Genomic DNA, 72,089 nt, shown 5'->3' on the forward strand with positions numbered 1-72,089 from the left:
CAGACAATTAATCACCTCTGATGTGTGTTGACAGCATGTGTCTCTCACCCGTCCTCCTTCACAGGCACGATGTGTCAAACCCAGGCGCGGTCCTCAGCGTCTCACAAACGAACATCACAAGGTCGAGTTCCCGGCAATTCTGCTCGAATCATACATGGCTTAAATGCAGAACGCCATCTCATCATCTGCTCCAGCCGAAAGTCTCCAAGGCTGCACGTGAGCACCATCCACAGGTGCTACACATCACGTTGATGAGGGTGAAGGACTCTTCTGCCAGCACCTTCTCCACAGACAATAAATCAGTTTGCATACCACCTGGAGAGCAAAGAAAAGAAAAGAACACCAAAATGTCCAGCCACACCCCCCCAACACACAACAAATATGATTCAAACCACCGCAGTGCAGTGCCTTTAATGCCTATGGCATGCTGTAATCTCTGTAATAAAATTTTATGGTTAACAGTATCAAAAGCAGCACTGAGGTCTAACAGGACAAGCACAGAGATGAGTCCACTGTCTGAGGCCATAAGAAGATCATTTGTAACCTTCACTAATGCTGTTTCTGTACTATGATGAATTCTAAAACCTGACTGAAACTCTTCAAATAGACCATTCCTCTGCAGATGATCTGTTAGCTGTTTTACAACTACCCTTTCAAGAATTTTTATGTGTTATGTGTGAAGGGGCCCGAAAGGATACCAACCTACATAACGCTCTCAAATACGAAAGAAATCTGGTCTTTTTTGACAGAGTTATGAATTTTTGAACACTCATTCAATGTTAAAAGACAGATTTTTCCAGGTTTCAAAGATTTTTCCTATGACCTTCAAAAATTGAATCAGTTCTTGCCAATCAGGATATGAATCTTCAGTAAAACATTCATAGCGGTGTATGTAAAATTGTGGGTTACACACTGTACAAACAAACAGACAGACAAACAAATGGGACCAAAAATATAACCTCCTGCTGTAATTAGTGCGACCATGTGAAATCAGCTTACTCATATAGCTAAGGCAAAGCCTTGGACCGAACATCAACATAGGTTGAAGTAAAAATATCATGTTGATTGTATGTGATACACCATAGTTCAAAATTGCTTGGGTGTATGGTCTTGAGATGAAGGTACTTTAAACAGACTGACTTTAATGGCTTTAATGGTACATACATGTGGGTTTATTAAAGGTATTCATGAAAATATCATTGCTATGTAGAATATCAAGAACAGAAACTTCTGTATTCACAAGATCAATAGATTTATTGAATGATCAATGTAATTTGTAACAACAGTAAATAATACGGGGGCAGGCTGAAAAGTTCTAAGGCTCCCCATGAAGGAGTAATGCATTAACTGCATTATAGTGAGCCTTAGAACTTTTCAGCCTACCCTCGTACATTTATGTCACCGACAGTGAGCGAAGTTCCTCACCACGTCATTTAGATACTTCAGACTTTTTGTTCAGTAAAATGGTTCTGGAGAGCATTACCATGGCTAAAATCCTTTGGCCTTAGGCCTCACTCTACCTTCGGTATTATGTTGTAACCATGAATCCCTGAAATGGGAGTGTTAAACATAGTTAAGAGATCTGTGGCCATCCATTTTAAGATCGATAGTCACATGATGAGAAAATGGACAAAGGATGGCCACGAGTCACCTGCTGTGGGTGTGCAAGTGGACAGGGTCAAGTTGACAAATGCATGCAATCTGTGTGAAATAATAGGGAGTATGACCGTGACAAAGAGGGGAAAAGTACAATCTGTTGCCTTCTGTTGTTTCTGTGATGCAGAGCTGTCTGCACGGCCGCATATTTCTCATCTTATTAATGAACTTGAATCATAGTCAGGGTGCAAATGCAGCAAAATATTTCATTTTGCCTCAGAGAAATTATGATGTGTGCAGCATGATTGGTTACTAAATTCTTTAGTACATACAGTTGTGCTCAGAAGTTTACATACCCTTGCAGAATTTTTGCTTTTTTGGCCATTTTTAAGAGAATATGAATGACAACATAAAAACTTTTTTTTTCACTCATGGTTAGTGGTTGGGTGAAGCCATTTATTGTCAAACAACTGTGTTTCCTCTTTTTAAATCAAAATGACAAGAGAACTACCCAAATGAACCTGATCAAAAGTTTACATACCCCTGTTCTTAATACTGTGTGTTGCCCCCTTTAACATCAATGACAGCTTGGAGACTTTTGTGGTAGTTGTGCATGAGGCTCTCTGATGGTAAAGCTGCCACTGAATATGTTTCAGACTTTATTTACACCAATTACAAAGAAATACAAAAAATATGGCACTCTATGGTAAATCTGCATGGAGTAGACAGTTCTAAAAAACTGAGTGACTGTGCAAGAAGTAGAAGAGTGAGGAAAGCCACCAAGACACCCAGACAACCCAGAAGAAGTTATAGGCTTATGTGGCTGTGATTGGAGAAATTATGCACAGTGCAAGCTTTACATTTTCTATCACCAGTTATCCATCTTCATGATGAAGTGGTATAGAGGAGGATTTTCTTAAAAAGAAGACCTGAAAGTTTAGCTACAAATTGCCGGAAGGTACATCTGAGATTCAAGCCTGGATTTGATCTGTTTTGGTGAAAGAAAATCCTTCTCTGCTCTACTCCATTATAAAGCTAAGAGTAGTAATGCAAAATGCAAAGCCTTTACTCAAAATAAAGTCGGAAGGACCTAAATGACATGGTGAGATGCTGACGAGCTTCGCTCGTTCATGTCCGCGACATATGCATATTACAAACGATGCTCGCTCATGGTACAGGGAGTCCCAAACAGGAAGTGCCAAATTTTGAGTCCACAGTGAAACAGGAAATGTCAAATTTGAACACTTCCTGGATTGACAGATGACATCTTGTGGAATCTCACGGGAACTCATTGGCAAGTTCACACTGAAACAGGAAGTGCCAAATTTTGAGTCCACAGTGTAACAGGAAATTTCAAATGTTTAACACTCCCTGGCATGGTAGGAGCTAGAGCTGAGGCCAGGGTTGCACTGGACTCCCCTGAAATCTGATTGGACACAGATGATTCACATGTCATGGCACATGCAAAAAAAAAAAAAAAAAAAAAAAAAAAGAGCTGCATATTTTGAAATCAGTGAGTCACATTGACTGCTAGGTTCCTCCTGTACAGTAGTTGGTGCTGTGTACCACAAAAAGTTCTAATCCACCTTAGTAGAAGAAGAAAAATGTTTGCCTGATATGAAACTCAACACGTCGTCTGAGCCACAGACTCCAAATGACACCAAAGTTATATTGTCACGTAAATGCCAGAAATTAGGTTGCGGTTGTTAAAAGCAGCATTTCTCCTTTATTTCCTTCCTCCTTTATTTATTTCTCCTATATATATAATGTGATGATGCTCAGGCTGAAAGAAATACAAGTGATTTACTCCTGCTCTGTTCTGTATAAAACCTGTGTAACCTCTTAATTTTGCTTTCTGAAGGACCTATTTTTCAATAACATGTTAAAATTTTGCTGTCTGAGTGACACAACTTAAAATAAATAACTCTAAAGTTATCTTCCTTAAACTCAAACTGAAAGCAAATCTTGACAACTTATTATAAATTAATTAAAAAAATATAAAATCCAGCTTCTTGATGAAGTGGTGTAGAGGAGGATTTTCTTAAAAAGAAGACCTGAAAATTCAGCTACAATTTGACAGAAAGTACATTTGAAATGAAAGCTTAGATTTGATGTTTTGGTTAAAGAAACTTTTGCATTTCTTCATAATTGATGTAAATAAAGTCCAAGACATATTGTTCATGTTTCCATCCCCTGACTTATCTGAGGAAAACTGTCAATAAAACTGACTATTATTTACTGGTATCAAGTTTTAGAGATTTGCTTTCAGTTTGAGTTTGAGGAAGATAATTTTAGAAATTTTTATTCTTTATATTTTTTTGTATGTGAAATGGCATAAACAAATTAAAATGTGTTAAATACTTTTGGAGGGCACTGTGAGTGCAAAATGAGTGTGGTATTATTACTGTTTTGTTTAATAATGTTTAATTTTCACTGTTGATGAACTCTGTGTGAAATCATAGTCATATTGTGACAATATTGAGATATGATAATGTGGCCATATTGTACAGCCCTACTGTCAACTAACTGAAAATGTTGAATATTAATTTACATCTACATTAAAAAAAATGCTTAAAGTGGTAGGGGATTAAGAGGGCTGTAATTGGGGGCGGTGGGTGGAGCGGGGTCTGGGGGGAGCAGAGCTCTTCAGAAGCTGAAAGGTTTTTGCCATGCTAATGCTCCCCTGAAGCATTTACTCAAAAAAAAACTCTGAGGACCTAAATTACATGGTGAGATGCTGAAGAGCTTTGCCCGTTCATGTCTACGTCATATACATATTCATATTCACTTTCAAATCAAAACACCTATAATGCTCTCAGACAAATGTCCTCCATGTGACACAAGACATCTTTTTGCAAAATACCCACTCCATAGTTTTTTTGTTTGTTCCATTGTTTTTTAGTTTTGTTTTGTTTTTTTATTTTAAATATAAAAATCAAATAAAACTATTTAACCTCCTGACCTTTCAACACCAAAACACCTGTGGTGATATTTTGCAAAAAAGGCCTCGTATCACTTGTCTATTTGCATTGCAGATGTAAGATATGAAATCCAAAAGGTAATGATGCTTAATTACCTCTGCCATCGAAGTTGCAGGATGTTATGTTTTCACCCCTGTCTGTCTGTCTGTGAAAAGCCTGGAGCCCATAATTTTGTATATATATTTATGAGGTTTTTACTGAAGATTCATATCCTAGTAGGCAAGAACTGATCCAAATTTGAAGGTCACAGGGCAAAGGGCAAAGTCAGGAAAAATCATGAAAATTGGAAATGTCCTTATCTTTAACACTGAACGAGTTTTCAGAAATTTATAACTGTCAAAAAAGATCAAATTTCTTTCATATATGAAACCGTTATGTTGGATGGTATTCTTTATTGACAGACAAAGTTTGATCCGGATCGGATCCAGATTTTGTGGCCATTTAAATTTAACATTGAGAACCCCATTTAACATATATTTTACATTATATCTTAATCAAACATGCCCCAATCGCTGTCATATTTGAAAGTTTCTTTGTTACTATTTACTTTGGCCTTTTGTTTAGTTCTGTTCTAGTTTTCTTCAGTTAGTTGTTTTCATTTATTTTTCATTAATTTATCACTTGTTTATTTAGTTCCAGTCATTTGTAATATCTGCTGTGCTCTAATGTCAGGTTTTGATTTCTGTTATCGTTTAGTCACTGTTTTTCTTATGGTTTGTTTTACTGCCTTGTTTTCTTAGTCAGTTTCTGTTTAGTTTACCTTTAGTATTTATCTCTATTTATTGTCGTGTAGTTTTCATTAGGTTATCACTTGTTTATTTTTCTGTTGTCATTTGTGTCATCAGTTATGTTTAACTATCGGGTTTTGCTTTCTGTTAATTATTTAGTGTTTGCTTATTTGTTCTGTCATCTGTTTATTTCCCCGGTTCATAGTTGTATTATATTCTGTTTAGCTCAGAGCATAGTTCACTGTAGTCCCTCACTCATATCTGATTATGGTCTCACTTCGCATCAGTGCACGTGCCTCATGTCTTTGTCTCTCACCTTGTTTCTGTCTGCTTTGTGTTTCTGTTCACTCACACTCCCTGCACCTGCCCTAGTATCTTTGTTCCTTACATCAATCTCTTCTTCCCTATCTTCCACAGTGTTTAATCTTTGTCCACTAGCCACACCCTCTTCCCTCCACAAGTGCACCTTGTTACCTAATCAGTCTGCACATGCACCTCGTTTACACCACCTGTTATTTAAGTCCTCACAGTCTCACAGCTCACTGCCAGATTGTTGTCTTTATACAACCCCAATTCAAATGAAGTTGGGACGTTGTGCAAAATGTAAATAAAAACAGAATACAATGATTTGCAAATCCTCTTCAACCTATAGTCAACTGAATGCACCACAAAGACAAGATATTTAATGTTCAAACTAATAAACTTTATTACTTTTGTGCAAATACTTGCTCATTTTGAAATGATGCCTGCAACGTGTTTCAAAAAAGCTGGGACAGTGGTATGTTTACTACTGTGTTACATCACCTTTCCTTCTAAGAGCACTCAATAAGTGTTTGGGAACCGAGGACACGCATTGTGAGTGCCATGTTGGGTATAAAAGGAGCATCCCCAAAAGTCTCAGCCGTTCACAAGCAAAGATGGGGTGAGTATCACCACTTTGTGAAAAGCTGCATGAAAAAATAGTCCAACAGTTAAAGAACAATATTTCTAAACATTCAGTTGCAAGGCATTTAGGGATTCTATCATCTACAGTCCATAATATAATCAGAAGACTCTCTGACTTTCTACATGTAAGCAGCAAGGCCGAAAACCAACATTGAATGCCCGTGACCTTCGATCCCTCAGGCGGCACTGCATAAACCGACATTATTGTGTAAAGGATCTTACTGCGTTGGCTCAGGAAGACTTCAGAAAACCAGTGTCAGTTAACACAGTTCCTCGCTACATCTACAAGTGAAAGTTAAAACTCTACCATGCAAAGTGGAAAAGTGTGCTGTGGTCTGATGAGTCCACATTTCAAATTGTTTTTGAAAATCACAGACATCATGTCCTCCAGACAAAAGAGGAAAAAGACTATCCAGATTGAAACCAGCGCAAAGTTCAACAGCCAGCATCTGTGATGGTATGGGGGTGTGTTAGTGCCCATGGCATGAGCAACTTACACATCTGTGATGGCACCATCAATGCTGAAAGGTACATCCAGGTTTTGGAGAAACACATGCTGCCATCCAAGCAACGTCTTTTTCAGGGACATCCCTGCTTATTTCAGCGAGACAATGCCAAGCCACATTCTACATGTGTTACAACAGTGTAGATTCATAGTAAAAGAGTGCGGGTACTACACTGGCCTGCCTGCAGTCCAGACCTGTCACCCATTGAAAATGTGTGGCGCATTATGAAGCGCAAAATACGACAACACTGTTGAACAATTGAAGTTGTATATCAAGCAAGAATGGGAATGAATTCCGCCAACAAAGCTTCAACATTTAGTGTCCTCAGTTCCCAAACACTTATTGAGTGTTGTTAGAAGGAAAGGTGTCCCACTGGACCACTGTCCCAGCTTTTTTGAAACGTGTTGCAGGCATCCATTTCAAAATGAGCAAATATATAAAACAATAACATTTATTAGTTTAAATATTAAATATCTTGTCTTTGTGGTGTATTCAATTGAATATGGGTTGAAGAGAATTTGCAAATCATTGTATTTTCTTTTTATTTACATTTTACACAACATCCCAACTTCATTGGAATTTGGGTTGTACACTTTCTAGCACCCCTTTATCAGTCCTGTTTTTGCAAAGCTGTGTATCAAACTACCACTCTGTGTTTCCTCGACCGTGCCTCTTGCCTCTTCCTGGATGTCTATGCTTGCTCGTGCCATTGAACCCTGCTCGTCCATGACTGCGACTCAGCCTAACCCTGCTCCGCTGATTGATCACATATGTACCAAACCAGAGCCTGGAACAGAAACCATTTCTCTTACATCTAAGCCTAGTCTGGAAGTTTGAATGGCGGTTCCGCTACGGTTGCTGGGCACCCACCCACCCTGAGAGTCGCAGACATGAACAAGTGATGCTCTTCAGCACCTCACCATATCATTTAGGTCCTTCAGACTTTTTTGGAGCAAATGCTCAGGGGAGCATTAGCATGGCTAAAACCTTTCAGCTTCTGGGGACTCCACCCCCAGACCCCCGAATTACAGCCCTCTTAACCCCCTGCCACTTTAAGCATTTTTTTAATGTAGATGTAAATTAATATTAACGGTTTTCAGCTAGCTGACATTAGGGCTGTACAATATGGCCAAATTATCATATCTCAATATTGATATATAAATATGATATATGATATGATTTCACACAAAGTGCAGCAACAGTAAAAATTCCACACTGCTAAACAAAACAGGAATAATACCACACTCATTTTTCACTCATCATAAAGTTAGGATACTGTGCCCTCCAAAAGTATTGGAACACTTGGTATTTCACACATTTTAATTTGTTTATGCCATTTGAAATATAAGAAATACAAAAAATATAAAGAATAAAAATTATCTTCCTCAAACTCAAACAGAAAGCAAATCTCTAAAACTTGATAATACCTGTAAACAATAATCAGTTTTATTGCCAGTTTTCTTCAGACAACTCAGGGGATGGAAACATGAACATTTCCAAGTCACTGAATATGTCTTGGACTTTATTTATATCATTTATCAATCAATCAATCAATCAACTTTTTTCTTGTATAGCGCCAAATCACAACAAACAGTTGCCCCAAGGCGCTCCACATTGCAAGGCAAGGCCATACAATAATTATGAAACACAGTCTACGTCTAAAGCAACATAACCAAGGGATGGTCCAGGGTCACCCGATCCAGCCCTAACTATAAGCCTTAGCGAAAAGGAAAGTTTTAAGCCTAATCTTAAAAGTAGAGAGGGTATCTGTCTCCCTGATCTGAATTGGGAGCTGGTTCCACAGGAGAGGAGCCTGAAAGCTGAAGGCTCTGCCTCCCATTCTACTCTTACAAACCCTAGGAACTACAAGTAAGCCCGCAGTCTGAGAGCGAAGCGCTCTAATGGGGTAATATGGTACTACGAGGTCCCTAAGATAAGATGGGACCTGATTATTCAAAACCTTATAAGTAAGAAGAAGAATTTTAAATTCTATTCTAGCATTAACAGGAAGCCAATGAAGGGAGGCCAACACGGGTGAGATATGCTCTCTCCTGCTAGTCCCCGTCAGTACTCTAGCTGCAGCATTCTGAACCAACTGAAGGCTTTTTAGGGAACTTTTAGGACAACCTGATAATAATGAATTACAATAGTCCAGCCTAGAGGAAACAAATGCATGAATTAGTTTTTCAGCATCACTCTGAGACAAGACCTTTCTGATTTTAGAGATATTGCGTAAATGCAAAAAGGCAGTCCTACATATTTGTTTAATATGCGCTTTGAATGACATATCCTGATCAAAAATAACTCCAAGATTTCTCACAGTATTACTAGAGATCAGGGAAATGCCATCCAGAGTAACGATCTGGTTAGACACCATGCTTCTAAGATTTGTGGGGCCAAGTACAATAACTTCAGTTTTATCTGAGTTTAAAAGCAGGAAATTAGAGGTCATCCATGTCTTTATGTCTGTAAGACAATCCTGCAGTTTAGCTAATTGGTGCGTATCCTCTGGCTTCATGGATAGATAAAGCTGGGTATCATCTGCGTAACAATGAAAATTTAAGCAATACCGTCTAATAATACTGCCCAAGGGAAGCATGTATAAAGTGAATAAAATTGGTCCTAGCACAGAACCTTGTGGAACTCCATAATTAACTTTAGTCTGTGAAGAAGATTCCCCATTTACATGAACAAACTGTAATCTATTAGACAAATATGATTCAAACCACCGCAGCGCAATGCCTTTAATACCTATGACATGCTCTAATCTCTGTAATAAAATTTTATGGTCAACAGTATCAAAAGCAGCACTGAGGTCCAACAGAACAAGCACAGAGATAAGTCCACTGTCCGAAGCCATAAGAAGATCATTTGTAACCTTCACTAATGCTGTTTCTGTACTATGATGAATTCTAAAACCTGACTGAAACTCTTCAAATAGACCATTCCTCTGCAGGTGATCAGTTAGCTGTTTTAAAACTACCCTCTCAAGAATCTTTGAGAGAAAAGGAAGGTTGGAGATTGGCCTATAATTAGCTAAGATAGCTGGGTCAAGTGATGGCTTTTTAAGTAATGGTTTAATTACTGCCACCTTAAAGGCCTGTGGTACATAACCAACTAACAAAGATAGATTGATCATATTTAAGATTGAAGCATTAAATAATGGTAGGACTTCCTTGAGCAGCCTGGCAGGAATGGGGTCTAATAAGCATGTTGATGGTTTGGATGAAGTAACTAATGAAAATAACTCAGACAGAACAATCGGAGAGAAAGAGTCTAACCAAATACCGGCATCACTGAAAGCAGCCAAAGATAACGATACATCTTTGGGATGGTTATGAGTAATTTTTTCTCTAATAGTCAAAATTTTGTTAGCAAAGAAAGTCATGAAGTCATTACTAGTTAAAGTTAATGGAATACTCAGCTCAATAGAGCTCTGACTCTTTGTCAGCCTGGCTACAGTGCTGAAAAGAAACCTGGGGTTGTTCTTATTTTCTTCAATTAGTGATGAGTAGAAAGATGTCCTAGCTTCACGAAGGGCTTTCTTATAGAGCAACAAACTCTTTTTCCAGGCTAAGTGAAGATCTTCTAAATTAGTGAGATGCCATTTCCTCTCCAACTTACGGGTTATCTGCTTTAAGCTACGAGTTTGTGAGTTATACCACGGAGTCAGACACTTCTGATTTAAAGCTCTCTTTTTCAGAGGAGCTACAGCATCCAAAGTTGTCTTCAATGAGGATGTAAAACTATTGACAAGATACTCTAACTCCCTTACAGAGTTTAGGTAGCTACTCTGCTCTGTGTTGGTATATGACATTAGAGAACATAAAGAAGGAATCATATCCTTAAACCTAGTTACAGCGCTTTCTGAAAGACTTCTAGTGTAATGAAACTTATTCCCCACTGCAGGGTAGTCCATCAGGGTAAATGTAAATGTTATTAAAAAATGATCAGACAAAAGGGAGTTTTCAGGGAATACTGTTAAGTCTTCTATTTCCATACCATAAGTCAGAACAAGATCTAAAATATGATTAAAGTGGTGGGTGGACTCATTTACTTTTTGAGCAAAGCCGATAGAGTCTAATAATAGATTAAATGCAGTGTTGAGGCTGTCATTCTCAGCATCTGTGTGGATGTTAAAATCGCCCACTATAATTATCTTATCTGAGCTAAGCACTAAGTCAGACAAAAGGTCTGAAAATTCACAGAGAAACTCACAGTAACGACCAGGTGGACGATAGATAATAACAAATAAAACTGTTTTTTGGGACTTCCAATTTGGATGGACAAGACTAAGAGACAAGCTTTCAAATGAATTAAAGCTCTGTCTAGGTTTTTGATTAATTAATAAGCTGGAATGGAAGATTGCTGCTAATCCTCCGCCCCGGCCCGTGCTACGAGCATTCTGACAGTTAGTGTGACTCGGGGGTGTTGACTCATTTAAACTAACATATTCATCCTGCTGTAACCAAGTTTCTGTTAGGCAGAATAAATCAATACGTTGATCAATTATTATATCATTTACCAACAGGGACTTAGAAGAAAGAGACCTAATGATTAATAGACCACATTTAACTGTTTTAGTCTGTGGTGCAATTGAAGGTGCTATATTATTTTTTCTTTTTGAATTTTTATGCTTAAATAGATTTTTGCTAGTTATTGGTGGTCTGGGAGCAGGCACCGTCTCTACGGGGATGGGGTAATAGGGGGATGGCAGGGGGAGAGAAGCTGCAGAGAGGTGTATAAGACCACAGCTCTGCCTCCTGGTCCCAACGCTAGACAGTCACAGTTTGGAGGATCCCAAAAAATTGGCCAGATTTCTAGAAATGAGAGCTGCTCCCTCTAAAGTGGGATGGATGCCGTCTCTCCTAACAAGACCAGGTTTTCCCCAGAAGCTTTGCCAATTATCAATGAAGCCCACCTCATTTTTTGGACACCACTCAGACAGCCAGCAATTCAAGGAGAACATGCGGCTAAACGCTTATGTCTCCTCCACTAACACGTGAAGCTCTTATTGAAGCTCAAAATGCTGATTCTACTTTAATGAAATGTTTTTCTGTTTTAGAGAGCCCAACTGATAACAACCACTACTTCCTGGACCAGGGAGTGTTGATGTGCAAGTGGGTTCCTTGGTCAGATAACAGCACTGATTCCAATGGTTGGTGTGTAGTATTCCAGATTTTCCACTCTTATTATTGCCCCCTTCCTGAATTGCCACCTTATTGTGGTGGAGGGTGGACTTTTTTCTGGTTCCGGAGCACAGCGGTGTTCTGCTGTATCTGTTAGCTGTTTGAACTGAGCTGTTTGAGTTCTTTGAATTAACAGTCTTTTTCAAGACTTTTTTACTTTTTTTTACTTTTTCACCGTGCTCCAACGCCTAAAGAAGACCTCTAACGGTCGAAGCATCGCGACGGAGCTCTTTTATCAGCTAACCTTCATCAGCGTTGGCAAGCTAACTAGCTTGCTAACGCTTTCGTTTTTATTTTTATTTTATTTTTTAGCACTGTTGTCATGCTGCTCCACAGCCTGCCTAGTGGATTTTTATTTTATTTTAGCACTGTTGTCGTGCTATACCTGTGCTGCTCCACAGCACAGGTAACACACATTTATAAAGAAATACAAATGTTTCTTTCACCAAAACATCAAATCTCGGCTTTCATCTCACATGTACTTTCTGGCAAATTGCAGCTAAAATATCAGGTCTTCTTTTTAAGAAAATCCTCCACTACACCACTTCATTAGGAAGCTGGATTTTATATTTGTAATTGATGTATTGAGTTAATTTATTAAGTTGTAGAAATTTGCTTTCAGTTTGAGTTTAAGGAAGATAACTTTAGATTTATTGATCTAAAGTTGTGTCACTGGTGTGTCACTTAGACAGCGAAATTAAGAGGTTCTTTAAATGTAAGTCCTTCAGAGAGCAAAATGAAGAGTTTACACAGGTTTTGTACAGAACACAGGAGGAGTAAATTACCTATATTTCTTTCAGCGTGACTATCTTCATGTTAGATCTCATGAATCAACAGCTGCCTGCTCATTTAATGTCAATGGAGAAACACGTATATATAAGACAACCCGAATTAAAGGAGAAATGGCACTTTTAACAACCTGGACCTCATTTCTGGCATAAAATATGGCCGTTTACTCACCGGTATAACTTTGGTGTCATTTGGAGTCCACGGTTCAGACGACGTGTTCAGTTCAAATCTGAGTCACACATTTTTCTTCTTCTACTAAGGTGGATTAGAACTTTTTTGTGGTACACAGCATCAGCTACTGTACAAGAGGAACCTAGCAGTCAATATGGGTCACTGATTTCAAAATGCAGCTCTTTGTTGTTGTTGCTGTCGTTGTTTTTGCATGTGCCATGACATGTCAATGATCTGTGTCCAGTCAGATTTCAGGGGAGTCCAGTGCAACCCTGGCCTCTATTCTAGCTCCATCCATGCCAGGAAGTGTTCAAAATTTGACATTTCCTGTTTCACTGTGAACTCAAAATTTGGCACTTCCTGTTTCATTGTGAACTTGCCACTGAGTTCCCATGAGATTCCATGAGATCTCATCTTTCAATCCAGGAAGTGTCTATCCAGGATGTGTTTGACATTTGATATCTCCTGTTTCACTGTGGACTCAAAATTTGGCACTTCCTGTTTGGGACTCAGTGTACCATGAGCGTGGTGTGCATGCAGTGGTACAGATCATATGGAACCAAATGTATATATGCTAAATGGAACCAATTTGCACACTAAATGGAGCACAATGGCAAATGAGATGAATGATCAATATCACGTGACATACAAACCACCAATCAAAATGATACGGATCTATTCAACCGTTACATAATATCTAAACATTGAGCGTCATCACCATTTGTAACATCTTCATTATTAGAGGTGCAAATCTAAACTCAAACCTGAGATGACAAAGGCTTAAATACAACCATGGGCAGAAAAATGTCAAGAAACAAGGTCACTGAAAACATTTGGAATTAAATCAGAAGTGGGGCATCAGACAGTTGAGGTTTGAGAAAATTGTATGTGCCCCTGGGTGGATCAGCAGCCTTTGTACCCTGAAAGAAAATGACTGTTGCATAGAAATGATGCCAAATGGCTGAGCACTTTACAGGGGTCACTAGACTAGATGTGTGAGGGAGATGTGGTGGTCCTCGGCAGAGGCATGCAGTTTTCAAGTGATTAAACTGAGAAGGACAAGGTGATAAGTTACTACTTGCCTTTCTTTCATGAACATCAACATGAGCTCAATGAAAAAAGAAAAAATCATCATTAAATGTTTCAACAGCACACTAAAATGGATGCCAGTCATACGTTTTTACGTATGTACATGAAAAGCCTATATTCGGAAGAAAGTGGAACAGTGTTGTGTGTTTATCCTGCTGACACAAAACATCGCCGCTATGCTTATTTGTGATTGACACTTCATCATTAACACAGAATTATCTGATGAGTTATTCAAAGTAAACCAGAGGAGGTGGAATACAGTACTTCCTCCATTTTTACAAACTATACACCAAATCAACACAAATTATTATACAAGAGTGATATCTATACTGTAGCCAGCCCATGAGCAGGAACACAGCAGTGGCAGGAATTACTTTCCCTAAATTAGCAAACATGAATTTTGTATTGTGGATATTGTTGATACAGTAACAAAGTCTGAATACTAAGCTCTTTTAGCAACCAGTAATATCTTCTATATTATAATAGTCATATATATATATATATATATATATATATATATATATATATATATATATATATATATATATATATATATATATATGCTTATGTATTTTGGATCAAGGATAAATGCGAAAACACAAAGTTGATAGGACTAATATTTTTTGAGAAATTAGCGATATTAGCTAACAGCAGTGAACAATGGAGGTTGTGTAGGAGTTCGGGGGTTTTGGGGTTTTAAATGTTTTTTGTGGTTCATGTTAGTTTAACATTGTTGTTAGTGTTACTAATTTATTGTGTTTTTGTAGTTCAATTGGTTTAGTCAGTTCAGTTTAGTGTCGTGTTGCCGTTACCATGAATGAGTTAAGTGTCATGTTGCTGTTACCATGAGTGAGAAGTGTAATGCATTTCATGTCTTCTGTCACTGTCTCCGTTTGTGGGTGTGTAAAAATAAAAGCACCTGCTTGCAGTAGAATGCAGAAAAGAAAAAAATGCTCTGCATGTGTGCGTGCATGCGTGTGTATGTAGAACTTCAATCATGAGCAAGCTGGGGAGAGATGACCTTTGCCTTTTGGTATGCTTATGTGTTTTTGGTCAAGGAGGAACACCGCCAAAATGGAATGTTGATAGGACTAATATTTTTTGGAAAACTACGGATATTACCTAACAGCACTGAACAATGGACATTGATAACTACATTCTGGACTCACACACCATCCCAGTAGGGGGCAGTAAATCATCTAGGATTTGATTTTATTTAGTAATTTCAATGCAAGCACATAATATAATTGTAAATAAGTTAAAAATACATGGATGACACAAGAAAGTGAAAAAAAAAACATATTTCCATTGTGGTCCATTATTATTATTATTATTATTATTATTATTATTATTATAGTGTGTATATGATAGCAAGAACCTAAACAATTCAGAAATACATTAAGATAGTAAATGAACATTTAAAAAAAAATATGCACTTCACAGGAAGTTGTGTTCTTCCAAAAACTGTTGAGGTCTAAGGTTCTAAAAACATTCTGGACTCACACACCATTCCAACTCATTATAGAAACTTTGCATAATTTATTATCACCCTTGAAAAAATGTCAGCTAACTATTTTATATACACTACCCAATCTAGAACCTGTGGGTCCCCATGGGCAACGGGCTAGTATGTATATAACTTTATAAGAAATCATGCTATGCTCAGTGAAAGACATCAAACTTTAAGTTATGTCATTTGCGCTCCAAACTACAACATTTATGCTTTTGACACAAAGTACGTTAGGTCAACTACACTTGTGTCATGTTATCAGTTTCCATGTACACACATGACAGTTTCAAGTACCGTGTTGTATGGAGTACAAGTCACACCAGCGTATAAATCGCACCAAAGTATAAACCACACCTGTCAAAAAATAACCCTTGAAGAGGAAAAATATGTATGCCACACATTTATACTGTATTATTAGCTCTTTAATTGGGGATTTTGTACATTGTTGTGGTATACTTTTATTACTAGAGTTTATTTTGTTTTGTGCTTTGATTCCTGAGAAATCCATATATCATTTTGGTATCTACTGTACATACATAGGTCACACTTATATACCAGTATATAGGTTATATAGGTTAAACTAATCAAAATTTTAAAAAATAACTAAATAAAATGTGATATTTTACTACTCTGGAAATTATGGTATATCATTACTGGGTACCATACGCTCCATCAACTAGAGACATTCGTCACGAAATGCCCCACGCGCAGTACTATTTTCCATGTAAAGTGCAGTAATACATATGTACATGTGTGGGGTAGGTATTTGGTTGAACCCTCATGTGTTTGATGTAAACTGGGATACACAGTGGAAAAATTGGAGATTGACATTATATTTATTTAGAGGATGTGGCCAACAGTGACCATAAAAAGTCGGTAGCCTTCGAACAAAGGCAACTATTGGTAATTTTTTAAAAGTTGGTCAAGGTCACCAGCCTTTGAACCCATGCAGAGTGCTCCTCCAAGGCATGTACCCACCAAATATGAAGTCTTTGCGAGCAATAGGTGCTGAGCTACGTTGCGGCGAACTAATTGCATCCGGACAGATGGACGGACGGAAGGGCGCAAGCGCCGCAAGGGGTATAAAAAACATTTAAGACTTTGTTATGCATATCAATAACCCTATGTATTTAAATGAACTATCCAAAGCAGCAAGGTGAGCAATTAATAATTGTAATCTCCATAATTCTAAAATATATATAAAAATGCAATCTTAACAGCTGACACTGTTTTCAGTTTCATTGTTCACATCAGATCTATTGCTGTGATTTTCACTATTATCACATCTGTCAGGCCTGCACGACCTTCTATTTCACACCTGGGCATTTTATGGCCCGCACACCACATCCGGCCCTTTGGCTGACTCAAACTGGCCCACAAATACCTGGAAAATAGATAATAAAATATTTACTATTCTATCAAGTTTGTGTTGCGGGTGACCTTCGTCCACCTCTGAAGCAATTTGTGGCTGCATGTGCGTGCCCTCCGGAGCATAGGAGAGCCTGGCAGGGAGTGATTTCCCTGTGCCACACAGCCTGGTATTGCGCCATCGTAAAATGCATGCCACACAGCCTGGCACGGCGCCATTGCGTAATAGCAGAGCTTGGCACGGAGTGATCGCTCCACGCCACACAGCCTGGCACAGTGTGATTGAACTGCATGGCGTTATGTAATATCTATTGGAGTTCAGCTCATGGGCTGGCTACGGTATAGATATCACTCTTGTATAATAATTTATGTTGACTTGGTGTATAGTTTGTAAATAAACGCATGCCACACAGCCTGGCACGGCGCATTCGCTTGATCCATTGGGAACTATTCGTGTGGACAGCGATGGAGACAGTTTGGTTTTCTACCCGCCTTCGGTCCAGTGATCGTGAATGTTGTCACACTCATGCGCTCTTGGTGTGCAGGCTTTTTGGTGATGGGAAAGGTGCAGGATCATTCATCCACCATTTTCCTGATCATTTGTGTGACTTTGTGACTTTTTCTTTTTAGATAGATAGATAGATAGATAGATAGATAGATAGATAGATAGATAGATAGATAGATAGCTAGCTTTTATTTGTTTTATTTTATTTATTTTTGTTACTTTCATTGTCATTACAACAACGAGATTTCCACACTCACATTCCACATACAACAGCAATTGATCTACAATTATTACTTGTTTACCGTAATAATGGCACACATCAGAATTAGGACAACACATATACATTTGACACTGTTTATGTGCACTAAACTTGAAACAGTCCGTTTCCCAAATGAGGCGATGTGAGTGTGTTTGTAGCCACTGCAACTGTCAAGTCACGCCACCTGACCAGCTTGGCAAGATGGAGGCCTGCCGCAGGGAGGGAGGGGCAGGGCAGAGGAGAAAACTGGAGCATGCTTCGGTCCATGTGTAAGTCTGTCAGTTTATTGTCCTTGTGGGCTGAGATAAGAATGGAGCCGAATAATCTTACCAGAGCCTAGATAAATTCCTCTGGAGGTAAACAGTGGGCAATTGACCTTGATGCTAGATAGCCTGTAGTGTTGCAGCCGAGCAGTGAAAAACACTTTTTACAGTTTCACTAGCACAGCCAAATCCCAATTATGAATTAAGAATATTCCCACTTATGAATTAAGAAAATTCACCGGCCTCCGAAACCTTCAGCTTCAACTGCAAGGCACGCATCAGCTCCAAGGTGTCATCAAATTTGCGTCTGAGTTCAAGAGTCAACGCAGTCTGAGAATACACGGCCATGCCAACCTCGTTAATCATGACGGACAAGCGAGGGCCCGCGGTTCTTGATGCCGCCGTCTTGCCAATTTTCCGGTAGATCAGGGCAGCATATAAGCCAAAAAGTACCAGCCCTGCTGCCATGAGACCAAAAATGAATAAATCCTCGGCATCCTCAACAGAGAAGGGTGCCAAGCATGCCACACGCCAGGAACTCCAGGAGTCGAGGACATAGCCTGCAGGATACGTTCCATCTGGGCAGGCAGGATCCCCCGGTCCTGACCTTCTTGTAGAAAAAATGGTGTCAATAGCGTTCAGAGACCAGCTGATCAATTCCATGGTTAATCCAATAGTAGTGCAATAGATCCAGAATCCAATATAGTTTTGAGGAATTCACAGTCTGGTGGAGTAGGGACTTGAAGGTTAAAAGCAGAGAGATAAGGGAGAGTGGAGGAGATGCGACCGCCCTCATCGGAGTCCCAAGCACTAACTTTTCGTTCAACTGTCGTATGTCATGTGACCGGGCCTTTATGACTGAACAAAAACCGCATTGCTTTGATTTGGTTTCAGAAATGATTAATCCAATCAATGTGTACCGCTCCTCAAAAATGGGAGAGGTGGGTGCTGAATACCAAATTTTGATGAAGTTTAACAAATCCAGGTACAGGTCGACTGAGCTTCACATCTCCACCTCAGATATTCAGCCTGACTTTGATACACTTGTTAAAGATCAACAGAGACTAGATTTCTCTCACTGAACAAGAAAAAAGAACTGAAAAATGCTAAAATGTAGCAAGTGGTGGGAAAATACAAATGTAGTCATGTAAAGACATGATAAGAACTAGTGTACTGGGACACTGTTCCTTTTTCTGCACAGTTCAGTGACAATGATATTGTGACTTGTCTGATGTCTTTAGAAAGCGAAGAACCTACTTGCTCCAACAGTAACTTTCAGTTTGAACAGTATATTAAACACAAAATGTGTTTTGGGGTCAATATGACTGAAAATGATCACAAATGTAATGAGTCAGAAATGTTTCACATTTTGTTGATTGAATAAATTACATTTTTGTAACTTCTTTTTTTATTGCCAAATGAGAACATCTAACAGCTTGTCAAAACGATGCTATTTGCTGCTTTTTATAAAGGAATGAAAGTATTATTGTGCAGACTTAAGTTTAGCCTCCACAATATTTTCTGTTTCTCATTTGGCCCTTTGCAAAAAATATTTGCCCACCCCTGTTCTATATGAATCAGACAAGGGCTCGCATCTGCAACTGGTACTTTCTATAATATCTTCTGGAGCTATTGCCATATCTGTCCATATGATGAGCAACTGCTATTTTTTGACCTCCCATCCACGAGCACCTGGAGATGGTGGAGAGACAATTCACTTTAATCTTGATCTGTAGATCTTTTCCTTATAGTTCACGCTTGTAATATGCTGTTTCAGACCCAAAATCTAAAGTATTTGTACCCGATTTACACTCTTGGAGCTCACAGAAAGACTTCCAGGTTTTGTGTTGATTTTTATTTTTTGGTTTTTAAGCAAATGACAGCAAAAATTGAGAAATGCTCTGAAGGCAGTCATATTGACATGATTCATCATATTAACATCATACATGGAAACCTTTTGTTGTAGTTTCTATGTGTAGGGTAAAGGTCAGACATTAAAAAGTAATGATGATTTTTAATTATTTCTGCATTTGGAAAATGATCATGGGACTGCTATTTCAGTTACAACAGGTCAACTTTCTGGTATTTTACTAACACACAGTAAAATTCAGAGTTCTATGATCCACAAGTTCCATATTTCAAAGTTGATCTAAAAATGAAAAGCTGTTGGTTCACATCAGAAGTACTAAGTCCTATAATGGCCCCGTGGCCCACTGATGATGTTGCTTATCTGTAGAATCTATAGCATGAAGATAGGGGATTTTAACCACTAAGCTTGGTTCAGATAAGTCTACATTTTCATGTTTAAGTTGATATATTATAATACTTTTAAATTCTTGTGTACTGTCAGCTGATGACTGGTAAGCTCAGCTGCATGCACCAGTTTAAAAAAAGCCAATTAGCAGCCTGTAAAACCACTTCTAAAAAAACAATAACCATATTCTCTAGCGTATAAGTCAGAGAAACTAAATTTATGAAACATAAGTCCAGGTATACAACACAAGGAAAGTCAGATATAATCAGATTATAGCACAAGGTGAACGACAGTACAACAACATCAGGACTACAGATAGAGACACAAAAGTCAGGTGGGCGGCTGTGCGGGTGGCAATAAATTGATAGTGAATCCTGTGGTGGAAAATCTGAAATGATGAGGTCTTTAATTAGACAGCCTTATTAAAATAAAAAAAAAACTGTACAGAGTTTCAGAAGCAGTGTGTTACTTCTGACAAAGAAATGTCTTTCCACAGAGACATTTATTCAGTAAGGCTCCTCCTATAGTTGCCATGTTTTACATTCTGTGGTCAGGAGCAAAGATCAATTGGATACCCCCCCATTGGCTTAACAGTTGGCCCCAGAAACAAACAGAGAAAAGACAGAGCACCAGCAAAGATCAATTGGGTAAATCAGAGGTCAGCAGGATGTCCGAGTCCTTAAAGATGACTCGGGTGCTGATAAACTGAAGAGACCAAATGTCTGGGTGACTCCAAAGTAGCCAAGATGCCTGGTTAACCCCAGTGTAATCAAAGACAGAACAATGTAGACATCCAAAAATAATCCAAGAGGAAAGTAATCAAAAGACAGAACAACCAAGGCATTCTAACAGAATCTCCGTTACATTCCTGTAGACGACTGTGTGGCCATTACTGGGCAAACAGAGAGTGTAGCAGGTGGCCATGCGGGCAACAGGTGGCAATGGAAAAGTCTGGTGGACAGTTTGGTAAACAGATAATGAAGACATTGAGGAATAGGCTTGTGGCCTCGGGCAGGTACAGGAAGTATCTAGAGGCAGCCACTGGGTTGCCAGAGGGCAAGAACAGAGCCAGAAGCCAAAGAGCTGTACAGACTTTGGGCCATTTTTATAAATGGGACTAATAGGAAGCATCACCCTCTAAGCTGCGCTGGACCTGATGAGAAATGCCAACCAAATGGATTGTTCTGGGACAGATGAGCCACACCTGCCTCTGGACAGTGCCGGGACTGGGCCCACCAGAGCTGGATAAGAGCACTGTTCCTCTGCCACATATGACACTGGTTGAGAGCTCTGCTCCTCAGCCGTTGATGATGCTAGTGGTGAGCGCTGCTCCTCAGCTGCTCATCAGACTGGATCCCTGTGCGCCAGCTTGAGGGATGAAGCTTCCCTGAATGCTGGCTTGAGGGCTGGAGCTTGTTTGAATGCCAGCTTGATGGCTGGACTTTCCAAGTGCCATGGGGAGGGTTGGTGCTTCCTCAAGCACCAGATGAAGGGCTGGAGTTTCCTTGTGTACCAGCTGGAGGGCTGAGGCTTTCCGGAGTGCCAGCTCCAGGGCTGGATCTTCTCTAACCACCAACTCAAAGGCTAGAGTTTTCTTGAGTGCCAGCTCGTAGGGTGGACCTTTGCCAAGTTCCAGCTGAAAGGCTGGACCTTCCCCAATGCTGCCTCAAGGGCTGGAGCTTCTTTCATCTTCAAAGTTATGAGAGAGGACTGTTCCTCCACTGTGGACACTGGAAGTCTCTGTTCCTCTTCTAGCACCTTGGACCAATCCTGTTGCTGATCTAGCTGCTGCTGGATAAGATAAGTGCCTTGATCTCCTTGATATGCCAGAGTTCCTTGAATGGTTGATGAGGAGACTGTCACTCCAGGAAAAGGAGCAGCAGCTGACCCAGGCAGACAATGTGTCCATCCCTTTTTTAGTTGCTGGGGTGCCTCAAAAGTGAGACACCTGCACCCTGGATCATGCCTAGAGAAATGTACCACATGGCCAAAACGTTGTAGTTATTGTTGTGGAGGGACTGATGGTGCCAGGTCTCAGGTTTGCATGCAACACGTTGATTTGAGGCAAAAATCACTGATATCGTCTGCTCAGTGTAAAAGGTGCCAAGTGACAGAGGTGAAGTTTGTGCAGGTGTGAAACCTCAAATTGCTCAAATGTTGATGAAAATCACACCAATACGTGATGTGCATTTATCACCTATGCAACAAGATGTTCTAAGTGGGGTAACCAGTCTAATTCCTTATTGTTTTTTGTGACAAGCAAGTTCATGAAAATCTGAGCAACTTTTAGAATTTGGCTCCTTGTGTCACATTTGACTTTCTAATTTAAAATCCATGCATGCTACATGGGCAGCACGGTGGATTAGTGGTTAGCACTGTTGCCTCACAGTGAGAAGGTCATGGGTTCAATTCCCGCCGGTGGCCTTTCTGTGTGGAGTTGCATGTTCTCCCCGTGTTTGCGTGGGTTTCCTCCGGGTACTCCGGTTTCCTCCCACATCCCAAGACATGTGGGTTAGGTGGAATGGAATCTTTAAATTGTCCGTAAGTGTGCGAGTGTGGGTGTGTCTGTGTTTGTTTGTCTGTTTGTGGCCCTGCAACAGACTGGCGTCCTGTCCTGGCTCCAGCATCCCGCGACCCTTAATTGGACTAAGCGGTTGAAGATGAGTGTGTGTCAGTGTGTGCATACTACATATCAAAAGGAATACTTTGGCAATGTAAAAAAATGGATTATTTGGTATTAATATTTTTTGCTAAATTTGGCAAACTCTGGAAAGCAGTTGAAATCCTTTGCATCAGATTGGAAGTATTCCCTACACTGGAGTTAAATGAAGTGCAGGATCAAAGACCTGAAGTCAGCTCAGAGGAGGAGGTCAGACCTCTCTCTCTCTCTCTCTCTCTCTCTCTCTCTCTCTCATGTACTTTTTCTTTCTCATCTCCTTAGTCCTCTCACTCACTTGACATACAGTTCAAAGTTGGGCCACCCCCCCTCCCGCCCACCAACTACCTTCTCACCCATTTTTCTCCAGCTCTTCCCTGTTACCGCAGTGGGGGGTATTTAATCTCTCACACTGCCTCATTCCTCGCTGTCCTTTTATCTCTTTTGCAATCCTCTACGTGCATACGCCAATTCCTATCCTCTCAAGGGTTGTAACATTTTCCAACTAGCCTCTCTTAATTCCCCTCTCACCATTCTCCACTCACTTCCTTAAAAAGGGCAAAAGTCAAGTGTGTGTGTGTGTGTGTGTGTGTGTGTGTGTGTGTGTGTGTGTGTGTGTGTGTGTGTGTGTGTGTGTGTGTGTGTGTGTGTGTGTGTGTGTGTGTGTTGTGGGCACAGTGGTGCACATACTTGAAAAAAAACACCTTGTGCCTATTTAGATACACAACCTGAGATACAAGAAAATAAAAAGATCCAGTTATTGGTGTCCTCAGCAGTGAGGCATCTGTTTGCTGGACCATGATTGGGGGAATGTGCCACATAAAGATAGCTCATTTTTGGGTCATTTTTGTCATTTGAGGCTCCGATCCGGCACTGGCAATTGTGAGTGCCAGAGATGGCCAACATGTAATGAGGCAGGCTTGTTGAAATGTAGATCTGAGCTTGTGGCTGAGTATACACATATATGCTCACTCTGAGTCAATAGTGTCATTCAAGGCCAAAAGTGGGCCATATGAGGACTGCTGGTGGATTGAGGGCCACATTCACCAGAATGTTGCGCCATCTGACATTAAAAGGGTGTACTCACAATCAGCACTCTGAACAGTTTGTTACAGCCCCAAAGTACAGTTTGACGAGAGTGAATGCTCTGGGCTGTGGCCTGGGCCATGTATTATCCAAGTGGTAGTAATAATATTAATAACAATTGTTCAGTTGAACAGTTTGTGATCACACTGAAACAGCCATGGCTGAGTTTAGCTGGACTGTGCCCCAGACCACCTCTGCAAGTCAGTGCAGAGGGAGGTCATGTCTCCCAGTCTGTCATTTATATCAAACTTTATCCCTATCTATTCAGTCATAAGAGATAATACAATACTTCACCTACATATATAAAACTGATCTCATCAGAATCTGGCTAAATGTTCTCAAAAGAAAAGTCACTTTCTGTTGACATGGACGTGCTCTAATTTGAATGTGGAGTCCAATGTGACTGCAGGCCACACTGAGAGGAAAGTCGTGCTCAAGCACGGTTCACCTAGGCCTAGTATCAGTATGCTGTAACATCTATTATCATGTCTCCATAACTAACCGCTTAGGTGACAGTCATTCAAGCAGTACCTGAGGATTCTCTGTAGTCTCAGCAGCAATGTGAGGCAAATGTTAAGCTGTTGGAAAGAACTGGTTCCTGGATGGAACCGGGTTGTTTTGGAAACTGTCTGCTGTCTGCAATATTGTTGTGTTTCAAACATTTGAAAAAGTAGCTCATTTCTGAAGCTTTATCTTAAACATTTCAAAGCTAATTATTTTTTCAGTTTGTTTCATTTTGTTTTATTTTTATTTATTTTTGTTTCAAGTATATAAAAATGATGAAAATTTTCATGGTGCATCTGGATCAGAGATTCAAATTTTGCAACGCTGACTCATTTTTTGAAGCAATCAGTTTATTTTAGAATTTGTTGTGTGGGCCGCCAGAAGAGGAGGTACTGCTGGCCCACCACCAGAGGGCGCCCTGCCTGAAGTGCGGGCTTCAGGCACGAGAGGGCGCTGCCGCCTCACAGGAACAGCCGAGGTGACAGCTGTCACTCATCAACTATGACAGCTGTCACCGATTATCTGCACTCACCCCGGATAAAAGCAGGATGACACCCCTCCACCATGTCGCCGAGATATCGTTCTTCTACTAACTTCGCAGCTGTCGTCAACTCTGACAAATAATCTGAGCTCTTTTTGCAGCCGTTTTCCTGTGGTGTTTCCTTATCTGCTGGATTGGCGTTTGGTGTGATTAGCGACGGCTTCGCCTCACACCCCAACCAGATAAGTGGATTAAACAGGAGCTGCACGAGTGTGTGATTTGAGGTGGAGGTGGAATTCCCACCGTTGTTGTTACTGGGTGTACACACACCCACACTTGACTGTCTTTGCTCTTCACCAGCAGTACCAGATCCGACATGCGGAGACGGTGGCCACCTGAGGGACTCGGGACCTGGCGGCTCCAGTATCCTTCGGGTTCGGTGGCGGAGGAAATCGTGTGGTTCCGGTTCTTCTCTAGACGGACGTCTCCTATCGTCGAGCCTGCCCACACGACACCTTTATCCATTGACTTTGTATTTATTCTATAATCTGCTTTGTGTGGTTGTGGCACTCACAACAGTAAAGTGTTCAAATTTAACTCCTATTGTCCGTTCATTTACACCCCCTGTTGTGGGTCCGTGTCACTACACTTTCACAACAGAATTCTTTTGATGCAGCTGCTTGATCCAACTTTGCAATAATTTTGAAACAGTGAATCATTTTCTACAGCAGCTGGTTCTTTTTTTAAGGCATCCTTTTTGGTTCATGATTTTTTTGAAAATCAGTTATTAAAGCAGATCTTTCAGTTACTGTTTTGAGACTTTCATAAGTAAAATGTTTTTTGGAATCAACAGAATTTTTAGATGGTGATAATTACTTAAGCAATTTGTTTGTTTATTTTTGAATGAGGCAAAAATAATTAAAAATCTTTTTTGAAGCAGTTTGTTCAGTCGGTGTTTAACACATTTTGAAACAGCTGTTTTTATTTTTTCAGCATTTGCCAACAGTGAAATCTTCATTTAATATTTGGAGCATTCTGAGTATTTATAGTCCGAAAACATTTGCTTCATTTAGTCTTGCAAGCGTTATGACAACCATTTTTAGCAATCAGATTACTTGATGTTTCAAGCATTTTGACGTCAAATATTTTGTGACACAACTGATGTTTCTAAACGAATGCATTTTGAAAAACAAAATCAGCTTGTTCATATACTTCAGATTTTCAAAGATCTTCTGCAGTGTTTTCTGAATGGTTTAAATCCTAAAAACACCCCCTGGCTATGCCTTTGATGTAATTGCCTTTGGAGGCGGTGCTTATTTGGTCATGACAAATAGGTTTCCACAAGTGTGATCCAATTTTAGTCAAGTTCAATTCAGTGTAGCAGTTGTCAATACTAAGTGTTGCTCTGCAGTAATCTTGTGCTGCTGTTTATGGTATCCATGATGATGATGATGTCCTATTTAATTCAGATTCCATTTCCGACAATGCGCTCTCCGGCCAACGTGCACATCGCTCACACACACATGCAAAGTGAACAAAGTCATACTTGTGTAATCACTGTGTGCACCTTGACTAAGTCGATTAAATTGTGCAGAGACACAGCCACTTTAACAACAATTACGTCTCAGTGTGGAGGAGTGGCAGCATTCCTGCTTTAGCAGAAAACATTTACTGCTTAAGGGAGGACGGGACACTTTGCACAAAGACAACTGAGACAGATATAATGATCACCTTCGCTAAGCAAGGATTGTGTTCCAACACGGACTTTGCGTTGGTAATTTGCACCTTAATAGAATGGCTGATCAAGTGATGGGGTGAAATGTGTTCCTCCCCAAATCTTATTTCACAATTCTTGCATAATGCCCAAGTGTTGAGATGAACAGATGAGATCTAACGCAAATCAGCACTGCCCCCTGATGGCTATCTGTGGAACAGCAGGAGGAGACTGTTGTGAGCTCTCCATAAATATAAATCAAACTCTGCTGCTTGTCTTAAAGGACAGTTTTGGTGGGTAAAGGTAATCTAAAAGTTCAAGGATATTAATAATACAAAGTCGCACAGATTCAGAAGTGCACAGGAGAAGAGGCCTGTGTTCTGAAGGATTACCTGTACTGGGTCGTGTTCTCAGGGCCTGTCAGGTCATTTATCTGGGCTGCTCTGCTGACACTGTTCAGGACAGGAGACACAGACAAGCAAGGACGCAGAGCAAAAACCCATTTTCAAGACATAGGACGTTTTCATGACAAATGGCCACAGTGTCTGTGAAACTATCATTTTAACTTGCGGCTCATTCATCACGTAGTCCAGCAAGAAGTCCTGGGGACATATTTACAAAAGTGCCTATTTAACCAATTAGACAAAACCCTAAAAACCATCTAGAGTATTTCAGTCTCAAACATGAAGTGTTACATCTGGTGCAAAGCCCACTGCTGATTTTCACCCAACACGTTTGTTATTTTTGCACAAACATGCGCTTCACAGCAATACGACGTGCACTGCCGTGGTCGTGTTGGTCTAAAAATGAGGTGTGGTAGGGTGCACAGCTGACACATTATGTTACCTGTCACCAGAAAGTCTTTGCACCTTCAACCACCCCATATCTGGTATAAAGTCCATCGTTGTACAGAGTTTAACAGTCAGATGCACCTTACATAAGCAGATCCATAATGCACATACACTCTGCTTGCCTGCACATATCACCTACAGCAGTGCATTAATATGAAGGCATAGTAATAGGACCACTGTAGGGAAAAGGGGAAAAGGACAGAAGAAAGTAGGGAAGACAATTGTATGGCTGAGCACAGCTGCATGCCTGCAGCTGTGCTCAGCCATACAATTGAAGAGTTGGGTTCCCATTTAAAAAAAAAAAAAAAAAAGCTTGCAGGGACCATTTGATACTGTCCTTGTAGTTGATTTAGGTGGATTGGAAGCTCATTTGTTCATTGTGGTCAAAGTGCATCTCTGACCTGAAGTTACACTCTTGTGTTCACAATACATCCACAACGCAACAGATATATGATGGCGTATGATTGTCGGGAAAGAAAATCCAGTGTTGGTGCCACAGAGCTCATCTGGTTTTATTCTCTGAACTACTTCCCCAAAAAATGTAGTTGAAGAAAACGATGACATACTGTAAATAAAATTCTATATCAATTGCTGTAAATTTTCAGAGTTATTTTACCATTGACAATAGTGTGTAAATCCACTTTTGAATGAAACCTGAACTACCAGGTGAAATAGTAGAGAAGCTTGAATCTTCGACTGGACTGGGTTGCTTGACGTGAGGACGTTTCGCTTCAAAACGTCCTCACGTCAAGCAACCCAGTCCAGTTGAAGATTCAAGCTTCTCTACTATGGAAACCACCTGGACAACTGAGAGCCTACACAGAAACATTGCTACCAAGTGAAATGTTTACAGCAGTGTATATAAACTGTCTTGGGTCACAGTAATTTACAAACTGCTGTAAATAATTTTGCAGGTAGTTGAGGTTCTCCTCCAAAATGTTTTCTTGAAAGGTGTGCTATTTTGGTTGGTTGGTTGTTTTTTTCCCATAACAACAATGCAGTTTGGGATCATGCCCTATGTTGGACAAATTTCAGTGTTTTCACCACCAAAAGTCTGTAGCTTCACAACTTTAAGTTGAAAAATTGCTGGCCTTCCATCCGTCCGTAAGGCAAAACCTTCCACATTGTAAAACTCAAAAACATAAAAGTCACTCACTCTCCTTCAACTGCTTACTCCAGTTAAGGGTCGTGGGGACAAAAAAAAAAAAAAAAAAAACAGAGACGCACGGAAGAAAACGGAAAACAACCCTCAAAACGGATAGAAGAATAACCAGAATGGCAAAGGCTCACCCATTGATCAGCTCCAGGATGATCAAAGACAGTCTGGAGTTACCTGTAAGTGCTGTGACAGTTAGAAGACGCCTGTGTGAAGCCAATTTATTTGCAAGAATCCCCTGCAAAGTCCCTCTGTTAAATAAGACGTGCAGAAGAGGTTACAATATAAGAGTAAAACCTCACGTTGCTGCTGCGTCACCACAGAGCTGTGGTACAGCTGTGTACTCTGACAGCTTGGAGCTGATAAATCCATTGATTTGCATCTGCTTCCTCGTTGACACAGCACCGTGGGCCAGTGTTAATTTTGACAACATAAATCAGGCCAACTCACATAAAAACAATGCAGATGGCTGAATTGTGTAAATTACATTTTAGTCAAGTATGACTAAAACTCAGTCAAAATGTAATTTTGTTGTAAAATTACAAAATGTAAAAATTTTTAAAAAGCCAGGTTTTGTCTGTGTCAGGGGAAGTGGGAGCACTTTTGTTCTATAAGTAGAGAAGTCAGTCCTAGTAGTCTCGACAGAATTCATGAAAAGTGGCTTTATAAAAGGTTAAAGGGCATTTTTTTTAGTAGAAGTATCAGTATTGTTCTTAACTTGTTCAAATGGTCCAGTTCTTGAAAAAAATTGGATACCAAGTTAAAATGTTTATTTTTAGCTTCTAAATGGACAAGAAACGTGCACAGCACCTGAAAAACAAATTTTAAGTAAAGCGTTTAATATTTCTATGCATTTTCCTGAATAACATGACAAAAAAAAAAAAGTTACTCTTAAAATGTTGAGTAAACACAACGAACATCTTAATTTGTCACTTCTACGTGTTCTATGCCATTTCATTAAGAATTTATAACTGATGGTTGTCATTTATTGATTTAACGATGGTCGCGGGATACCGCTATGAGGAACAAACTACTAAGAAATGGTGCATGTATTTTTTAAAATCATGATCAACACATAAATGACAAATTAGACCAATAAATAAGAATTAAAGACAAATATTCAACTTCCACAGAATAACAGCAAACATGTTTGTTGCTAAGAGAACATATATTTTATGTTCTGTCATTCACACATTGATTATGTCCTGCTGCTTTTGCTTTTCTTAAACATGATGAACTTGATATGTGGAAGCAATATTAAACAATATGTAAAACTGAGACCGAAAAATAAGTTCACATTGCACATGCTGGACAACATCATTAGCAAAGGGCATTTGCTGAAACACTGAAATACTATGACATTTTGCCTATTTAGGGATACGAGTACATTCCTAAAAATGAGAATTTTTGAATTTGAGCTTGATATCCATATTTCCATGATTCAGGAGAGTTTATTCCATCTATAAAAGAGTAAGTGGTCTAGTCTATAGGCCCCGAGGCTTGTTGGTGCTGGTGCTTACCCTTAACGCTATTACCCCATTCCAGCTGTGAGAACTGTGACAAATGGTAAATGGAGTGCATTTATATAGCCCCCTTTCATCTGTATCAGAAGCTCAAAGCACTTTACAATGATGCTTCGCGTTCACCCATCCACACACCGATGTCAGGGTACTGCAACAAGGCGCTCACTACACACACCGTCTTGATCAAGGACAGAGGCACAAATGAGAACAGGATTTGAACACAGGTTTTTTTCTTTCTTTTTTGGGTGGTGGGGTCACTATTTTCCCCAAGGCATTGACTGGCATTGGCTGGCGGTGCTCCCTGTGCTGGTAACAGTGTAGGTAGTTGGGCGCTTTATTTGCATTTTTTCTATTTAGAAGCTTTGTTTTTGTTGTTTGAATTGGTTTTGTTTAGTTTTTTAACATTTGGTAACGCATTAGTGTGGTCTTGTCCAAAAGACAAACTCTTCTGCGACACCTTTGACACTGCTCAGAAGGCTTAGGATTTATCATTTTTTAAATAAACTTCTTATTAAAATAAACAAACAAAAAAATAGAACCGTGTAATATGTATATGTCACAGACATGAACGAGTGAAGCTCTTCAGCATCTTACCATCTCTATCAGGCGTGGCACAAACTATGGACACAACTGCAAACTCACACGACTGATACGAGTTCAAAAAAGGGGTTTAATTGGTTCAACAGGCAGGTGGTCGGTACACGTGTGGTCCAGCAGCGTGGCAGAGGTAGCAGACAGACGAGGGGATGAGGCATAGTCAAAAAACAGGCACAGGTCAAAATACACAGTGTAAGGGCAATTAGAGGCAAGACAAACTCAAGGTTAAAAACAGGCAAAGTCAAAATACCGACAAGGACAACAGGACAAAACTAGGCAAGGGACAGAGACTGGAAAGTGACACGAAGTCGACGATCTGGCAGTAAGCTGTGAAACTGTGAGGGCTTCAATAACTGGTGGTGTAATCAGTGAAACAAGATGCAGATGTCAGTGAAAGTTCTGGAAGGGGGCGTGACTAGTGAACAAAGATATGCAAGGGGCAAGATAGTGAAGGCAGGAAAACAGAGTGGAGTGATGAAAGAGACAAAGACACGTGAGCAGGTGCAAGAGTGGAAGTGGATGAAAACACAGAGCAAAAAAGTAATAGTGAGAGACGAAGACACAAGTGCTGGTGCAGAGGCAGTTAAATAAGATGAGGCAATAACAGAAACCATGGACAGAATAAAATACAACTATAACCAGGACCAGGACAGAGCATGAACATGAAAACTGAAAACAAAACCCGACATTATGGCATAACTGAAATCACAAATGAAATGAGCAAAATAAACTAAAGATAAACACAGAATAAACAAACCCGGTGACTACAGAATAATGCAATTAATAAAACAGGATAACTGATAAACAGAAAATGCAATAAATAACAAATGGAACATAATCAGATAAGGAATGCTTGAAGATAAATGATAACCAAAACCTGTGACTAAAGTATAATACGAACAATGTGACAAACAGAATTAAACTGAAACTAAATCCATATAAGAGAAAGCAAACAATAAATAATACAGCAAAACAATATACGTGGCAAGCAAATGATACACCAAAAATAAATGAAACAAGACAAAACATAACTGAAGCATGACCATGATTACATGACAAGACACGACCAAAATCATAGAAGGCTCAGAGCACAGAGGTGGAAAAGGTCCAGAACCATAACAACTGGCCCAAAAGGGCCGGATCATGACAATCTCATTTAGGTCCTTCAGACGTTTTTCAGTAAATGCTTCTGGGGAGCATTAGCATGGCTAAAGATCTTCACCTTCTGGAAACGTCGCTGCCCAGATTCCCCAACTATGGCCCCTTAACCCCTGGCCATTTTAAGCATTTTCTTTATTTGTGTCTCACATGCCTGGAAAAAGTCCTCATCCTCAGCCCACTAACTACAGCCCTCTTAACCCCCTGCCACTTTAAGCATTTTTTAAATGTAGATGTAAATTAATATTCAAACTTTTCAGCTAGTTGACAGTAGGGCTGCACAATATGGCCAAATTATCATATCTATCGTATTGAAGCCAAATATTATATCTCTGTTGATATGATATGATATGATATGATTTCACACAAAGTGTAGCAACCGTGAAAATTAAGCATTCTTAAACAAAACAGGAATAATACCAAACTCATTTTGGACTCATCATAAGGTTAGAATACTGTGCCCTCTAAAAGTATTGGAATACTTGGTATTTTGCAGATTTTAATTTGTTTATGAGATTTCAAATACAAAAATACAAAAAATCTAAAAAACAAAAATTCTCAAACTAAAAGCAAATCTCTAAAATTTGATTTAAATTCATTAAAAATATAAAATCCAAGATGATGGGTTACATAAGTAATGCTATGCTTGGGTATAAAACCTGCAAATAATAATCCGTTTTATCGCCAGTTTTCTTCAGACAAGTCAGGGGATGGAAACATGAACATTACCAAGTCACTGAATATGTCTTGGACTTTATTTACATCAATTATGAAGAAATACAAAATTTTCTTTCACCAAAACATCAAATCTAGGTTTGCATCTCAAATGTACTTTCTGGCAAATTGTAGCTGAACTTTCAGGTCTTCTTTTTAAGAAAATCCTCCTCTACACCACTTCATCAGGAAGCTGGATTTTATGTTTTTAATTACTTTATGTCAAGTTGTAGAAATTTGCTTTCAGTTTGAGTTTAAGAAAGATAATTTTATTTATTTATTTTATTAAATTTATTTTTTTATTATTATTATTGTATCTGAAATGGAATAAACAAATTAAAATGTGTGAAATACCAAGTGTTTGTTCCAGTACTTTTGAGGGCAATTGAGAAACACTCAGGGGCAGCATCGTACATCTCATATTAGCCAGCAGAGCATGAATTAGCTGCTGCCTGCTCGTTTTATTAATCTAAAATCACCTGAGAAACGTGTATATATAAGGCAACGTAAATTGAAGGAGAAATGCCGCTTTTAACAACCTGGACCTCATTTTTTGGCATAAAATATGATTGTTTACTCACTGATATAACTTTGGTGTCATTAGGAGTCCGTGGTTCTAATGACATGTTCAGGTTCAAATCTTGCTTGAAGATTTTTCTTCTTCTACTAAGGTGGATTAAAACTTTTGTGGTACACAGCGCTACTGCTACTACTGTACAGTAGGGACCTAGCAATCAATATTTGTCACCGATTTCAAAATGGCTCTTTTCAACCAGATGTGCAGTGCTGTGACATGTCAATCATCTGGGGTAGCACCTGGGGTGTCCAATCAGATTTCAGGGGGTCCAGTGCCACACTGGCCTCCCCTCTAGCTCCACCCATGCCAGGAAGTGTTCAACATTTGACATTTCCTGTTGCACTGTGGACTCAAAATTTGGCACTTCCTGTTTCAGTCTCAACTTGCTCCTGAATTCCCATGAAATCCCATGAGATCTCATCTACTGTTAAACCAAGAAGCGTTTATCCAGCAAGTGTTCACCATTTGACTTTTTTTAATTTAATGAGACAAACAAAAAGAAACACAGAAACCAAAAGCAAGAAATACAAAAGCAACAAGAACATACCGAAGAACAGGTTAATTAAAAAAACAGATCACATTTAAGGGGAATTATTCTGAAAAACTTTCTAAAGGTTAACACATTTGACATTTCCTCTTTCACTGTGGACTCACAATTGGCCCTTCCTGTTTGGGACACAGTGTACCATGAGTGAGCTTTGCGCCGCTGCACGTTTCTTCACTCGTATAATAAAATATACACCATCAGCTTTTGTGAAAACTGACAAATGTGACTTTGAGGCTGATGCATGAGAACACTGCTCCTCGAACAGCATCGTTCATCACAATGTGACCTTTGACAAGGACAAGAAGTGTGTTCCAAAAGTCTCAGCCAGAATAAAGTCGACAGTCTCCAGAAGGAGATGCATTTCTCTGCAAGATAATATGGGAAAAGGACTTTTTTCCTTTGTGACTGCACTGATGAAGGTTTTTCCTCACATTTTCATTTAGACAGAAATATGCTAGAAGCCATCCCCCACGTGTGCACCGTGCAGCCCTCAGGTGCTAAAGTTTCTGTTTTCCCACCTCCTGGTCCTGACAAAGTCAAAACTTCAAAGTCAAAACTGAGGAGGGCTCTGACACACACACACACACACACACACACACACACACACACACACACACACCCGCACGCGCGTGCATGTGTCACATACAGTATTCCAAGACCCAAGCGCTTCCTTTTTTCCCACGTTTCCACCACTTCACTCCAGTGAGGCAGTTTTCATGCTTTGTAATGTATAATTGAAGCTGTCTGTAATTTTACCCACTCATTTCCAGTCAGATCCCACATGAAGCTGAACTTTCACTTCTCTGATCGTGTTGGAATATTCTGTGTGAAGTTGCAGTGTGAGCTCTTTGAACATGATCGTTAACATGCCTCCCGCCCCATCACACTCGAACCCCACCCCGTGACCCATCTCCATACATCGACTGCAGAATACTGCTGTCTTTAAGAAACACCTAGTTTGTCAACTCAAACACTGAACTTTATTTCTGCTTGTCAGAATTCTCATACTCATCCTAATTTCATTTCTGGACAACATTCTTTGGGTCTGATTTACTAAATATTTGTATAAAACCGGGTAAATGTGCCACCTGATCTGCTAATGATGCACACTGAGGATTGCATCTTTCAAATGAGCAAAATAACATGGATTGTCCATTTCATACATTTAATGAATGTGCAGTTGGGGGTGTGTCCACCTGAGTGTGTCAAATACTAGGCTGTGAACATGCAGATAGGTTAATTTGGCACACGTGATTTATTGTGTTTATTCAATTCAATTTATGTAATTTATATCATGCCAAATCACATGCATGGTTGGGTTGACTTGTTTTACACCGAATGTCCTTCCTGATGCAGCCCTACTCATTTATCCGGGCTTGGGACTGGCACTTAGCGTGTACTGGCTGCACACCCCATGTGGCTGAGTTTTGGCGAAAAGGATAGAAATGCCTGTGGTGAATACTTTTTTCGAAAAAGGATGGAGCACAGGGTGACATATAAGAGTGGAGGAAGGTGCACACAGGTGGACTACATTCATTGTAGGAGATCCGAGCTAAAAGAAATTAGAGACTGTAAGGTGGTGGCAGGAGAGAGTATAACCAGACAGCATAGGATGGTGGTTTGTAGGAAGACTTTTGAGATAAAGAAGAAGGATCAGATGGTGGAAGCTGAAAGAGGAAGACTGCGGTGTGAAATTCAGTGACCAGGTGAGTGGGGCACTGGATGGAAGGAAGCAATTTTGGACAACTGGAAAAGTACTGCAGATGTGGTGAGGGAGACAGCTAGGAAGGTACTGGGTGTGACATCTGGACTGTTGAAGGAAGACAAGGAGACTTGGTGATCAACTTCAATCAACTCAACTTTTTTTTTATATAGCGCCAAATCACAACAAACAGTTGCCCCAAGGCGCTTTATATTGTAAGGCAAGGCCATGCAATAATTATGAAAAACCCCAACGGTCAAAACGACCCCCTGTGAGCAAGCACTTGGCAACAGTGGGAAGGAAAAACTCCCTCTTAACAGGAAGAAACCTCCAGCAGAACCAGGCTCAGGGAGGGGCAGTCTTCTGCTGAGACTGATTGGGGCTGAGGGAAAGAACCAGGAAAAAGACATGCTGTGGAGGGGGGCAGAGATCGATCACTAATGATTAAATGCGGAGTGATGCATACAGAGCAAAAAGAGAAAGAAACAGTGCATCATGGGAACCCCCCCACAGTCTACGTCTAAAGCAGCATAACCAAGGGATAGTCCAGGGTCACCCGATCCAGCCCTAACTATAAGCCTTAGCGAAAAGGAAAGTTTTAAGCCTAATCTTAAAAGTAGAGAGGGTATCTGTCTCCCTGATCTGAATTGGGAGCTGGTTCCACAGGAGAGGAGCCTGAAAGCTGAAGGCTCTGCCTCCCATTCTACTCTTACAAACCCTAGGAACTACAAGTAAGCCTGCAGTCTGAGAGCGAAGCGCTCTATTAGGGTGATATGGTACTACGAGGTCCCTAAGATAAGATGGGACCTGATTATTCAAAACCTTATAAGTAAGAAGAAGAATTTTAAATTCTATTCTAGAATTAACAGGAAGCCAATGAAGAGAGGCCAACACGGGTGAGATATGCTCTCTCCTGCTAGTCCCCGTCAGTACTCTAGCTGCAGCATTTTGAATTAACTGAAGGCTTTTTAGGGAACTTTTAGGACAACCTGATAATAAAGAATTACAATAGTCCAGCCTAGAGGAAATAAATGCATGAATTAGTTTTTCAGCATCACTCTGAGACAGGACCTTTCTGATTTTAGAGATATTGCGTAAATGCAAAAAGGCAGTCCTACATATTTGTTTAATATGCGCTTTGAATGACATATCCTGATCAAAAATGACTCCAAGATTTCTCACAGTATTACTAGAGGTCAGGGAAATGCCATCCAGAGTAAAGATCTGGTTACACACCATGCTTCTAAGATTTGTGGGGCCAAGTACAATAACTTCAGTTTTATCTGAGTTTAAAAGCAGGAAATTAGAGGTCATCCATGTCTTTATGTCTGTAAGACAATCCTGCAGTTTAGCTAATTGGTGTGTGTCCTCTGGCTTCATGGATAGATAAAGCTGGGTATCATCTGCGTAACAATGAAAATTTAAGCAATACCGTCTAATAATACTGCCTAAGGGAAGCATGTATAAAGTGAATAAAATTGGTCCTAGCACAGAACCTTGTGGAACTCCATAATTAACTTTAGTCTATGAAGAAGATTCCCCATTTACATGAACAAACTGTAATCTATTAGACAAATATGATTCAAACCACCGCAGCGCAGTGCCTTTAATACCTATGACATGCTCTAATCTCTGTAATAAAATTTTATGGTCAACAGTATCAAAAGCAGCACTGAGGTCCAACAGAACAAGCACAGAGATAAGTCCACTGTCCGAAGCCATAAGAAGATCATTTGTAACCTTCACTAATGCTGTTTCTGTACTATGATGAATTCTAAAACCTGACTGAACCTCTTCAAATAGACCATTCCTCTGCAGGTGATCAGTTAGCTGTTTTACAACTACCCTCTCAAGAATCTTTGAGAGAAAAGGAAGGTTGGAGATTGGCCTATAATTAGCTAAAATAGCTGGGTCAAGTGATGGCTTTTTAAGTAATGGTTTAATTACTGCCACCTTAAAAGCCTGTGGTACATAGCCAACTAACAAAGATAAGTTGATCATATTTAAGATTGAAGCATTAAATAATGGTAGGACTTCCTTAAGCAGCCTGGCAGGAATGGGGTCTAATAAACATGTTGATGGTTTGGATGAAGTAACTAATGAAAATAACTCAGACAGAACAATCGGAGAGAAAGAGTCTAACCAAATACCGGCATCACTGAAAGCAGCCAAAGATAACGATACATCTTTGGGATGGTTATGAGTAATTTTTTCTCTAATAGTCAAAATTTTGTTAGCAAAGAAAGTCATGAAGTCATTACTAGTTAAAGTTAATGGAATACTCAGCTCAATAGAGCTCTGACTCTTTGTCAGCCTGGCTACAGTGCTGAAAAGAAACCTGAGGTTGTTCTTATTTTCTTCAATTAGTGATGTCCTAGCTTTACGGAGGGCTTTTTTATAGAGCAACAAACTCTTTTTCCAGGCTAAGTGAAGATCTTCTAAATTAGTGAGACGCCATTTCCTCTCCAACTTACGGGTTATCTGCTTTAAGCTACGAGTTTGTGAGTTATACCACGGAGTCAGGCACTTCTGATTTAAAGCTCTCTTTTTCAGAGGAGCTACAGCATCCAAAGTTGTCTTCAATGAGGATGTAAAACTATTGACGAGATACTCTAACTCTCTTACAGAGTTTAGGTAGCTACTCTGCTCTGTGTTGGTATATGACAATAGAGAACATAAAGAAGGAATCATATCCTTAAACCTAGTTACAGCGCTTTCTGAAAGACTTCTAGTGTAATGAAACTTATTCCCCACTGCAGGGTAGTCCATCAGGGTAAATGTAAATGTTATTAAAAAATGATCAGACAGAAGGGAGTTTTCAGGGAATACTGTTAAGTCTTCTATTTCCATACCATAAGTCAAAACAAGATCTAAGATATGATTAAAGTGGTGGGTGGACTCATTTACTTTTTGAGCAAAGCCAATAGAGTCTAATAATAGATTAAATGCAGTGTTGAGGCTGTCATTCTCAGCATCTGTGTGGATGTTAAAATCGCCCACTATAAGTATCTTATCTGAGCTAAGCACTAAGTCAGACAGAAGGTCTGAAAATTCACAGAGAAACTCACAGTAACGACCAGGTGGACGATAGATAATAACAAATAAAACTGTTTTTTGGGACTTCCAATTTGGATGGAAAAGACTAAGAGACAAGCTTTCAAATGAATTAAAGCTCTGTCTAGGTTTTTGATTAATTAATAAGCTGGAATGGAAGATTGCTGCTAATCCTCCGCCCCGGCCCGTACTACGAGCATTCTGACAGTTAGTGTGACTCGGGGGTGTTGACTCATTTAAACTAACATGTGATGGAATGAAGATGTCCAGAAAAGCATAAAGAGAGAGAGTTTGGTGAAAAAGTTTTGGGCTAGTCGATAGATAGGATATAGGAGTACAAGGAGGTGCGGCGTAAGGCAAAAAGTGACGTGACAAAAGCTAAGGAAAAGGCATTTAGTGAGCTGTGCAAGAAGTTGAAAGGAAGGAGAAAAGGACTTGTACCGATCGGCCAGACAAAGGGACAGAGCTGGAAAGGATGTGCAGCAGGTTAGGGTGGAAAAAGATGCAGATGGTAATGTGCTGACAAGCGAGGAGTGTGTGTTGAGTAGGTGGAGGGAATATTTTGCGAGAGTAATTCAGGAAGTACAAGAGATTAGTAATTATGAAGTGAGTGAAGCTATGAAGAGGATGAAGAGTGGAAAGGCAGTTGGTCCAAATGACATTGCAGTGGAGGCATGGAAATATCTAGGAGAGATGGCAGCACAGTTTCTAACTAGATTGCTTAACAAGAGCAAAGCGCCACAAGGTCACTCAGGTACAGGGAGTCCCAAACAGGAAGTGCCCAATTTCGAGTCCACATTGAAACAGGAAATGTCAAATGTTGAACACTTCCTGGATGACACTTCCTGGATTGACAATAGAGGAGATCACATGGGAATTCAGTGGCAAGTTGACACTGAAACAGGAAGTGCCAGATTTTTAGTCCACAGTGAAACAGGAAATGTCAAATTTTGAACACTCCCTGGATTGACAATATAGGAGATGTTGTGGGATTTCAAGGGAATTCAGTGGCAAGTTGACACTGAAACAGGAAGTGCCAAATTTTGAGTCCACAGTGAAACAGGAAATGTCAAATGTTGAAAACTATGTGGAGCTACAGCAGAGGATAGTAACCTGTTTTTCATTATGTTGTTTTTGTGTTGGTATGTTTATCCTCTGTAAGGTTTTTATGTAACTTTTTGTTTGTCTTAATTTAAAATAAAAGGAAATACATTTTTAAAAAGAGAAAGAGGAAATCTTGCGTGAATAGGACCATTCTTGTTGGGGTTTGGATCTGGTCATGGACTTTGCGTTCTTTTTATGCGGTTCCTGCCCCCCTGTCCCTTTTATATCCTGTCTTGTCTTCCTGTAGGTTGTGTGAGTGTGTGCGTGAAGGTGCGAATGGTTGTGGGCGTGCCACTCTCCCAATCCATGTTCATGGGTCCTCCGGTTGTGGTCTTTTGGGTTTGCATGGGTATGGATGGGAGCGCATGTGCGGAGGTATGAGTGGGTGGATATGAGCCCCCATGAGCCCTCCCAAACCGTATGCAGGTGTCGTCCTTGTGTCTTGTCATCCATCCATGTTTGTCTTATTGTATTTCCTGTCCACTGTCTTCTGGTCCTCAGTTCTTCAGACTGTTCTTCTTATGTGTATTATAAGCTGGTCTTGTGTCTCCAGTTCTTATTTGGTCTCAGTTTTTGTCCTGTCTTTATTTTCTCTGTGTTTGATGTTGGGTTTTGGGGTGGTCACTTTTCTTGTTGTTTTATTGCTTTGCATTTTGTGTATTTTTTGGTTAATGTCATTTGACATGTTTACTGTTAGGTCATTTCTACATCTGCCAGATGCTTTAGTTTCCTCATGTTCCTTTCCTGTCAGGACTTGTTCCAGTCTGTTCATCCACTCTTCTCAATCAGTACACCTGTTGTTAATCAGTTAGGTTTTATCAACCGCTCCCATGTCTTTTTCTCTTGCTGGTTGCTTGTGTGCTGTCTCTTGTCACCTTGGGTCTTCTGTTTGTAAGTCTTCTTCTAACTGTCAAGTGTTGATTGTTGAGTTTGGTGTTGTCTTTATTTGTTCATTTTCTCTTTTGAAGGATTTGGTGCTGTTCACATTGTTGATTTGCTCACTTTGCCTTTTTAAGGATTTGGTTCTGTTCACATTGTTTTGTTCACTTTGTTTTTTGAAGAATTTGGTGCCATTCACATTGTTTGTTCACTTTGTCTTTTGAAGAATTCGGCGCTGTTCACATTGTTTGCTCACTTTGTCTTCTGAAGATTTTGGTGCCATTTACATTGTTTGTTTTGGTCACTTTGTCTCTTGAAGAATTTTGTATTTGGACTTAACTTTTTGCTGCCTGCATATCGGGATCCAGTCTTAATCTAATGGTACTTAACCCTAACAGATCTCACATAAATTCAGTGCACAGTTGACACTGAAAAAAGGAAATGCTAAATGTTGATCTGACTCACTAAAGTGAGTGGCAGTGCGCACCTTGACAGCATGAGGTCAGTCAGTGACTATTTAGTGTGTAAATTCCATGAAGTTTTTTTTAGCCATATTAATGCTCCCCAGAAGCATTTACTGAAAATAAAGTGTGAAGGATCTGAATAAGATGTGAGGACTTTCCAGGCATATGAGATGCAAATAAAGAAAAATGCTTAAAATGGCAGGGGGTTAAGAGGGCCATAGTTGGGGGGTCTGGCAGGCAAAGCCCCCCACACACACCCAGAAGCTCAAGGTTTTTAGCTATGCTAATGCTCCCCAGAATCATGAAGGACCTAAGATGCTGAAGAGCTTCACTCATTCATGTCCATGACATATATATATATATATTATATTCTGTAACTGTCTGAAATACTTAAAAACACTTTAAGAACTGAAAAGTGCCAGAAATGTTCAAATGAAGCACAGCGGGAATGCTGTTGCTCAGTGTGATAACTCTTGACGTTAATTTTTTCCATGATTTCATGATAAAAATTTAACTACATTGCTTTGAAGCAGTCAGAAGCGGTTCATGTGGCCCAGGAAAGGTAAAGTTTAGGGTCCCCTGCTGGAGTTGTTGCCCCCGCAACCTGATCCCGGATAAGGGGTTAGATGTATGTATGCTTTGAAGCTAGGCTTTGCCTATAAATCACTGTGGGGTGCGTTTGTCTGCTGGTATAAAAGCATCACACTTATGCATTGTGTAAGCAGTCATACCTGCCCCGCTCCCCCCCAAAACAAAACACTCGTGCGCGCGCGCACACACACTTCTGGTTGAAGCTGAGAAAAGGGCCTGCCACACAGGTATGCAATTCCTGATTTGTATTTACAGAGTTTTAAATTAAGCAACTCTTGTTCTTTCAAAGTATCCAAATCAGTTCAAATTTGTGCAGCAAACTAAACAAATAAGACACTTTAGTTTGTATTAGATTTGAATGCTTCTTCTGTTTTATACTATGCATATGTAAAATTATTTTATTTTGTCATGTGGGCTAGAGACTCCAAATCAATGCTAAATTTGTGCAAAGACATTGGGCAATTAAGACAGGTGTTTGATCTGAGTGCTTCTTCTATTTTGAGTAAAGCGCCGCGCAGCAAAGCTCACTCTATGGTACAGGGAGTCCCAAACAGTAAGTGCTAAATTTTGAGTCTACAGTGAAACAGGAAATGTGAAACACTTCCTGGATTGACAGACAAGATCCCATGGGATCCCACGAGAACTCAGTGGCAACTTCACACTGAAACAAGAAGTGCCAAATTTTGAGTCCAGTGAAACAGGAAATAAACACTTCCTGGCATGGGTGGAGCTAGAGCGGAGGCCAGAGTTGCACTAGACTCCCCTGAAATCTGATTGGCCACAGATGATTGACATGTGACGGCACTGCGTGTCTGGTTGAAGAGAGCTACATTTTGAAATCAGTGAGTCACACTGACTGCTAGGTTCCTCCTGTCCAGTAGCTGGTGCTGTGTACCACAGAAAGTTCGAATTTGTCAGGTTTTGGCCCTGCTCTGGGTTGTGATATTATTTTTCCCCTCTTTTACCCTCTGTCTGCCGCAGTTTTGATTTAATTGATTTGTCATGCGTTTGTTCTGTTTTGTTTTGCTTTGCCACTTTATATCTTTATTATTTTTTATACTTTAGCCATTGTTCAGTCTCGTTATTGTTTTGTCCAGCCAGTCTGTTTTCATTGTGTGTCATTAGTTTCATTACTTGTTTATCTTGTTCTCATCATATGTGGAATTATATGTTATACTGAAGTCTCAGGTTTTGTTTTCTGTCAATCTTTTAGTCTCTGTTTGCTTGTTTTGCCACATGGTTATGTTTAGTTGTATACTTAAGTCATGACCCATTCCAGTCTAGTTTTGTCTTAGTATTTATTTTCTTATGATTCACTTTGCAGTTCTTATGTTTAGGCTCTGTGCGATTCTTTTCTTTTTAGTATTTTATTCTGTCCAGTTTTTGATTTATTTTTGTTTTCATTTTTCTTCTCATTTGATAGTGTTGTCACTCCATGCTCCTGCACCTCCCCTTATGGCTTTGTCTCTCACTTTGATTCTTTTTACTTGGTGTTTCTATCCACTCGTGCTCTTGCACTTGCTCACGGGTCTTTCTTTCGTCACTCCACTTTGTTTTCCCTACCTCACTATCTTGCACTGTCCTCATCATCCGACCACACCCCCTTTCTAGAATGTTCTCCAACACGTGTTTCTTGTTACATAATCACCATCAGTGTTGCCAAATTGGCGACTTTCTCGCTAAATCTGGTGATTTTCCAAACCCTCTTGACTTACTTTCTCAAAAGCAACTAGCGTCAAATCTAGCTACTTTTCCTGGCGTCACTGGAGATTTTCTGGTGTTTGGCAACTCAGATCTAGTCTCTGTTCTCACTGAGCGGCAGCGGGTCTCCCCACCTCTGCTGCAGCTGCAAAACCAGAGCCCGATTGCAAAGCACTTTTTGGAGGGATACCTACAATCCTCCACGTTCAAACACGCATGTGCAATGCCTCCATGGCTGTTCCCGCATTAAATGACAAACCTGACTTGGACTCACTCAGCCTGAGAAGTGACAGTCAATTTTAATGGGAAAATAAACAAACCAACAATCAAGTTATTTGTAGTTCAATATTATAAAGGTGTATACTCACTTTTTTGTCTTTTTTTTTTTCAACAAATACATTAAAACAGTAAAACGAACAAAGGACGAGGCCACAATAACAGTCACAGTATTATCATTATCAAATTCATGGAAGAGCGTGACAGTTTCATGACATTTGGGAGAGTCTATAAGCTTAATACTGCTTATATATTGTTCAAATTCAGCCAGACATCTGTGTAAATTTCTTTTCAATACTCTACATTTATGAATATGGACTTGCCAGACAATATTAAAATGTTAATGTATTCAATGATCTCTCCCACATTTTTTTTTTCCTACATCTGTGACATCATACTATGCAAATTAGATGACTTCTGGCGACTTTTAGGACAGCCAATAACTTCTTACTGAGAAACTGGCAACACTGATCACCACCTGCTTTACTTAAGCTGTTTCCAGCCACCACTCTTTTGTCAGTTCAGTTACCAGCTCCTGTCTCAGTCCTTATTTGTCTTGCCCTGCTTTTTGATCCTGCTCTGTGTTTTCAACCCCGACTTTTTGCCTCAGGCCTGACAACTGTTCGCTCTTGTCTTTGGGCCCTGCTTGTTGTTTTTTTTTTTTTTTTTGGCTGCATTTTTGCGGTGGTTGGCTCTCACTGCGGTATTGTATCACTTCCTGTTCCGGAGCACAACGGTGTTTTGCTGTATCTGTTAGCTGTTTAATCTGCGTAGTTAGATTTATCTAGATAACGACTTATTTCAGTGTAATCTTCACGTGCCTTAACTAAAGCACCCTCTCTGCTGAATCACCGCTAAATTATTTTCACATTCTTCACTTTTTGTGTTTTTGGAATCCGCTAGCTTACCGCAGCTATTAGCTCTTAGCCGGTTTAGCATGGCGGCTTCTCCTGTGTCTCACACATTTTTCTGCGCTGGGTGTGAAATGTTTAGTTATTCCTTGGCCTCCTTTAGCAATAATGGTACTTGTAATAAGTGTAGCTTGCTCGTAGCTTTGGAGGCCAGGCTGGGCGAATTGGAGACTCGGCACTCAACACACCCGCCGAGGATCAAACTCTGGTTATTGGCAACACTGTTTTGAGAAATGTGTAGTTAGCGACACCAGCAACCATAGTCAAATGTCTTCCGGGGGCCAGAGCAGGCGACATTGAAGGAAATTTGAAACTGCTGGCTAAGGCTAAGCGTAAATTTGGTAAGATTGTAATTCACGTCGGCAGTAATGACACCCGGTTACGCCAATCGGAGGTCACTAAAATTAATATTGAATCGGTGTGTAACTTTGCAAAAACAATGTCGGACTCTGTAGTTTTCTCTGGGCCCCTCCCCAATCGGACCGGGAGTGACATGTTTAGCCGCATGTTCTCCTTGAATTGCTGGCTGTTTGAGTGGTGTCCAAAAAAATGAGGTGGGCTTCATAGATAATTGGCAAAGCTTCTGGGGAAAACCTGGCCTTGTTAGGAGAGACGGCATCCATCCCACTTTGGATGGAGCAGCTCTCATCTCTAGAAATCTGGCCAATTTTAGCAGAGTTGTAGTCTTACACACCTCTCTGCAGCTTCTCTCCCCCTGCCATCCCCTCATTACCCCATCCCCGTAGAGACGGTGCCTGCTCCCAGACTACCAATAACCAGCAAAAATCTATTTAAGCATAAAAACTCAAAAAGGAAAAAAATAATATAGCACCTTCAACTGCACCACAGACTAAAACAGTTAAATGTGGTTTATTAAACATTAGGTCTCTCGCTTCTAAGTCCCTGTTAATAAATTATATAATAATTGATCAACATAATGATTTATTCTGCCTTACAGAAACCTGGTTACAGCAGGATGAATATGTTAGTTTAAATGAGTCAACACCCCCGAGTCACACTGTCAAAATGCTTGAAGCAGGGGTCGATGAGGAGGAGTAGCAGCAATCTTCCACCAGCTTATTAATTAAAGACCCAGACAGAGCTTTAATTCATTTGAAAGCTTGACTATCAGTCTTGTCCATCCAAATTGGAAGTCCCAAAAACCAGTTTTATGTTATCTATTGTCCACCTGGCCGTTACTGTGAGTTTCTTTGTGATTTTTCTGACCTTTTGTCTGACTTAGTGCTTAGCTCAGATAATTATAGTGGGTAATTTTAACATCCACACAGATGCTGAGAATGACAGCCTCAACACTGCATTTAATCTATTATTAGACTTCGCTTCGCTCAAAATGTAAATGAGCCCACCCACCACCTTAGCCACACTTTAGATCTTGTTCTGACATATGGCTCTAGGCTGGACTATTGTAATTCATTATTATCAGGTTGTCCTAAAAGTTCCCTGAAAAGCCTTCAGTTAATTCAAAATGCTGCAGCTAGAGTACTGACAGGGACTAGAAGGAGAGAGCATATCTCACCCGTATTGGCCTCTCTTCATTGGCTTCCTGTTAATCCTAGAATAGAATTTAAAATTCTTCTTCTTACTTATAAGGTTTTGAATAATCAGGTCCCATCTTATCTTAGGGACCTCATAGTACCATATCACCCCAATAGAGCGCTTCGCTCTCAGACTGCAGGCTTACTTGTAGTTCCTAGGGTTTGTAAGAGTAGAATGGGAGGCAGAGCCTTCAGCTTTCTTTCTTTTTTCTTTTTAATATTTATTTCATTCATTTAAAAGAAAAACAGAAAAGCAAAAAACAAAAGCACCATAATACCAGAATGAAAAGGAGCAGAAAGAAGAACAAGTGTTATGATTTCTGCCCCTTTTAACAATACAATCTTTCAATATACAGCATCATAGTCAACATTATTTAACAGATTGCATTTCTTTAACTTGTCACATACCACTGACCCATTTCATAATTATGACCATTAATTAATAGATTACATCACTGACAGGTTATATTTAAACTTAAGACACTCCAAACATTATTAAGTTTACTTTTTTTTTTTGACTTTCTTGCAGCCCACTGACTTACTTCATAGTTTCATACTTACTTAATACATCTAATTTAATATGTTTTTTAAATAATTTAAGTGACCTTAATTCTTTAATTTCTTTATTAAGATTGTTCCATAATTTGACACCATTTACTGCAATACTCCTTTCCTTTACTTTGGTTCTAAATCTTGGTTTTTTAAGACTTCTATTCCTTTCAATTTATAACTACTTACTCTTTTTTCAAACATATTTGAATGTTTGTTGGTAAAGTATTTTTATTAACTTGGTACATCGTTTGTAATATTTCAAATCAACTAAATCATGAATTTAAGTACCCTATACTTAATAAACAATGGATTAGATGGATCTCTAAAACCACTGTTACTAATCACTTTTAAAGCTCTTTTCTGCAAAATAAATAAAGGTTGTATATAGGTTGTATATGTTGATCCCCAGATTTCTACCCAGTAAGTTAAATATGGGACAATCAATGAATTGTACAATGTTAATAAACCATAACTATTTAATGAATATTTTACTTTATGCAAAACAGCAATGGCTTTCGCTATTTTTCCTTTATGTAATTATGTGTGACTTCCATGTAAGATCTTCATCAATCATGACTCCTAAAAATTTCATTTCTTTTACCCTTTGTATATCCATTCCATCTATTTGTAATGACACATTATTTTCTTTCGCTCTATCATTAAACAATATGAAATTTGTCTTATTAATATTTAGTGACAATCTGTTTATATCAAACCAATGGTTAACTTTTTCCAACTCTGTATTTATCACTTGTGCTACTTCCTGTATATCTGATCCAGAGTAAAACAGCGTTGTATCATCAGCAAATAAAATGCTGCCAAGCACATTGGATACATTCACAAATCATTGATATACAAAATAAACAGTTGGGTCCAAGTACCGATCCTTGTGGTACTCCATAAATAATGTTACACAATTCTGATTTGGTATTATTTATCTGAACAAACTGTTTTCTATTTTCTAAGTAGCTTTTTACCCACTGAGTGCAACACCTCTTATTCCATATTGTTGTAACTTGTGGAGCAATCTTGAGTGGTCTATAACATCAAAAGCCTTTTCAGGTCAATAAAATACTTACAAAATAATCCTTATTATCTATTGTTGTTGATATTTTCTCTATTAGTTCCATAATTGCCATAGCTGTCGAATGTTTTGTTCTGAATCCATACTGAGCATTATTTAAAATATGATGTTTCTCAATAAATTTATCCAATCTTGTTACAAAACTTTTTCCATAATTTTAGAAAACTGTGGAAGCAATGATACTGGCCTGTAATTAGAAAAATTATGTTTGTCTCCATTTTTATATAATGGGACTACCTTAGCAATTTTCATTTCATCTGGAAAAACCCCAGTTGACAGAGACAGATTACAAATATAAGTAAATGGTTCAATAACAATTTCTATTATACTTTTTACAGTCATCATGTCTAAATGTTCATGGTCAGTTGATCTTTTGCTTACACAGTTTTTTTACAATATTTCTTATTTCATCTTTTTCCACATTGTCCAGGAAAATACTATTGACTGTATTTACCAATGTACATAATTTATCTTCTATTACTGGTTTATTTCCCACCAGACTTTCAGGCTCCTCTCCTGTGGATTAGGGAGACAGACACCCTCTCTACTTTTAAGATTAAGCTTAAACTTTCCTTTTTGAAAAATCTTATAGTTACGGTTGGATCAGGTGACCCTGAACCATCCCTTAGTTATGCTGCTATAGACTTAGACTGCTAGATGGTCTCCCTGTAACTCCACACACTTCTTCCAGCAGTGCTTGAGTGCTTCGATTCCCTTGGCATAGAAGCTTTCATCTCGAGTCAAAATAGTCCTCAACAGCAGCCATCACCTCATCACTGCTCCGATAGTGCTTCCCAGCCAAGTTTTTTTTATCAGGTTTGGGAACAGATGAAAGTCCGAGGGTGCCAAGTCAGGGGAGTATGGTGGGTGATCTACCAGTTCGAATCCACACTCGTGGATAGTGGCCATGGCCACTGTTGACTTGTGAGCTGGGGCATTGTCTTGATGGAACAGCACCCCTTTCGTCAGCTTTCCTGGTCGCTTCTTTTTGATAGCCTCACGTAACTGTCTCAGTAGGTTAGAATAGTACTGTCCATTTATGGTTTGTCCCTTTTCAAGATAGTCTATGAACACAGTGCCCTTGGCATCCCAGAAAACTGAAACCATGACCTTCCCCGCAGACGAAACGACCTTGGCCTTCTTTGGAGGTGGTGACCTTGGGTGTTTCTGCTGCATTGATTGTTTTTTGTTTTTTTGGTCTCTGGTTCAAAGTGGTGAACCGAACACTCATACTGGGTAAGAAAACGTTCCATGTAATTGGCTGGATCCTCTTCAAATTGCACCAAGTTTGCCTTCGACATGACTAGCCTGGTGCGTTTCTGATCAGGCGTCAGAAGACGTGGCACCCACCAAGCTGACACCTTTGACATTCCAAGTTCTTCATGCAGAATGTGTTCAATTATCACAGGATATTCCCACAGCATCTGCTAGCTGATTAATCGTCGATCGTCTGTGGTCCATCACCATTTCATGAACAAGGTCAATGTTTTTCTGGGTTGTGGCTGTTGCAGGCCGCCCAGACCTTGGGTCGTCTTCAAGGCTCTCTCTGCCCCTCTTAAATTCAGCTGCCCACTTCTGCACTGTAGACATGGAGGGAGCTTCATCCCCTAATGTAGCAACCATATCCACATGTATGTCCTTGTGCTTTAACCCCTTCTTATGCATGTACTTAATCACACCGCGATGCCAGATTTTGTCTATTTTTGCCGTTTCCCTCTACCACGAACTTTCAAACTTGGCTATGAACCACAAACTACCTCACAACCTGGAAGAAAATAACACAGTAAGTCATCAGAAGAGTTGAACTTAATGCATGCCAAGTTTTAATGGCATTTCTCCTTCTTGGTGAGCCTTAGAACTTTTCAGCCTACCCAAGTACACCACAGACAAATATTAAATGTTCAAACTGATAAACGTTATTGTTTTTCTGAAAATATTTGCTCATTGAAATGGATGCCTGCAACATGTTTCAAAAAAGGTGGGACAGTGGTATGTTTACCACTGTGTTACATCACCTTCTAACAACACTCAATAAGCATTTGGGAACTGAGGACACTAATTGTTGATGCTTTGTAGGTGGAATTCTTTCCCATTCTTGCTTGATGTACGACTTCAGTTGTTCAACAGTCCGGGATCTCCGTTGTCATATTTTGCGCTTCATAATGCGCCACACATTTTCAGTGGGTGACAGGTCTGGACTGCAGGCAGGCCAGTCTAGTACCCGCACACTTTTACTACGAAGCCACCCTGTTTTAACACGTGCAGAATGTGACTTGGCATTGTCTTGCTGAAATAAGCAGGGACATCCCTGAAAAGACGTTGCTTGGATGGCAGCATGTGTTGCTCCAAAACCTGGATGCATCTTTCAGCATTGATGGTGCCATCACAGATGTGTAAGTTGCCCATGCCATGGGCACTAACACACCCCATACCATCACAGATGCTGGCTTTTGAACTTTGCGCTGGTAACAATCTGGATGGTCTTTTTCCTCTTTTGTCCGGAGGACACGACGTCCATGATTTCCAAAAACAATTTGAAATGTGGACTCATCAGACCACGCCACACTTTTCCACTTTGCGTCCGTCCATTTCAAATGAGCTCAGGCCCAGAGAAGGTGGCGGTGTTTCTGGATGTTGTTGATTTATGGCTTTTGCTTTGCATAGTAGAGTTTTAACTTGAACTTGTAGATGTAGCAACAAACTGTTAACTGACAATGGTTTTCTGAAGTGTTCCTGAGCCCATGCGGTAAGATCCTTTACACAATGTCAGTTTTTAATGCAGTGCCGGCTGAGGGATCGAAGGTCACAGGCATTCAGTTGTTGGCTTTCGGCCTTTCAGCTTGCGTGTAGAAAGTTCTCCAGATACTCTGAATCTTCTGACTATATTATGGACTGTAGATGATGAATCCCTGAATTTCTTGCAATTGAATGTTGAGAAAAATTGTTCTTAAGCTATTTTTTTTTCATGCAGTTGTTCACAAAGTGGTGATCTTAACCCCATCTTTGCTTGAACGGCTGAGCCATTTGGGGATACTCATTTTATACCCAATCATGACACCAACCTGTTTCCAATTAACCTGTTCACCTGCGGAATGTTCCAAACAGGTGTTCCTTAAGCATTCATCAACTTTCCCAGTCTTTTGTTGCCCCTGTCCCAACTTTTTTGAAATTAGTTGCAGGCATGAATGAATGAATGAATGAATGAATGAATGAAAACTGTTTATTTCGAACATTTGATACAACAACAATTACAAGATAGATCAGTAAAGACAACAACAAAAAAGTTCCTACTGTGTACCCAACATGACCGAAAAGGGGTAGGGTGAAGCATCAGCTTATTTATCCCTACCCCTTCTTCCCCACAACCAGTAATACCCTTTGCCACATATACACATAGATTCCTACACACCTAAACCGATATATATATATATATATATACACAAACATAAATATACACCTACACATACCTACTTACATACAAAATACTATATATTTACAAGCCGAAGCAAAAAACAAAAACACCCTAACCCTCATTACCCTTCCTCCTCCCTATACCCAGAAAAAAACATATTTTTGTACCGCTGTTTGAACTGGTTCATGCTTGGATATTGCTTGAGCCCCACTCCCAATCTGTTCCACATCCTCACCCCACAGACAGAAATACAGAAACCTTTTAATGTTGTTCGTGCCCACTGATGCTTTAAATTAAATTTCCCCCTCAGACTGTAATCCCCTGATCTGTTAAAAAACATATTTTTAATATTTGCTGGAAGTAAATTGTTTATTGCTTTATACACAATTTGTACTGTTTGAAAATGAACCAAGTCTGTGAATTTTAAGAATTTGGATTGTAAAAATAGTGGATTTGTATGATCTCTATAGCCAGTATTATGAATAATTCTATAGCTCTTTCTGCATTACTGATAGTGATTGTGTTGTACCTTTATAAGTATTACCCCATACCTCTGCACAGTACTGTAAATATGGTAAAACCAGTGAGCAGTAAAGAATGCGGAGTGAGTTGTGGTCCAGAATATGTTTCGCTTTGTTTAGAACTGAAATGCTTCTTGACAGTTTACTTTGTATATGTTTTATATGAGTCTTCCAGTTTATCTTATCATCTATTATCACCCCCAGAAACTTATTTCATGTACCCTTTCAATATCTACCCCCTCGACTTGTAACTGAACCTGTATGTCTGTATTACAATAGCCAAATAACATGTATTTTGTTTTACTTAAGTTTAATGATAATTTGTTTCTGTCAAACCATATTTTCAATTTTCCCATTTCTATACTGATCCTCCTCAGTAACTCCTGCAAATCCCCCCCTGAACAAAAAATGCTTGTCATCTGCAAATAATACTAATTTTAATATTTTGGAAACATTGACAATATCATTTATATAAATTAGAAACAGTTTTGGACCCAATACTGACCCCTGTGGGACGCCACAAGCATTGTCCAAGCATGATGATGTATATTCCCCCAACTTCACAAACTGTTTTCTGTTACTAAATAGCTTCTCACCCAGTGCAACACCAACCCCCTAATCCCATACTGTTCAAGTTTATTGATTTATATGTCATGATTAATTGTATCAAAAGCCTTTTTAAGGTCTATAAATATTCCAACTGAATGTAATTTGTGGTCTATGGCGTTTGTAATCTCCTCAACTGATTCTATTAATGCAAGTGATGTTGAACTATGTGCTCTGAATCCATATTGACTATCAGTAAGTAATTTATGTTTATTTATGAATTTGTCTAATCTATTATTGAATAACTTTTCTAATAATTTGGAAAATTGTGGAAGCAAAGAAACAGGTCTATAATTTGTGAAGTGGTGTCTATCCCCAGTCTTATACAGCGGCACAACCTTAGCTATTTTCATTTGATTGGGAAATTTACCAGTTTGAAATGATAAGTTACAGATGTATGTTAATGGTTCTACAATCCATTCAATGACCTGTTTTACCACCACCATATCAATTTCAATTAAATCGGTAGATGTTTTATATTTACAATTATTCACAATGTCTATAATTTCATTTCCATCCACTGCTGTGAGGAACATGAACAGGGATTTCTTTCTATAAGATTATTATCCCAATCCTCAGATTGGGAATCGGGAATTTTTTCTGCCAAGCTGGTCCAATATTTACAAAAAAATTATTAAAACCGTTGACTACCTCATCCTTATTTTCCTTCTTGACATTATTATCAATGAAATACTGAGGGTAACTCTGTTTTTTATTACCATTTTTGATAATGCTATTTAATATATCCCATATTCCTTTAATATTGTTTTTGTTATTATATAATATGTTACTATAATATTCCTTCCTACATACCCGTGTAATATTAGTTAATCTATTTTGTATTTCTTATATCTATTTTCTGCCTCTTTAGTCTTAGTTTTATTGAATTCTCTATACAGTGTATTTTTCTTATTACATGCATTTCGTAACCCTTTCGTCATCCATGGTCGAGCTTGGATTTTTTGTTTTCTGTAGTCTTGTTTAATTGGACAATTTTTTATCATATAATGATGTAAATATTTGTAAAAAAGTTTCATATGCACTATCAACATCACTTTCACTGTATACCTTTTCCCAGTTTTGCTCCTGTAAATCCTTCTTTAGTGTGTTCATGTTTTCCTCTGTCCGCACTCGCCTGTATTTTATTTTCTCCTCTGGCTGATTCCGCCGATGGTTTCTATTATAAACGATGAAAACTGGTAGATGATCACTAATGTCATTGATTAATAATCCACTCAGTGTTATTCTCAATATCATTGCTGAATATATTATCAATTAAGGTGGCACTATGGGATGTAATTCTGCTTGGCCTGGTGATTTTTGGATATAAACTCATACTGTACATTATACTGATAAATTCATGTTATTTTATGCTTATTTGGATTGAGCAGATCAATATTTAAGTCACCACAAATGAACACAATTCAAAATGTGCAAATATTTGCACAAAAACAAAGTTTATCAGTTTGAACATTAAATATCTTGTCTTTGTGGTGTTTAATATAGGTTGAAGAGGATTTGCAAATCATTGTATTCTTTTAATTTACATTTCACCCAACGTCCAACTTCATTGGAATTGGGGTTGTAAATTAATTAAAAATATAAACTCCACCTTTCTGATGAAGTGGTGTAGAGGAGAATTTTCTTAAAAAGAAGACCCAATCATTCAGCTACAATTTGCTAGAAAGATCATTTGAGATGAAAGCCCAGATTTGATGTTTTGGTGAAAGAAACCTTTGTATTTCTTCGTAATTGACGTGAAGTCCAAGATGTATTCAGTGAGGTGGAAATGTTCATGTTTCCATCCCCTGACTTGTGTAAAGAAAACTTGCAAAAGTTTTTGAAATGTATATTTATTTATATTTGATATGATAATTTGGTCATTGTACAGCCCTGCTGTCAACTAGCTGAAAACTTTGAATATTAATTTACATCACATTAATAAAAAAAGTTTAAAGTGGTGGGCAGTTAAGAGGGCTGTAATTAGGGGGTCTGGGGGGTGGAGCTCCCCCACAAGCTGGAAGGCAAAGAAAATGCTTAAAGGTGGGGGTGGGAGTGTGGGGGGTGCAGAGCTCCCCCAGAAGCTGGAAGGCAAAAAAATAATAATTTTTTAAAAGGCAGGGGCGGGGGGTAGGCCTGGGGAGGCAGAGCTCCCCAGAAGTTGAAAAGCAAAAAAGAAAAATGTTTAAAAAGGCAGGGGTCTGGAGGGGCACAGTCCAGCTGGTGTGCCCATCCTTGCACCAGACTGCTGTCCACCTGTGTTCCAGAGTCATGAAATGCAGCAGTTCTGTGTTCACCCAGCTCTCTGTGACCAAAAAGACCACAGTGAGATGGCTGCTTTAATTATATACACCCACAGCTGCGTGGATCACTTCTCACCCCCACCCCACCCCCCCCAAAAAAACGACACAAAACACATCCATAACCAGACCAGCTACAACCAAACCACTGGTTCCTGGACAGTCACCTCTGCGCTTCTTCTCGCTGGCTTTATTTCTTTTGCGGCTTTACAGTCATTTTGACACGTGATCCAATTTTTAACTTTGTGTTCATCCATTAATGTATGCAAAATTGCTCTTTTGTGAGCTCGTGTTCTGTGGAAATGCTTGTCTTGAGTGCGAGTCATTGTGTCAGCATGCAGAGCGCGCCTCATCTGATCCATTATAACAAGATGTTAAATCTATCATAAACATACTTACAGCTGCTTATGAAGAAGGAATGAACATGCAACTGTTTTACCAAGCTATTACAATGTAAACATTACAAATTACCTTTTAGGCTGTTCCAAATATGTTTTCCACCTCAGCGCACAAGACAGACAGGAAAAAAGCTCCAAATGAAACATCCTCTGTGATTCCAGAAGCAATTAGAGGTGTTTTCAACATCCAAGCTCTGACAGAATATGATTAATTCACTACAAAATAGTCTGGCCTGTCCTTGCAGCCACCAGGTGCTCAGACAATGGGCTTTTAACAGCCTTGTCCTCACTACAAACATGCCTCTAAAATCCTCATTTGTCATCGTACACAAACTGCCCCATGCTGTTGCTCAGTTTTGAACTTCTTGAAATTAGTGCCACGCTCAGAGATGAGCCTTGTTAGCCGAATATTCTGCCTCTAAGAGCTTCTCAGAGCCACTATTCTCCCACGAAAGTTGAATAACTCAACTCGTACAAAAGAAAATGCTACGTCATTATTCAGTGGGACAAGGGCTTTAACCTGAAACAGTCACAGCTGTATCTTTGACCCCTGAAGATACATGATAAAGTGTTTCTCACTGTCGTGTGAAGCTCTCTTCATCACAGAATGAAAACTACCTTCACACTACTCCAACACTTTAACTGGTTGCAGTTTTCAATAGCCAACTGAGTTTCTCTAAGATTTGTTATCACTTTGCCTCAAAAACCAATGGCCACTTTCATTTATCAACCAAAGGTCATCCAAAGAGACCAACTCCTACAAAATTTTGTGTAATCTGAAGTAACTTCATTCACTAATTCGGCTGTGAATTCTGTGCAGGTACACTCTCCTCTTCATTGGACAATGCTTCGATTAAGCTGTATGAGAGGAAGTGGAAGCAGGGCAAATATCAGAGCAATAAGTACTATCCATCCATCCATTTTCTTCCGCTTCATCCGAGGTCGGGTCGCGGGGCAGCAGCTCAAGCAAAGCCGCCCAGACCTCCCGATCCACACACCTCCCCTAGCTCCTCCGGGGGAACCCCAAGGCATTCCCAAGCCAGCTGCAAGAAGTAGTCCCTCCAGCGTGTCCTGGGTCTTCCCCGGGGCCTCTTCCCGATGAGACGTGCCCGGAACACCTCTCCAGCAAGGCGTCCAGGGGGCATCCCAAAAAGATGCCCAAGCCACCTCAGCTGGCTCCTTTTGACGTGGAGAAGCAGCAGCTCGACTCCAAGCTCCTCCCGAGTGACCGAGCTCCTCACCCTATCTCTAAGGGAGCGCCCAGCCACCCTGCAGAGGAAACACATCTCAGCCGCTTGTACTCACAATCTTGCTCTTTCGGTCATGAGCCAAATCTCATGACCACAGGTGAGGGTCGGAACGTAGCTCGATCGGTAAATCGAGAGCTTTGCCCCCCAGTCAGCTCTCTCTTCACCACGACAGTCCGATACAGCGACCGCATCACTGCAGATGCAGCACCAATCTATCTGTCTATCATGCTCCATCCGTCCCTTGCTTGTGAACAAGACCCCGAGATACTTAAAGTTCTCCACTTGAGGCAAGGACACTCCACTGACCTGAAGAAGGCAAAGCACATTTTTCTGTTTGAGAACCATGGCCTCGGATTTGGAGGTGCTGATTTTCATTCCGGACGCTTCACACTCAGCTGCAAACTGTTCCAGTGCACGCTGAAGGTCCTGATTTGACGAAGCCAACAGAACCACATCGTTCGCAAACAGCAGAGACTAGATTCTGTGGTTCCCAAACCAAACCAATTTATCTTGTATAGGTAACATAATTATTATGCAATTCAGACAATATACTTTATGTATTGTAAATAAATACTGTCATTATTATTGATTTAGAGTAATTCTATTTTATTAATACTAAATACATAAAGCTGAGGATTATGCATTTCAAATAAATAGGATTTATTACAGTAATATGCATCATGTAAGGTTTATTTTTTAGGTTTGTGTTAAAATTATCTAAAAAAAAAAAAAAAAGTAAAATTGGAATTTGTCATGTAATAAAATTACATAAATCTTAAAAGTCAGGGTTAAATATTTCTGAGTGCATAAGCTAAAGCTTGAGTCTAACTTTTGCAGGCATGTATGCTGCCATGCCTAGAGACATCCTTATGGTTGTGGGGAATGAGATCATTGAGGCTCCCATGGCGTGGAGAGGTTGTTTCTTTGAGTATAGAGCCTACCATCCTTTGATCAAACAGTACTTCAAAAAAGGAGCTAAATGGACCACTGCTCCTAAACCCACCATGGCTGATGAACTGTACGATCAGGTGAGACCTCTTCTTATGTTGCTGGATGGTGAATATTAATTTCTCAAGACAGTATACTGTAAAAGGAAAGAGGTCCCAGATCCTTAGGAACCCCAGGTGGAAAGATATGATAGACATCAGAATCATCCCAGCATCTTAGAAGCTGTCAGTAAGGGAAAAAAAAAGTGAAAGTATTGTGGAAAATATTGCTCAATGTGTATGTATTGACGCAAACAAAAGTAAGCCATCAGCCATGTGGACCGTAAAAAGATTATTTTAAAAACTACAGTGTGTACATATCTAGGTGGGAGTGGGTCTCCTCATAGAGGACACCATGCTGCACCATTATGTTGATGCATTACTTTTGCATTTTGCAGCAAAGCCAGCAGAAGAAAAGAGAAACCAATCATTGCTCCCCTCTGTGGTGGCTAGCACAGGCTAACAGGTTCAAGAACCCTCATTTTTGTGAAATGGACTGTCATATGTCTTATCACCCGAGAAGGCAAAGGAGACCCTGTTGCCAAAGATGTCAAAACATAAAGGGACACAAAACTGAGACTGGCAATGGCGCAGTTCAGTTTATATCTACCTGTTAGTGACTAAAACCTCATGACCTCCATCTCCTTGAAGTGTGCTGTACTGAGGTGTTTTATGTAAATATTTTTGTGTGTACAAATTTAGGACTATGCCAATCTGAAAGAAGAGAGACACAAACTAGCTCTACAGGGGAAGTTTGTAACCAAAGAGCACAAACCCTGCTTTGATGCTGCTGATTTCATTCGGGCCGACCGTGACATTTTTGTCCAGAGAAGCCAGGTATGAAGGCAACTAAAGTAACTTAAGAAGATACTTTTTCCTCTTTCGGTTACCAGTGATGAAAATTTTCCAATAGACACCAGATTTCTAGCTGTAGAGCATTCAGACTGGACGTTGCTAAATCGACATGGTGCATTTGACCACTGAGGACTATTTATGCAAACACAGCGGTGGCCTGCATTAGCAAATGCAGTCATGTTAATTACGAGGTCTGTTAGAAAAGTATCGGACCTTTTAATTTTTTTAAAAAACCTGATGGATTTGAATCACGTGTGCTTGCAGGAGCAAACCTTGAACCTTCATGCGCATGCGTGAATTTTTTCACACCTGTCGATTGCATCATTTTCTGGTAAGCAGCCTTTGTGTGAGGACGTGTAGTGTGCTCAGCGGATTTTCATTGCAAGGAAAAAAACAAAAAACGGAATGACTGGAGCAGCGCTACTGCATCAAATTTGCCAGAAACTGGGCGACAGCCAGGTGGAAACCATTCAGAAGATTCAGACGGCTTTCGGTGACGATGCTATGGGCATCACACAGATTAAGGAACGGTACAACCGGTTTAAAGATGTCTGCACAACGGTGGAGAGCGAGCCACGCTCCGGTCAGCCATCAACATGCTGACATGACCAGATCATTTCCAAAGTGAACGCTGTGGTGATGCGGGACCGTCGTGTGACTATCCGAGAAATTGCGGAAGAGGTGGACATCAGCACTTTTTCGGCACATTCCACTGTGACAGAAGATTTGGCCATGAAAAGACTGGCTGTGAAATTCATGCTGCTGCTGACGGCAGAGCAAAAGCGCCTCCGTGTTGAAGTCTCACAGGATGTTGTGACATGCCCACCTCTTCCACAATTTCTTGGATAGTCACCGAAAGCCATCTGAATCATCCGAATGGTTTCCACCTGGCTGTTGCCCAGTTTCTGGCAAAATTTGATGCGGCGCTGCTCCAGTCGTTCGTCTTTTTCCTTGCAATGAAAATCTGCCGAGAGCACTACACATGTCCTCACACAAAGGCTGCTTACCAGGAAATGATGCAATCGACAGGCATGAAAGTTCACGCATGCGCATGAAGGTTCAAGATTTGCTCATGCAAGCACACATGATTCAAATCCATCAGGTTTTTATAAATAAAAAGGTCTGATACTTTTCTAACAGACCTCATACAGTCGATGCTAGCTGCGGTTGAACCTAGCACTTAGCGTTAACCACAGTTAGCTTGAGAGCATGGTTATCATGACTGCATATGCTGATTCTAGGTTGTTAGCATATATGGTACGGTTGCATAAACATTAAACTTGGTTGATGTTTCCTTGGATACGGCCTTTTAGTAGTTAAATGTATAATGCCAAATTAGCAAAGTCTGGTTTAAAAAAAAAAAATAGGTTCACAGTCCACCTCCTGAAATCCATTCATTCTAAGAAAACATTTCTCTTTGCATTTAAACACCTGAACGAGAACTTGAATCGGCAAATGAATGACATTTGCCAACAATTTATGATTAATCATAATGCAGCTCCAGTGTGTAATTTGGATTTGGTTTCAATCCCCAATCCCACACAGGTTACAAATTCCATGGGAATTGAGTGGATGCGCCATCATCTGGCCCCAGAGTACAAAGTCCACACGCTGTCTTTCAATGACCCGGTCGCAATGCACATTGATGCCACATTTAACATCCTCAGGCCGGGGCTTCTGATGACAAACCCTGATCACCCATGTCAACAGGTACAACACGTGCATACAAGTATACACACTTAAAACAGTGGTTGATTTTTTTTTTTTTTTTTTTTTTTTTTTTTTTTTTTACCATTATTTGTCCTCTCTCAGATTGATATGTTTAAGAAGGCAGGTTGGACAGTTGTGAAAGCTTCAAGGCCTATGGTTCCTGATGGTGGGTAGTTCAACATGAATAAAATCATGTTATACTTGCCATGAAAATCAGCTTTTTTCCATGTGAAAACGTGTGTGTGTGTGTGTAGACCACCCCCTGTGGATGTCCTCCAAATGGCTGTGCATGAACATTTTGATGTTGGATGAGAAGCGAGTTATGGTTGATGCCAATGAAACAACCACTCAGAAGTTGTTTGAGGACCTTGGTAAGTTCAAGTACTTAATTTATCTATTTGCGTTCTTTGAGATAATTATGGTGACCTAAAACTTAAATAAAATGGTGCAAGGCTGTCTTATACCGAGTAATGCAAAAATTGTATTTATTCTAAAAATTTTCTGCAGGAATCGAGACTATAAAACCAAACCTTCGTCATGCCAACTCCCTTGGTGGAGGTTTCCACTGCTGGACAAGTGATATACGTCGTTGTGGTACCCTACAGTCCTACTTCAACTGACCCTCCCAGTTATATACTTTTTCTACAGTCTTTGGTAATTCAGGCCTTACTGTATCCTCAAGTTCTGATATAGCTGTACTTCTAACAGCTTTATTTTCAATCTGTTTTCAGATGTTCGCACAGATTTGTAAAAGATGCATACTGCTTCATAATGTAAAAAGGTCTGTAAATTTGAGATTTATCTTAAAAAAAAAAAACACATTATTAAATTTGTATGCTGATGTCACCTGCTGTAACACCCTGCTTTAAAGATTTTAATTATTCCTTCAAGTAATAGAGTATACAACAGTGGATATATGGTCTTCTCATAACCACAGCTGACAGCAAAGTCCACCCTGCTCAGTGTGCCACTCTCCTTTTCTGTGACAACACACAGTTCTGACTTTAACACGAAGTTAAGACCCAAGTCTTTCATCGGCAACTGTAAATGGTAATCAAAACATTCCAATCATATCTTTCTGAACTCTTCCACATTAAACTCCATTATGTCAATGTTTACAATGTGCTTGAACAATAACAGGTGAAGTTGCTCAAACTTTGTTTTAAATATTTATTACGGCCACTTAAAACTTCAGTTATCTTCATAATTTTTTTTCTGGTAAATTTTAGAATGAATTTCAATGATATACTCATTATCTCACAGGAATAATCACAATTATCTGGGAACGACTTTTTGCACAGGAATTCATCAAGGACGTCTGGCGCGTACTTACCCAGAAACTGGACAGTTTGGCCATAACGAGAGCATCAACTTTTAGCTTGCCATAAGATAAGCTAGTGGTGCTTGTGAGAGTGTGATCAAAGTCAGCAGTGGTGGGCACAGCTAACTGAAAAGTTCTTTTATAAGTCTAAACCGATAAACCACCCAATAATTTATCAGAAGCTACAGCTAACCGATAACTTTCAGTATTGTCTCTGGTACACTTGCAACAACTACTAACAAGCTGCTTTTGAGTTTTAACACCACAATCGCTTCTGGTAGCATCAAAGGTGACCAGACCCAAACAATGAGTCGGCACTTCTGTCTTTGTGCTGGAAGCTCCTGTTTACTACATATTTTGCAGCAGTGAAGCAAATGAGAGCAGCGAAGTTCAACTCTACACACACAAAACAAGCAATTATTCCTTAACAGAATACAGCAGTAAGGCAGAGATCTTGGAAAATAAAGCAGTTTTGACTTATGATTTTGATTTAATATCATCAAATTAATTCAGATAGAATAACTCCATTAATGTCAATTCTGTCATTTGTACAAAGTTAAAATATAACGCATCTTTTAACTTTAAATAATGCACTAATTCTGAAGTTTTGTGGCAAAGGGATTGTGGGTAAATGAGCCTGGGCTAACACTGATTGGTTGACTAATTCATTCTATTTAAAAACCAACATGTTAATGTGATGTGTGTTGGTATTTACATATTAATGTGCTTTTGTAAAATTGCCATTTTTTTTTCATATGTGGGGGGAAAAAAAGCCATTTGCAAAAGGTTTAAACCTGGACATCATCATGCAGTGGAGGACGCCTCAGCACCACACCAGATGCCTCCTCCCAAGGCAAGACCCTTGGTGCTCTCCTGTGGTTTATCTTGTCCAGAAATGAGGCTACAGAGACCTTCCCTCATGTCCTCCATAGTGTGTGTGCCCCCCCTCTGATGAAAGGCATCTGTAGAATTACTCATAGAAAGTAGAAATAAGTCTTTGCCTTTTTGGATTTTAGCTTTGCAAGGTATTTTTATATTTACTGACATCCTTATCCCACCACCAACACCCCACCCCCGACAAAGGAGCACCTACAGTAGATACCATACACTAGAGACATACACATAAAATATAGTGCCACATGGCAACAATAAAAAACAAATGTTAAGCTCATACATTTACAGTAGTGTTAAGAATAATAGTAGTGCTATGTGACTAAAAAGATAAATCCAGGTTTTGAGTATATTTCAACAAGACCAAGCATTCATGATATGCACACTCTTAAGGCTATGAAATTGGGCTATCAGTAAAAAAAAAAGTAGAAAAGGGGGTGTTCACAATAATAGTAGTGTGGGAGTCGGTCAGTGAGTTCGGCAATTTTGTGGAACAAACAGGTGTGAATCAGGTGTCCCCTATGTGGGTGATTCTTTAACTACAGGCACTATTGGCCTTGTAAGGGTGATTCTTTAACTACGGGCAATATTGGCCTTGTAAATGTAATTTCCACTACACCATTGCCTTACAATATAAAGCGCCCTGGAGCAACTGTTTGTTGTGATTTGGCACTATATACAGGTGCTCTGATGTCAGTTTATCTCCATAGAAACTACCCAAACAATCTTTCATACAAACTGTTTAAAGGGACATTACAGTGTTGTGGTGGAAATTACAGCAATAGTGTGGGACAACTACATTTTGTTTAAAAAAAAAAAAAATCACAACAGTTGTATGACATTGAATACCCCAATTATGTTTTGATTATTTTACTGATATTTTATTGAGATATTTTAAACATTAGAAAAAATGTTTCTTTACCATTCATTTTTATCATTGAAGATCAAAAGTCTGGGTGTGGGACAAGCACAAAACGGCAATATTTGCATATAATGATGCTGAAAAAAGGTGAAAAAGTCATCATAGACTACTAGAACAAATTTCTTAACACACTTTCATTGTAAAGATAACTAAAAGTGTGAAATTTCCACTTTTTTTCTGTTTTTCATACAATATGATCAAAGGACATAAGTGCCCGTAGTCTAAGGATGTAAGGATGAAGCCAGCATCTGTTGAACATGCTTTTCTCTTTGAAAGCCTGAGGAAAATGTGACGTTCAAGACATAGTTCAGAAGAACATCGTAGTTTGATTAAAAAGTTGATTGGAGGCTTCCGGTGATGGCTGCTTAGGGGAAAGAATGCCTGTGGGAGCTGCGCCAATGCCTTAAGATATATTTCCTTTCTCGTTGGAGTTTAACTTACTTTACGGTTACTAAGGTTGTATTATGACTTTAGAACTCTTTTGGACCAAACAACACCAAACGATGTCGCCGAAACACAAAACTAATAAGCAGACAAGCGGGGAGGACGAGAGCTCGGGCTCATCTCAACATGGCGAATCCACGGAGAAGCCAGGATGTGTGAGTGATGGTCATGAACTAGACCCTGCGCTCGCTAAAGCCTTTGAAATCATGACCTCAAGAATTATGGCATCTATCAATGAGAAGCTGGACCCTCTAACCAGTACAGTCAAGAAACATTCAGCTGATTTAAAGAAAGTTGACGAGCGAATGGATGAAGCGGAAGCCAGAGTGCTAAAGCTAGAAGATGCTAACGAGCCCCTCCATGCTAAGATTCAAACACTAGAAAAACGAGTTGAAAGTTTAACAGATGAAGTCGATATGCTTGAAAATGGGGTGTCATAAAAATATCCGCATATTTAACATCCCTGAGTGTATGGAGGGGAGCAATGCTTTAGACTTCTTTGAACAGTGGCTGCCGAGTTTCCTTGGTTTTGATGCGGCAAGAGGCAGTCAAGCTGGAGCGTGCACACCGGAGCGCAGCGACTCCACCTGGAGAGGGACAGCGGCCGCGACAGGTCATTATCAGGTTCCACGCATTCCCAGAGAAACAGCGGGTAATGGCAGCAGTGCGACGAAAGGCAGCACAAGGCGACATCGTCCTGGAGGGGAGGAAAATCTCATTCTACCACGACCTGTCCGCGATGGTGGTGAGGAAGAGTAAGTCATTTGCAGCAGCGAAACGTCTACGTGAAATCGGCGCAGATTACATCATGTTGTTCCCGGCGAAGCTCAAAGTAATGTTCAATGGTACACAGATCTTCCTCTCACCAGTAGAGGTCCTCTCCTACGCATCCAGCATAACTGACCAGAGCTGAAGGAGAAATTACTGGGCACAGACTGGTGGGTTTTGGTTGTTACAGGTTTAACTCTGTTGTATCTGATAAACTTATTATAACCTGTTTTATGTTCTATACCACTGTCACAACCCACCATGCCTGAAACTCCCTTTGACTAATAAGTTACTCCGGTATGTTTATTCAGGGCATGCAGCTTCCCACAGACTGTATGCCATCTAATTTGCTAGTTTTGCACCCAGGTTTGGTGTGTTACAGGACAGCAATCCCCACACAACTTGGGGAAAGCCCCTTTCGATTTAGTTTTGTCATTTTACATACTTAATATGTTAATGTTCAGTGTTCTTGTTCTATTTAACTCAGCCTTGATCCACTTTTGTGTTTATACATTAAGATATGTACCACGCAGGTTTTATTTATTTTTTATTGCAAAGGTCATACTTTCATAATTTATAAGTATGTTTTGGTAAATGTCACTTGGTAAGATTAGACTCTGTTCTTGGAATGTAAGAGGTTTACGGAAAAGAATTAAGCAAAGAAAAGTTTTTGCTACACTCAAAAGAAGGAAAATTGATATAGCACTACAAGAAACCCATCTGCATGATGATGAGCATCAGAAGCTTAAACATGGTTGGGTTAATCAGGTATATTTTGCTTCCTTTACAACAAATAGAGGTGTTATAATACTTATTAACGAGAATTGCTTTTCAATTACAATCTTGCAAAAAGGACCAGTATGGAAGATAAATTATTATTAATGGTACTCTCCAGGGTGAAAAAGTTCCTAATGAATATATACTGCCCTCCAAATTACACCCCAAATTTTTTGTCAAAGGCCTTTATGGAATTTTCAGAATTGTCTAACCCATTAGCCTTAGTGGGCGGGGATTTTAACTACCTACTTCAGCCCACGGTAGACCGACATCCTTCCCGTAGTTCTCCCTTAATCAATCAAGCCAGTGCCCTCTCCGCTATTTGTAGGGAGATGGGCCTGGCAGATGTATGGAGAACTCTCCATCCAAATAAGGAATTTACCTTCTGTTCTCCACCACATAAGTGTCACACTCGAATTGATTACTTTTTCCCCATATCCCAAATTCAGCACATCACCTCCTGTGAAATAGGAAATATTGTGGTAAGTGACCATGCAATGTTAAGCCTGGAGCTGGTTACTGACACTATTTCTAATAAAAGTAGAAGATGGAGATTTGATGTTCGTCTTTTAAAAGATGAAAAATTTATATCATACATGACTCGTGAATTTAAAATATTTTTTGATATTAACTCAAAAACCAATGATAACCCCTCTTTACTTTGGGAAACATCTAAGGCATTTATTAGGGGTCTAACTATTGGCTACGCAGCTGCCAAAAAACGGAAGCAAATGGAGCAACAACAAAATCTCAAAGAATTATATAATATAAAAAGTGTGTTAACCACATCTTTAAATCCACATTTATTGCAGAAAAAATGTGCATTACAAGCTGCTTTGGATGCTTTGTTAACACAACAAGCTACAACTGCTACACTTTTCTCTAGACAGAGATTATGTGAATCTGGTAACAAATCAACCAAATATTTATCATTTCTAACCAAAGCCCCTAATGATCCACAAACCATTACTTCTATAGTTGACTCTGACAATAACCGTCATTTTGATAATATGCAAATTAACCATTTATTTAAGGAATTCTATGAACAATTATATAAATCAAACCTACGACCGGGAGCCTCTGATGTTATGGAATTCTTCTTATCTGAGCTCACTCTTCCCACTATATCCGATGCTCAAAGAGCCATGTTGAATGCTACTATTACTAAAGAGGAGGCACTCCTAGCACTTAAAAAACTACAATCAGGGAAGACTCCCGGAACAGATGGAATATCGTGACTTTTACAAAGAGTTCCACCATATATTATTAGACCCCTTTCTCTCTATGTTGGACCATTCATTTACCACATGCTTCCTTCCTCGAACTTTAAGGGAAGCTGATATCACACTGATCCATAAAAAAGGTAAAAACCCTGAACATTGTTCCAGTTACCGACCCATTGCTCTTTTAAATCAAGATCTTAAATTATCTAAAATTTTGGCGCGGTGCTTAGAAAAGGTTTTACCTTATATTGTTAAAGAAGATCAGACAGGTTTTATTAAGGGGAGAAGTTCAAGCCACAATATTCGAAGGCTTTTAAATATAACTATTTGTCAGGCACGAGATGACAGTTTGGTCATCTCTTTAGACGCGGAGAAGGCCTTCGACTGTGTCGAATGGCCTTATCTGCTTCGCATCTTGCAAACATTTGATTTGGGGGACACATTCATTAGTTGGATTAAATTATTATACAGTAACCCTATGGCCTCTGTAATTACTAATGGCTACAGATCGGAGGCCGCCTCACTTCATCGTTCAACTCGACAGGGCTGCCCATTAAGTCCGGCTCTTTTTGCTCTAGCAGTGGAGCCCTTAGCTGAGATCATAAGACAAGATCCAAACATAACAGGGTTCTGTCATGGTGGACAGTGGCATAAAATCTCCATGTACGCTGATGACGTATTATTATATATAACTGAGCCCAAATCCTCAGCTCCTAGACTGATCGAGCAAATTCAAAGACTTGGAATGTTCTCCGGCTATAAAATAAACTTTTCTAAATCCCTTGCTATGCCAATGGGCAGCCTTCGAGAAAGAATTAACACATTAACTTCTTTTCCATTCCAATGGTCATTAACTGGTTTTGTTTACCTTGGTATTCACATCACTCCCATGTTTCATCAAATGTTCAAGGCTAACTTTACACCTCTTTTGGACAATATCAGAAAAGACTTAAATAGGTGGAACACTCTTCCTTTGTCCTTGCTGGGTAGAGTGGCCATGATCAAAATGAATGTGCTCCCCAGATTACTGCATCCTTTACAAATGATTCCGTTATTGATTTCAAACAAAAATATCAAATTACTCAATAGTTGGCTAAGTGAATTTATTTGGCACAAAAGAAAACCACAACTGAAATTCTCAAAACTATTATCCCCCATCTCTGAAGGTGGACTCGATGTCCCGGATTTTAAGATGTATCAGCTGGCATCTAATTTGAGGTTTATAGTTGAATGGGTTAGGAAGAACTCCACATCTGTGTGGCTTAATCTTGAAAAATCACAGACTCAATGTTCTCTTCTTGGTCTTTTGTCTTGTAAAAATGTAAAATCCTCAAGAAATTTGTGCAATAATAACCCCATTATTGTCAATACAGTGAAATCATGGTTTATGGCCAGGCGACTGGAGGGGAAATCTCTTTTAACTCCTTTGCTCTCACCAATACAAGGGAATCCAGACTTTTTACCAGGTATGATAGACTCAAGTTTTATTGCTTGGGCAAACAAGGGAATTAAAAAGATGGGTGATTTATTTTCTGGATCTACATTGTGTTAATTTAAACAAATTGAAGATAAATATAACCTCCCAAATACAGATTTTTTTTTAGATACCTGCAAGTTAGAGACTTTATTCATAAGAAAACAACTTTGATGTCTGATGCCAGTCCCTCACCATTAGAAAAATTAATCCTAAACTGTCCTACAAAGAAAATAATTACTTATCTCTATCGTACATTGATTAAACGTAACTCATCAACTTTATTAGAGGTTAAACAAAAATGGGAATCAGAAATGGGTATAGTCCTTGATGAAGAAAAATTGAGTTCCATCTGTTGTCAGACAAAATATATTTCAGTTTGCAATCATGCTAGACTGCTCCAAATTAAAATAATTCATAGACTGCAAATATCTCCACACAAAAGACATTTGATGTATCCTCAAACCTCACCTTTATGTTTGAAATGTAAATCTGCCACTGGGACGTATGCTCATTGTGTTTGGTTTTTTCCTAAAATCCAATTTTACTGGAAGGACATTTTGGTGGATCTAAGACATATTTTTGGAATATCCTTACCTTTGGACCCTGTTTCTTTGCTACTGGGATACAGATCAACAAGCCCTGGCTCACCTCCTCGTAATAGATTATTTAACATCCTAACATTTGCTGCACGTAAAAATATTTTTCTTACATGGATCAGCGATAAGCCTCCATCCAAAGACACATGGCACAGACTCATTATTGAACTCTTTCCTCTGGAATACTTGACTTGTCACATTCACCACACTAAAAGCAGCTTTATGGACATATGGAGACCGTACCTTCACTTCACTGACCAACCTGTATCTTCATTACTGAACAGTGCACTCGTTGATTGCTGATTTTGAACATTCTGACGTTTTTTTTTTTTTGTATTTTTTTTTTCTTTTTGTTTATTTATATGTATATGTTTATTTATATTATATGTATGTATCTTAAGATTTTATTTGTCTGTAATCTAATGGTATGGATCAAGGGTTTGCTGAGCTGTGTTTGTTAAGAAAATGTTAAAAAGCAAATAAACATATTTGGGGAAAAAAAAAAAAGTTGATTGGAGAGGGGAAAGCTTAAACGCAGGTGCAAAACAATGCTTTAAAATGGACAAAAAAAAAAAAACCAGAGACGCACGGAAGAAAACGGAAAACAACCATCAAAACAGATAGAAGAATAACCAGAATGGCAAAGGATGGAGTTCCCATTGATCAGCTCCGGGATGATCAAAGACAGTCTGGAGTTACCTGTAAGTGCTGTGACAGTTAGAAGATGCCTGTGTGAAGCTAATTTATTTGCAAGAATCCCCCACAAAGTCCCTCTGTTAAATAAAAGACGTGCAGAAGAGGTTACAATTTGCCAAAGAACACATCAACTGGCCTAAAGAGAAATAGAGGAATATTTTGTGGACTGATGAGAGTAAAACTGTTCTTTTTGGGTCCAAGGGCCACAGACAGTTTGTGAGACGACCCCCAAACTCTGAATTCAAGCCACAGTTCACAGTGAAGACAGTGAAGCATGGTGGTGCAAGCATCATGATATGGGCATGTTTCTCCTACTATGGTGTTGGGCCTATATATCGCATACCACGTATCATGGATCAGTTTGAATATGTCAAAATATTTGAAGAGGTCATGTTGCCTTATGCTGAAGAGGACATGCCCTTGAAATGGGTGTTTCAACAAGACAATGACCCCAAGCACACTAGTAAACAAGCAAAATCTTGGTTCCAAACCAACAAAATTAATGCCTTGCAGATGTGAAGAAATCATGAAAAACTGTGGTTATACAACTAAATACTAGTTTAGTGATTCACAGGATTGCTAAAAAAGCAGTTTGAACATAATAGTTTTGAGTTTGTAGCGTCAACAGCAGATGCTACTATTATTGTGAACACCCCCTTTGCTACTTTTTTTTTTACTAATAGCCCAATTTCATAGCCTTAAGAGTGTGCATATCATGAATGCTTGGCCTTGTTGGATTTGTGAGAATCTACTGGTACCTTGTTTCCATGTAACAATAAGAAATATACTCAAAACCTGGATTAATCTTTTTAGCCACATAGCACTACTATTATTATTCTGAACACTACTGTAAAAAACACAATATGGTAATCCTTACACTTATTTTGATTCCTAGTTAATTGCAAACATGAATCAAAGACATTTCATGTTTTGTGTGGTCCACTTCATTTTATACAAATAATGAACATTTATGAGTTCAATGGTAAGAATATTTCTTGAGGTGAAAGAAGCCTCGTTGACTGGTGCATTCCATCTTTCACCTAATTAAATACATGTTCCATTGAAAGAATGGAAGAACGTTCATTATTTGTTTTTATATAAGGGCAAAAATAGATACTGGTCATTTCATATTTTATTAATTTATAAACAGACAAGTGACTTACATCTTTAGGGTGGGAACATGAACAACATGAACTGAAGGGTGGGAAGCAGACTGCCATCTGCTTCCCACCCTTCAGCGAAAAATTGCTTCAGAAATGTGCCCAGCTTTTCATCCTAACAGCCCTTCATACCTCCAGAAGGCTTACAATGTGGTGGATTTGTTTTTTTTGTGTGTGTGTTAGAAGAATTAGCAGCATCATTTAGCTCCTTCAAATCGTCATCCGCCAGCAAAACAAACTCCGCCGTATTTAGCTAAACGCTGCCCCTGATGGTGTGAACATGCGTGGTGGTCAGGGCGGACAATAGCACATTTCATATAGCACCAAAATTGCACGCTGAAATTACACTCAACAAAAAATATAAACGCAACACTTTTGGTTTTGCTCCCATTTTGTATGAGATGAACTCAAAGATCTAAAACTTTTTCCACATACACAATATCACCATTTCCCTCAAATACTGTTCACAAACCAGTATAAATTTGTGATATTGAGCACTTCTCCTTTGCTGAGATAATCCATCCCACCTCACAAGTGTGCCATATCAAGATGCTGATTAGACACGATTAGTGCACAGGTGTGCCTTAGACTGTCCACAATAAAAGGCCACTCTGAAAGGTGCAGTTTTGTTTTATTGGGGGGGATACCAGTCAGTATCTGGTGTGACCACCATTTGCCTCATGCAGTGCAACATCTCCTTCGCATAGAATTGATCAGGTTGTCAATTGTGGCCTGTGGAATGTTGGTCCACTCCTCTTCAATGGCTGTGCGAAGTTGCTGGATATTAGCAGGAACTGGTACACGCTGTCCAGAGCATCCCAAACATGCTCAATGGGTGACATGTCCGGTGAGTATGCCGGCCATGCAAGAACTGGGACATTTTCAGCTTCCAAGAATTGTGTACAGATCCTTGCAACATGGGGCCGTGCATTATCCTGCTGCAACATGAGGTGATGTTCTTGGATGTATGGCACAACAATGGGCCTCAGGATCTCGTCACGGTATCTCTGTGCATTCAAAATGCCATCAATAAAATGCACCTGTGTTCTTCGTCCATAACAGATGCCTGCCCATACCATAACCCCACCGCCACCATGGGCCACTCAATCCACAACATTGACATCAGAACACCGCTCACCCACACGACGCCACACACGCTGTCTGCCATCTGCCCTGAACAGTGTGAACCGGGATTCATCCGTGAAGAGAACACCTCTCCAACGTGCCAAACGGCAGCAAATGTGAGCATTTGCCCACTCAAGTCGGTTACGACGACGAACTGGAGTCAGGTCGAGACCCCGATGAGGACGACGAGCATGCAGATGAGCTTCTCTGAGACGGTTTCTGACAGTTTGTGCAGAAATTCTTTGGTTATGCAAACCGATTGTTTCAGCAGCTGTCCGAGTGGCTGGTCTCAGACGATCTTGGAGGTGAACATGCTGGATGTGGAGGTCTTTGGCTGGTGTGGTTACATGTGGTCTGCTGTTGTGAGGCTGGTTGGATGCACTGCCAAATTCTCTGAAACGACTTTGGAGACGGCTTATGGTAGAGAAATGAACATTCAATACACGAGCAACAGCTCTGGTTGACATTCTTGCTGTCAGCATGCCAACTGCACGCTCCCTCAAATCTTGCGACATCTGTGGCATTGTGCTGTGTGATAAAACTACACCTTTCAGAGTGGCCTTTTACTGTGGGCAGTCTAAGGCACACCTGTGCACTAATCATGGTGTCTAATCAGCATCTTGATATGGCACACCTGTGAGGTGGGATGGATTATCTCAGCAAAGGAGAAGTGCTCACTATCACAGATTTAGACTGGTTTGTGAAGAATATTTGAGGGAAATGGTGATATTGTGTATGTGGAAAAAGTTTTAGATCTTTGAGTTCATCTCATATAAAATGGGAGCAAAACCAAAAGTTTATATTTTTGTTGAGTGTAACTATTGCACGGTCAAAGAAACACAATGGCAAATAGTACAAATAATCCATGACATGTCACATACAAGCCACCAATCAAATGACAAGACAAACGATGTTGGGATGCTAAAGCATTTACCACTTTGTGATGCTGCCACATCACTAAAATTGTTTTAGCATTGAGGATAAAAGTTGTTATTTTGTTCTATTCTTCGTGCAAACATGGCTTAACCCTCTGATACACAGAGGCATTTTCTCAGTTTTA

At 39.6% G+C, this 72,089-nt stretch overlaps 1 protein-coding gene across 1 annotated transcript; it reads left to right on the forward strand.

Annotated features, from left to right (window-relative positions):
* The first annotated feature begins 39,166 nt into the window (after positions 1-39,166).
* On the forward strand, positions 39,167-60,249 carry LOC117517919 (glycine amidinotransferase, mitochondrial-like). The gene is made up of 7 exons (XM_034179051.1): positions 39,167-39,227; positions 56,916-57,106; positions 57,767-57,901; positions 59,465-59,629; positions 59,732-59,795; positions 59,884-60,000; positions 60,137-60,249. Exons 1-7 carry the CDS (start codon positions 39,167-39,169, stop codon positions 60,247-60,249), a joined length of 846 nt encoding a protein of 281 aa, XP_034034942.1.
* The last annotated feature ends 11,840 nt before the right edge of the window (positions 60,250-72,089 follow it).

Source organism: Thalassophryne amazonica, chromosome 9 (assembly GCF_902500255.1).
Source record: "Thalassophryne amazonica chromosome 9, fThaAma1.1, whole genome shotgun sequence".
NCBI classification, from domain to species: Eukaryota; Metazoa; Chordata; class Actinopteri; order Batrachoidiformes; family Batrachoididae; genus Thalassophryne; species Thalassophryne amazonica.

Excerpts from the sequence above, each read along its gene's own strand:
- LOC117517919 (XM_034179051.1), top strand. The coding sequence starts at position 39,167 with ATGGCAGCACAGTTTCTAACTAGATTGCTTAACAAGAGCAAAGCGCCA. Across the intron at positions 59,630-59,731 it reads CTGATCACCCATGTCAACAG|ATTGATATGTTTAAGAAGGC; the intron begins GTACAACACGTG and ends GTCCTCTCTCAG. Across the intron at positions 59,796-59,883 it reads AAGGCCTATGGTTCCTGATG|ACCACCCCCTGTGGATGTCC; the intron begins GTGGGTAGTTCA and ends GTGTGTGTGTAG.